The 72,089-nt window shown below is 27.1% G+C and overlaps 3 protein-coding genes and 1 long non-coding RNA gene across 6 annotated transcripts; 2 read left to right on the top strand and 2 right to left on the bottom strand.

Annotated features, from left to right (window-relative positions):
* Window positions 1–2,516: 2,516 nt before the first annotated feature.
* LOC126905853 (vacuolar protein sorting-associated protein 45) lies at window positions 2,517–7,803 on the bottom strand. Its single transcript, XM_050685964.1, has 12 exons — window positions 7,501–7,803; window positions 6,843–7,041; window positions 6,619–6,768; window positions 6,422–6,558; window positions 6,231–6,341; window positions 5,883–6,017; window positions 5,678–5,818; window positions 4,442–4,579; window positions 3,858–4,016; window positions 3,704–3,799; window positions 3,092–3,225; window positions 2,517–2,885 (listed from the first exon to the last, which is right to left on the bottom strand). The coding sequence occupies exons 1-12, from the start codon at window positions 7,591–7,593 to the stop codon at window positions 2,681–2,683; spliced, it is 1,698 nt and encodes a 565-aa protein (XP_050541921.1). The 5' UTR covers window positions 7,594–7,803; the 3' UTR covers window positions 2,517–2,680.
* Window positions 7,804–7,930: 127 nt separating this feature from the next.
* LOC126905851 (E3 ubiquitin-protein ligase UHRF1-like) lies at window positions 7,931–13,392 on the top strand. Of its 2 annotated transcripts, none has more exons than XM_050685962.1 (13): window positions 7,931–8,274; window positions 8,348–8,501; window positions 8,927–9,094; window positions 9,408–9,610; window positions 10,199–10,548; window positions 10,608–10,794; window positions 10,863–11,085; window positions 11,144–11,355; window positions 11,432–11,575; window positions 11,713–11,869; window positions 11,925–12,206; window positions 13,042–13,140; window positions 13,202–13,392. In XM_050685962.1, exons 2-13 carry the CDS (start codon window positions 8,352–8,354, stop codon window positions 13,346–13,348), a joined length of 2,322 nt encoding a protein of 773 aa, XP_050541919.1. In that variant the 5' UTR covers window positions 7,931–8,274; window positions 8,348–8,351; the 3' UTR covers window positions 13,349–13,392. The 2 variants fall into 2 exon arrangements, with proteins under 2 accessions (XP_050541919.1, XP_050541918.1); XM_050685961.1 differs by having other exon boundaries at window positions 7,932–8,253.
* A 1,675-nt stretch (window positions 13,393–15,067) lies between these two features.
* LOC126905860 (lachesin-like) lies at window positions 15,068–66,874 on the bottom strand. Of its 2 annotated transcripts, XM_050685975.1 has the most exons (9): window positions 66,743–66,874; window positions 46,161–46,324; window positions 29,734–29,855; window positions 26,817–27,002; window positions 23,705–23,903; window positions 21,134–21,265; window positions 20,710–20,829; window positions 16,711–16,881; window positions 15,070–16,637 (listed from the first exon to the last, which is right to left on the bottom strand). In XM_050685975.1, the coding sequence occupies exons 2-9, from the start codon at window positions 46,222–46,224 to the stop codon at window positions 16,300–16,302; spliced, it is 1,332 nt and encodes a 443-aa protein (XP_050541932.1). In that variant the 5' UTR covers window positions 46,225–46,324; window positions 66,743–66,874; the 3' UTR covers window positions 15,070–16,299. The 2 variants fall into 2 exon arrangements, with proteins under 2 accessions (XP_050541933.1, XP_050541932.1); XM_050685976.1 differs by lacking the exons at window positions 46,161–46,324; window positions 66,743–66,874 and adding an exon at window positions 31,439–31,640 and having other exon boundaries at window positions 15,068–16,637.
* Window positions 31,607–42,323, top strand: LOC126905879 (uncharacterized). The gene is made up of 3 exons (XR_007704126.1): window positions 31,607–31,670; window positions 31,743–32,232; window positions 42,207–42,323. It is a non-coding gene; the product is annotated as an uncharacterized LOC126905879 (long non-coding RNA).
* Window positions 66,875–72,089: the final 5,215 nt, after the last annotated feature.

Raw genomic sequence — 72,089 nt, 5'->3', positions numbered from 1 at the left:
TTATGTACCAAATTGGTAGTAGGGTTTACGGCAATGATACAAATACATAATTGTTTTCAGCAATCATCAAATGTAATATAAGAAAGCCGCGTTTATTATTACATAATAACATCATAATTACTCTTCTAAATTGTAAATTGTTCTGTAATGAGATCAATTGTTATCTGTAGAAATACAGTCATGTAAAAACCCTTTGAAATCATTACACATGGTTACAGTATAGTCAGCATATTAGGTTATTATCGCATAACCTTAGTCAACAGAATATTCTATAAGAGTAAAACAAATACAAATAAATGTAAAATCAAAAGTGTAAAGCATTGCTGTCATAACATTAGGAACATTGTCTATTTGAAAGAGAAAGAGTGACAAATATGCTTTGGGTATTTCCAAACGCAGAGAAAGCGAACTAAGAAGAAATTAATTACTTGCTCCTAGAAATTCTTTTTTAAGGCGAATGACATTAAATATAATAACAGCTTTGGTTTTCCTGCTTTGATGTAAAATAATATGTGATAAGACATATGCGGCTATATATCGAAAATATTAATATGCTTGATCTCAATAAGTAACTATAGTGACATTGGTTCAAATTAGTAGTCAACACATTACATGGCATGCTATTGCAATTATATAGATGACACTTAACATTTAAGTTGTCCTTTAGATAATGTCCTCTACAAAGTATCTATTAAGTATGAATTTTTATTTAAGTGATTATCGCTCAAAAGACTACGAGTAGAAAAAGTGCAATTTATTTTTTAATTTTATCTTACATTTTTTAGTATAGAAAATAGAACAAATATTTATAGTAATCTATTGGATAGCTGAAAATAATAACTAAAATGTAAAGCATATAGGCTATATTTAGAAGGGCTGGTGGTTTAACAACCAGAAATTCTAAAATTATTTTTATTAATTTAATCATGTTTAACGTCCTTTCCAAAAGCTATTGCTTGGTCAGAGAATCTCTTATTTAGCCCAGCGCAACGGGAATCGAAAACCGGTACGTACACACTGATGCACGACGCGTTAATAACTGAGCTAAGAAAGCTAAGCTTTTAAGAAAACATTGTTGAACTATAACATACTTAGAAAAATAAATAGGAACTTCTATTTTTCCATGTACGATTCTTTTACATTTAATTATGTATGTAATTAATCATAGTAAATATTTTTCTTCATTATGAAATTGGAATTCTGTTAGTTAAAAAAAACTATTTTTGTCAAAATTATAGTAATTTGATTTTTTGGTATTTACGTTGAATATTAATCTGATCTAGGAAAAGCCCATATGATTGTTTCAAAGAATCGCTCATTTATACTAAATTTTTGTGATGATTTTATAAGTTCTAAGAACTGAATCACTGTGGCTGTAATTGGCGCTTTATGATACATAAAATATGTATAATATTTAGGTGGGACGCTTGATGTTTACATTTTATTCGGCAAAAATTATAGCATCACGACGTGATATACAGGAAACGATCATCGTTTCCTGTATGTTATTTTGTGGTCTCTAGTGTGTTTAGCCACCAGCAGATACTTTTGAATTTCGCTCATGGACAGTGACGTGAACACTATGTAATTCTTAAATAAAATTGAATGGAGTCTAAGATGAATCATGTATGTCGCACATTCCGAGCCATATACCTTCTCCTTCTCTTAGTTTATATTGTATCATAGTAAAAAACACATGGTTGCACTATAAACAGAAGAGTAACCTTGACATTTCATAAATGTTAACCATTATAGTATGTTCAGAAAGTTTTTAATAACAATTTCATAAGTGTATTTTAAAACTTAAAAACTTTTCAAGCTTGCTGAAATTTAGAAGATTACATTAATCTTTTGAGATTGAAAAATATTTTTATCTTGCTCCTTAATTTTTGGTTATATTTACTAAATACATAATATTTTAATTATAATAATAAAAAAAAAAATTGAGGTGGAAATCATAATTGAAACTAGATTAGATTGAGATCTGACAATAAATAATATTACTATTATAAAACGTTTCAGCCTGAATGCATGTAGGTAATTGGACTCTTCGTACTTTGACTAGTGTTTAGCAATTTAAACAGAAATATAAATTATTTTTTTAAAAAAGGTCATAGTTCTAAGTCCAGGTTAAAACTTGTTAATTATGCACCTGAACTATACACATTATTTAAACATGGCCGTATCTACAATATTTTTTTGGTAAAAGTCCAAAATATGTTGGGTTAGGTTTCTATATATTTAAAAAAAATTTAGGGTGGTGGCGGTCTATACCATAACTCCCCCCTGGATATGACGATGTATTTAAGGTCTATTCCTTTCTTTATCTGCACAAGTATAGGTCATAATAGTAACAAATTATTTTAAGGAGGAATCTAAATTTTTCTTAGGTATTTATTAACTGATATTTACAATATATTAGTTATAATATCAATCGCTATATAACTTTTAAAAATTAAATTATAATATTTATCAAAAAAAGAATTATAAAGGTAATTAAATTAATGTTATGGTAATCAATCATTTTAATTTCAATTTTAATAGTCATTAAGTATATAGTTTTTGTAGAATAAGAAAATATAAAATAATAAATAAACATAAAAATACATGTAACAATATAACACAAATGGCAATGTATAAAATATCACTATAAAAAATTTAATATTCATAAATAGTTTTATTATAACTGCCGAGATCCAGGTTTAGTTTTAATCACTCCAAAAGTAGACATTTTAATATCATTCAAGAAAGATTGTGAATTGTGTATTTTACTGCCACCCAAAATAACTCTAACATGTGGATTTGCCATATTTAATTGATGAATTGCCATGGATTCTTCATAAGTAACACCTCCAATTACAAATACAATAAGATCTTGCACTTTGCTAAAATAAAATTTTTTTTTAGTATAAATATTTATATAAATATTACAAACAATTTTCTAACTTTAAAGAAACACGTTTTATTATAAAAATTAATTTAATAGATATATATTAAACTATAAAAATTAATAATTTATTATTTTCTTTTTTGGATAAAATTATTGGTTAATTTATCTTATTTTAAATAAAAAATTGAAAATACTACATACTATTTTGTCATCTGATTAATATCACTTATAAATGGATAATGTTCTTCTTTTAACTTAGATTTAATCCAATCTTCTACAATGTCTTTTAACAATGGAACATATTGTGTAAAAATATTATCCACTCCTTTTAAATCCTGAAAAATTGAAATAACTTGAGAAATTATTTTGAAAACAAGAAATAATATTAAGTTAAGAAAATTTTTTAAATAAAAATTTGTCCTCATCAAGTTGTTTATCATCATTATTAGAAATTCTCTACTGTGTTTAATGGTATCATTTTCATTCCCATTAGTAAATTACTATAGTACTATTATTTAACTTTGATAAGTAACATTTATTATTAAGTAAAAATTTTCCAAATTATTGGTTAGCTAAAAAGTTACCACTTTTAACTTAACTACCTTCTCATAACAATTATTCATTAGAATATTTATATTATAATTGTTATTTATTTATTAGTTTTATAGTTTAATTTATATTTAGTGTGGGATATTTTTTTTGTTTTATTACATAAAAAATATACAAGTAAATAAACCAAAAATCTAAATTACACGCTATTTTTTAATTTTATTGAACCAACAAGACAGTTATATATGAGTACAAGTACAATACCTTATAAAATCGTTTTGTTATTTGTTTAGCACTTTCTAGAGTATTTTCTTTATCAATTAAGGTCTTGCTTTGGTATTTTAAAATATCAGTAACTAACTGAAAAATATTGATATTAAGTTAAATATTTTATTATTTTTATTTGTATTATTATTACTTCTAGCCAATGATCAGGAACTTTTTTAGACTTAAGTAGCTGTATGAGATTGGATAATTCTCTTTTGCTGTCTTTACTATTTGATTTTAAAGCATACAACATAATTAGTTTACTTGCTTCATCTTCTGGGATTCCCTTTTCAATAAGTTCTCTGATTTTCTAAAATTAAAGAATAAAAACATTTAATATTGAATAAAAATTAAAAACTGTATTAATTTAATCTAAGAATAAGTATATGCATTTTACAATTTATATATAATATTCTATTAATAATGTAACCAAATGCTTGAGTTAAAGAGAATAGGATAATCTATTCAGTTAGATGAAACAGAATCAAACATCAACATATGGACAATGATTCCAACTTAAGCCAACCAAGCCTTATAAGGTTTTTTTTTAAATCAAAGCTTTGGTATTTAGACTATAAGCATAATTATTTCAGTTTGAGCAATTGATGATTGTTTATCATAGTCATATGAATTTTCAATACAATTCTATTAACATTACCAATATAAACATATTTTACTAATTTTTTTAAATGTTGTATTTTATACTCAAAGGAGATTAATAACTAAAATTAGTACTTGTGCTTGCTGAGAAGTTTGAATGTTACAAGCAATTTGTTGTTGAAGTTCTGATACTTCAAGAAGATTTTTTTTTGACACATAATTTGAAAGTTGTTCCATTATAATAACATGTTTGGAGACAGTACCAGACATTTTCTAAAATAAAATAAAGTAGAATTCTTAGTTTTTTAGAATAATTTGCAATTTCAATTAGTTCTACAACTATGAGACGTATTTAAAAAGTAAGTTTCCCTGTGTTGGGAAAAATATAAAAAACTAGTTTTGGACTATACAAATAAATTTATTTTATTTTTCGACTCTTAAACTATTTTTCTACAGTCGCCTAGGTCTTTATTAGATTTTTGGTATCTGTTTGCAAGCTTAAATAAAGCTTCCTTAATAAAAGTTGTGCCTGATTTTTGGAGCTATAATTTGACGACCTTCTCAATTTGTTTGTTTGAAGTTAAGTGCTGACCACCTAAGCTTTCTTTCAACTTTTGGAAAATATTAGAGTCACTTGGTACGGGGTTAGAGGAGAGTAGTATGGGTGGAATTTCTGTATTAATGTTTGTATTTTTTTTGCAGAATGAGGCCAAACGTTGTCATGAAAAGTCGCAACTTTTTTTGACAATTTTTCAGGTTGTTTTCATTTGATAGTATTTCATGCACTTCTGTGTATCCCTTGAGAAAATCTGTGTGCTATCTTTGGATAATTTACACACTCATGCAGTAATTATCATAAATAGTCACTAATTCACTGTGAATCTGATTACCATTTAACCCTTTTGTAGAAAAAAAAAATGGATAAACACACATAATTCACAACCAAACACACTTTGCACTATTAATTTCATGATTGCCAAGTTCGTACTGCTGAGAAATGTATTTTTGGGCACTAAAACTAGTTCCAATTTTATCGGCAAACCTTAAACTAAAACTATGTTTGATGCGAGCCCACTAGGTGATGTCATAGAGAAATGCCAGACTAGAGAAACTTACTTTTTGAATACTCTTTGTATTTATTAACATTCAGAAGTTTTACATTTCATTAATTATACATATACATTTCATTAATTATCTAAATATAATATTAGTTTGTACTAATTAGAAAAACTAAATAAAACTATGATTTTCAGTGGTGTATGTGGGGACTTTAATTGTGTCACTTATTTCTAAGAATAAAAATCAGATAAATTGGGCATATAAATTATTGGTGATTTGTTTGCAAATATAAAACTAGTATGGTTAAATTACTTTAAACTGAGGATAATTTTCTACAAAAGCTTTCATGTCTGAAATTGTGTCAAGTTTTTGATGACTTTTTGCTTTTAATTTAAATTCATCAATTAAAGACTTCATTATTTCACCAATTTCTCCAAAATTTTTGTACAAGTTCTAGATAAGAGAAACTTATAAAAATTACATAATAAAATACTTTAATAAATAATGTAAAATATACTTGTTTATACAAATCATCTTGTTCAGCACATAACAATAGTTTTTGTAAATCAGGTTTGATATCTTCCACATGACTTAAATCAACTTGGTTGTTGTTAATGGTTAATAGTTCATGAACCATTGCTTGATATGTCCACTAAAAATCACATCTTAATTTACTTTAAAAGTTAAGTAATAAAAATGTATACATAATCTGAGATAAACCTAATGATAACGAAAAATGCAAAAATACATTTATTAAGAAATATACTTCATGATATATTAAATACACATATAAAATACAAGACTTTAAGTACTGTTTGAAAAAACATTATAAATTATTTAAGTATAAATATATAATGTAAATTACAGGCATTAGTAATGGTGTGACAGGATCTTCTCTACGATCAAGAATTAACATTTGTGGTTGAATATCTGTTTGCTTGAAATTAAATAAATTTTCTTCTTTGTAAAATACTTCCTACAAATAATAAAAAATATTACATCAGCCAATTTTTTATTTCTGTGATAGACTAATGATTAGTTTTTTAAGCTTTATACCTTGATTTTTTCAGATAATTGTTTGCACATTTTGGAAGATGCTTGAAATCTAATCAATGGACATTTTTTTAAAGACAGTAAAACTGAAATTATTCCTTGGGCACAACGTGTTAATTGAAGTGGGTCCCAAGAGAGACCTTATGGTAAAAATATATTTATAAAATAATAATTTAAATGAAATTGAATTCTGTAATTACATTGTCCACAAGAAGAAATATTGAAAGTATAAAGATGAGGAGAGACTGCTAAAAAATCAGCATAAAATTCTTGCACTTCACGGACAACTTCTTGAATATCACTTTCAGCAATTGTTTTTATGTCTGATTTTGATATTATATTACTGAAATCTTAAAATTATAAATTTTTAATCATACTATATAATCAAATAATGTAAAATAAAAAATAAAAAATTTTTACTTACGTATATAGTAATAACCATATCTTGGATTTCGTAACTCTTTACATAATAGTGAAACATTTTCCTTGGTTGGTCGTAAAAATGTTATGCACTTCATATGGTACATATTATCTGCACTATTGTTCAAGTCTAATTGTTCAAAAAGATACACTTCACGTTGCAATATTTCTGACTGGCTATATACTGCACTTACAATACTAGTCTAAAAATTAAAAAATTAATTTTATGATTGTTTTAAAAAAGAAAATTATGCAGTAATAATTACATTGACATCAAAACAGCAGATTACTATATTTTAGGGTACTTTAAAAAAAAAATATGAGACAATTGAAATTTTTTCTGATTAAAGAACATATTTGAAACATGGACTGTTATATGATTACTTTTAAAATCAAAAGGGGATTGTATAAATTAAATTATGAAAAAAGTTTATAATTGATAATTAATTAACCTAACATATTTTTAAGTTTATTTACATAAAAGTTGAAATAAAATAAAAAAATTCTGAATTCTATAGATTCTTTCAATTGAAAAAAAGTGGTAAAATTTGGTAGTCAAATAATACTTAATTTTGTATGATATATTAGTCAAAATTTTGGATAAGTGCTAGGCTTTCTACAGAATACTTTTTTTTCTAATACTAAGTGTAATAAGTTCTCACCGTTGTTTTATCCATTAGAAGAACTTTCATACCAGGACCACAATCTTCAGTCATTTTATTAATATACATTTTTATAGCTTGAATTAAATCCATGATTTTCAGTGAATGTTTAATAAGTTGAGTTGAATTACCGTAGATAAAAAGTTAATAGATAAGTGATTATATATTTAAATTGGCAATAATAAATAAATTTTAATTTTAAAAATTATTAGGAACTTCCTGTTTATAGTTTAAATAGTAATAACCAGATATATATTTTAAATTTGTAAATAATAAATCTCTTATATTTAATGGTTTGGCATCTAATGATTTTTTTTATCACAACACGTTATCAATCCTTATAATCACACTAAGTATTAAACACGTTATCACAGAAATTATTACAAGATGGGTTTCCTTACCGTAAACTCATACCACTGAGCGCTACTGCTTACGTGATTTAATTTTTCATCTGTGTCCCGCCAAAAATTATTTGTTTTTTTTGTTCTGCTTGTGACGTTAAATGATTCCTATCATTCTAATTTTTTTAATGTCTTGGCTCAAATCGCCTTAGAGTCAAAATAAAAAAGCTTACTTATCTATTATTTATTGATATTTATTGATTACGTTAAGTGTTAACAAAGTAGTTGACGTAGTATGTATTCTTTGACAGAATAATGAGTAGTTTCAAATTTTTGCAATTGTGACCTAAAAAGTTTTCATTATTGACGTTGATCGTTGATTTACATTAAAAACTTGACTTCAATAAAACGGGTAATAATTTCACTTTATTGAGTAAAATTACTTATTGTTTATTATCATTATAAAAAATATTTCTATTAATATTAATATATAATTTTAACTTTAGTAAAATGTACGTACAAGTAAGAATGATGGACACTGGCGTGTCAGTCACTATTCCCACCTCGAGAACAATGGTTGTTAAAGAATTTAAGAAACTTGTCGAAGAAAAATTAAAAGTTAAACCAGATTTGCAAAGATTATTTTTTGCGGGTAAACAGGTGAGAACATTTTTTACCAAATTGACAATTAAAAACAGGTTATTCATGATCTAGACTGTCAATAAATTTATGTATGGTATTTAATATTTTTGTATAACATTCACTTAATAAACTAATCCATCTCATTGGTGTTATTTTCTTTACAGTCATTTATTAATAAAAGCATGAGTTCTACTATATATTTCATAAACCATTTTATACATTTTAATATGTTTAAAAACTTTGTTTTTAAAAATATTTTGAAATATAGGTTATATATAGTACAATTGAAGAATTTTTTAGTAATACATAAAGTAATCTTAATGAATTACAAGTTATATTTAAGTATACATATTTTTTTATTTTTAAATATTTATTTATAAAAATATTTTTCTTGTACTTGTAAATAAAGTGATATAAATAATTATAGTTTGTTATAATTGTAGTTGGATGACCAATATAGATTGTTTGATTACAATATTAATATAAATGATGTTATTCAATTGATGAAGAAAGTAATTATTTCTGATAGTAGCTTAGTAAAAAAGTCTACAACTAAAATTAATAAGACAAAAAAAGAAAAAGCTACTACCAGTTCAACTTCTGATGTTAAGGTATATTAGTATATTTCAAGTCATTTGAGTTTTAAATATTTTGTTTAATATATTGTTTGATAAGTAGTTTAGTTTTAGTTATTAAAAAGGTGGACATAGACTGAAAAAATTTATGAGCACACCTTATACTGAGTTTTATGATAATTATTTATTCACCAAAGTATGTGTTTATTTAATAAGGTATTCAAGTTAGTTATTTAACTTTTATACCCAACAGTTAAAAATGCAACTACCTTAAGCTAGTTGATGATTCACTATAAAATGTTGTGGTATTAAATTAGTTAGTAAAATGTTAGTATTTAATTTTTTAAAGGATGAAATTAATGAAGATGCCTCTCATTTATCAAAATATTTTAAAATTGGTGATTATGTTGATATTAAAGATTATCATTATGGTTCATGGTTTTTAGCAAAGATAACTAAAATTAAAAAAGATAGATCACCAAATGATAAGCATAGTGATCCTAAAAGTCCAGTTCAAAATGATGGTTTGATTTATGTGGCAGAAATAGATGGGTTTGTATCAAGAAATAATATGAATAATTTAGTATAATTCTATAAATATAATATAAAAGAGTTATATTTAATAATACATTTTGTTTTCAAATTTTTTAAAGAACTATATGAACTACATAAAAGTTATTTCCTCTATAAAAAGTTGTTGAACATATGGAAAATTGGTTTTAAATTTTGTTGAGATTAACGTTATAGATTTAAGTTACAGAATTTTTTTTTATATATATGTTTATAAGAAATTCATCCTATGTAGCACAAAATTATTTAATAACCTGATAAATATAATAGTAACAAAGTTGATACTTAATCTTGGAAAGCATTGTTTCATATGAGAATAGCGAGTTTATTTTTCATTTAACAATTCTCATTTTTATTAATATCTTATAGTTAGTAATGAATTTTGATATTGTACAAGAAATTATATTATATATATTATTATAAATGTGACTCATTAAGTAATTGCATTAGTATTAATTATATTTGATATTTGTACATATTATATAACCTGAAATGGTAAAGATTTGTTACATAAATTTTTAGACCTTAAATAATGCTTACAGATTAAAATATTTTCAAAATTTGTTTCAGCTGTCCTGAGGAGCTACCAACAGAAGTTCAATTACAAGAAGTTCGACCATATGCTTATAAATATTTGCCATTTAGCGAGTTAAAACCTGGCGATCGAGTTCTTATGAATTACAATGTAGAATATCCTAAAGAACGAGGATATTGGTATGATGTATTAATTAAAGAAGTTAAAACTAATAGAAGAGGTCGAGAAGTCATTGGAGATGTTTCTGTGGGACTAGATAATGCTATTTTAAATAACTGTCATTTAATGTTTCTTGATGATATTTTTCAATTAGAAAAATATAAATTACTTTCTGAAAGAACTGTTGAAGATAATAAAATAATGCAAACTAAACCTACAACAGAAAGTAAATACTTTTTGGAATTTTTGTGTTATTTCACTGAACTCTTTATAATTTAATTTTAGGAGCAGGCGCATTATACTGTATAAAGTGCAAGGACAATGCTGATAAAATTTGTATGGACTGTGGATGCCGTGTTTGTGGTGGAAAAGAAAATGAAGATAAACAACTTATGTGTGATGAATGTAATCATCCATATCATATGACTTGTCTTGATCCACCATTAAAAGAATTGCCTCAAGATGATGATTGGTGAAATTTGTTTAAAATAACTATTGTTTTATTAAAAAATGATAAATGAATAATTAAATGATTTTTAGGTATTGTCCTTCGTGTAAAAATGATGAAAATGAAATTGTCAAAGCTGGTGACAAATTAAAAAGTTCTAAAAAGAAAAATACTCCTGCATCTACATCTACACGAGATTGGGGTAAAGGAATGGCTTGTGTTGGTAGAACAAAAAAGTGTAATATTGTGCCATCAAACCATTTTGGTCCCATTCCTGGAGTAGAAGTTGGTACTTCATGGTTATTTCGAGTACAAGTAAGTAATAATCAAAGATACCTTCTAAATTTATAAATAATGAATCTTCTGTATTAAGGTATCAGAAGCAGGAATACATCGACCTCCTGTTGGTGGAATCCATGGTCGTGATAATCAAGGTGCATTTAGTATTGTTTTAAGTGGTGGATATGAAGATGATGTTGATAATGGGGATGAATTTTTGTATACTGGTTCAGGGGGACGAGACTTATCTGGTAATAAACGAACAGCTTTACAAAGCTGTGATCAACAGTTGACTAGATACAATAGGTAAATTGAAAAGTGTTGAGAATCTTAGGGTAATTTAATTTATCATTATTTAAACAAGTTAATTTTTTTTTTCCAGAGCTTTAGCACTTAATTGTAATGCTAAAATTGACAACGAAAAAGGAGCTACAGCTGTTGATTGGAAAAAAGGAAAGCCTGTTCGAGTTGTAAGGAATTATAAGCTTAGTAAACATTCCAAATATGCTCCTGAAACTGGAAATAGGTAGATATAATATTTTTCATCTACTTCTAATGTGTATAGAAAATTTCTTGAAATCTCTTTAAAAATGTATACTAGTTAAAATAATTTTGGAATTTAATTTTTTTATATGTTGACACTAGTTTTTAATATGTTTTTAGATATGATGGTTTGTATAAAGTAGTAAAGTATTATCCTGAAGCTGGAATATCAGGTTTTACAGTTTGGCGATATGTGTTGAGACGAGATGATCCTGCTCCTGCTCCATGGACTGAAGCTGGAAAAAAACGCATAGCTCAACTTGGTCTTAAAACAATTGTATGATCAAATTAAAATTATTTTTATGACAGTGCAGTAATTTTTTTATTTGTAGCTTCCAGAAAATTATATACCAGTTGTTATTAATGAAGCAAAAAATAAGTTACCTGGGTCAAAGAGAAAAAGATCTTTAAAAGATAGTGAAGCAGAAGAGAATGAACAATTTGACAGTGTTTCTTTAAGTACACAAGATAGTGAAGATGATAAAGAATGCCCAGAAAAGAAAGTTAAAATACATTACGAACTTGAAAAAGAAGCTAGTAAACTAATTGATGCTGATAAATTGAATAAGAAATATTGGGATGATTGCAAAGAAATGATGATAAAAGGCAAAAAAGTATGTTATTATAATTATATTTTTTTTTGTCATAATATTTTAATATAATGTACAATATTGAAAAAAAAATATAAGAATAACTGAAAAATTGTTGTGCATTCTTTAGGGTTTTATTCTAATGACTAATTAAAAACTTAGCATGTTTAAGCCAATGGCATGTGTAATATTTTTTAAAGGGGGTGTCATATATATATATGTTTTGAAAATTTTCTCACAAACTAATAATATCCCTCCAGTTAAATAAAATCTAATTGATAAATAATAATAGTATTATTATTCTTACTAATAAGTCTGTTAACTAAGGTTAACTATCATAAGTAGAGGTATAAGTGAGAGGGAAAAGTTCCAATCCCCTTCTCTGTTAAAAAAATAATAGGATAGGGGTTATGTATTCAACATAAATAACCTATGCTTAGGCCTTTAATCAAAGTCAAATTGTTTTTAATAACATGGTAAGGCTATTTTGAAATGGCTTTTTAATGAACATTTTATTTAATGTATCTTTGATGTACAGACATATTTTTCAAATGTACATAGTTGATTTTTTATGTAGTTGATGTATTAATAATAATGTTTAAATTTACCATAATCAGAAAAATTAAGTTATAAAATTAAATAAAGTACCTGTTAAAGACAGGTTTTCATAACTCTTTAAATATGCCACTGCTTTAAGTATATATAATATTTAAATATCCAATAAAATATAACACATAATAATATCATTATAATATATATTCAATAAAATTATTCCAAAATATTTCAGTTATCATTATAAAAGATTTTATTACATGAAAGATAATTTTAAATGGTAAACACTAATAATTTTATTGGTTAGGCTTTCCTGGATAGAGTTGAAGAAACATTTCTATGTATTTGCTGTCAAGATATTGTTTTTGAACCTATTACAACTGATTGCTCCCACAATATTTGTAAAGTGAGTTATATATTGATTTTTTCTATTTCATTACATTGTCTACATTTAATTTTTTTTATAGGAATGTTTGAAGAGATCATTTAATGCTGAAGTATACCAATGCCCTTCATGTAGGTCTGAACTGGGAAAGAGCTATTCAATGACCATCAATAGTAATTTGGCTGAAATATTATTATATTTATTTCCAGGGTATAGTACGGGTCGTTAATATATTAATTTTAGATAAAAATAAACACGAATTACATCTCTTAATAGTCTTTTTTTTATCTGTACATAATAAAACAATAATTAATTATGCTGTTGAGAACTAGGTGTCAGCAGTAATGATATATGAAATTTTGATATTATTTTTTTATTGATACATTTTATAAAATGACTGTTAGATAATAGAAATTATCATAATTTTTCTTGTAGTAATTTTTGTACAATTGTAATTAGTTTTAAGTTAATTAATTTAGGAGTACTATTTTTTGTGTTATAAAACCAAAATATTCCTTTTTTTAAACAATTTTATTACTTATAAAATTTATCATTCGCATTGATTTAATTTTCTATTATTTTATGTAATTTATATACATTTATAAACTATCAAACAATTTTTGACATGGTGTACTATTTATTTCCATCTAAAGACTGATGAATTCGAAATTCGAAATTAAATGAATTTATAAATTATACATTTTTAAATAAAATATTGTAACTATTCAATTAAATAAATGCATTTCAATATGAATATTTAATTTAACATGAATTAATTTTTTATAGCAATCATTGTTAGATTTAAGTTAGTTGATATTTATATATTGAATGATTGATTTATTGAACTTATAAATTTCTTGTAAAATAACAATTTTGGAAAAAATTGTTTGATTTTTTTTAAGTAATTTATATATAGATTTTTGAGTGGTTAAATATTTTTTAGGTCTATCCTTTATCCCTTGTAGGGATACCAACTTAATATTTATATGGCAAAATAGATATTTAACTAGTTCATATAGTTGAAAATGACTAGCTGATAACAGTAGTGTATTCAATTTTTTTTTTGTGATGAACAAGAGCGTAATATTTCAACAGTTTTTTCCTTTTTTTTTTGCTCATTAAACATTTTTCTGCATTGTTAATCGTCTTACTGAGAATGTTGAAAAAAAATATATTTATTAAATCAAATTTTTTATTGATAACTAAAAAGATTTAAAAACTTTGCTTATTATTTCCAGGGGTGGTTAACATCCTAACTTTTTTAGATTCATAACACTTAATCTACTGATAAAAGTTATAGATTAGTTATTTTCTTAATTGGATCATTTTCTGTTATATGAACTTGTATGTATGTTGCTATTAAAAATATAGTCTGTACCGTATAAGGAATAGATAAAAAAAATACTTAACCACTCAAAAATCAAAAAAGTAATGCTACTTAAATAATTAATATATATATTCTAAATTGTTATTTTGAATTTTTTATATTATTATTATATAAATAATTATACAGTTCTTCAAGATTAAATTCATTTTAAAAAACTTGTTGCAAAAAAAAAATGTTTACAGAAATTTGCTTTATTAATTAATTTTTGTATAACACAATTTAATACTATTAAATCGAAATCAATATTTTGTTTACACATCAGATTTGTAATGTCATTGACATTTAAAATGTTATTTTAAAAAAAATCTTGTTAAGGTTTTTTCTTCAAAAACTGTACATTATTAACTTAAAAAAATGATAACATTAATTCATATTTTAAATGTTTTCTTATGATGTTTCATATAAATAATTCCTTTATAAATTCAATTTTTTGTTAAGTCTTGAGTTTAAATGGCAAAACTGAAAAATTTCTTGCAACAATTGTAATTGGCCTGATTAGTATGAGGTTTTTTAACATTAAAATCGTATAAAATAATATCTTAAAAAAACTTTCCTTTATAATTTCCAAAAAAAATAACCCTGGTATTAAATGTTGTAAAATATCACTGTCATATTAAAATGAAAAAAATCAATATTACAAAAAGATAATCGTAAGTATAATTCAAATTATATAAATTAGTTATGTGGTATTTTTAGTTAAATTGAAAATTTGTATTGCCCACTTTCTACTGTATAAGTAGTTTTTTAGGGAAAAATTATCTAAAGACTTCATGTAACAATTAGAATGAAATTTCTTAAAACGAAATAAGTTGATAATGTGAATATTTGTTAATATATTAAAAAAGTTTTTATTTGTATGTAGTTAAATAAATTTCACTTGAATTTTTGTATTCTAAAAAGTAGATAATAAATTAAAAATTAATTGATAGCATTTAATCTTCTGTTATGCGCTTTCTAAAGACCAATTACTAACATGGCTTAACTACGATTATAATTTTCAATTTTTAACTTATTAAAATAACTTATTGAACTTGATTAAAAAAGTTAAGCGAGTTTTATACGTATAATTTATTGGCACTTAAAATAAATTATATAATCTAAAAATTTTTTTTTGGAAGACTTGTAATTTATTAAGTGTAATGTACACAAAATTATGATACATATAATTATACCTAAGATGTAGGTAAGTTTAGGATGCATAAATTTACAGTGTATGATACTATGATGACACATTGATTTTATATAAATCACAAAAATACATTTTTTTGAGATAACTTTATTTTTTTCACAATAAGAAAAACAATTTTTATATCTTGAAATAGTTGCAATCATAATTTTTTGTTAGGGTTGCTAAAGAATGTAGCTATGACATTGGAAGCAGTATTGTTTATTAGCGGATCTAGCGAGGGGTATCAGACTGTAGTGGCGTTCCTTGAGACTTGTATAGAAAAATCGGTAAGAAAACCAAAAAAAAGTTCAATAAATTAAAAAAATTATATTGATTTGCCACTGAAAACAATGTTTTATATTAACACCCACCATAGAAAAATCTTAATCTGCCTTTGGTAATAATTACCTGAAAAATAATTGTCATAAAGATTTATCGTTATAAATGAATAGAATATTAAAATAAAGAAAACAAGCATAATGATTGTTTTTTATACACTTATTTTATAACTTTAAAGTTTTAACATCTACGCATTAACAAAACCTGCATTATTTAAAATAAAATTATTGATTATTGTCTATTTTTTTTACAGGAATAACAATCAGTCATATACCAAACACTACGTTCATCTGGTTGTATTGATTCGAAGTATAATCACCACTATGACCATGTAGAACAGGTCGTAATTTATGGGTACTTGCGAGGCTTTATTCTTGCCACCTGTTAAGTGACGATTGCCCTTGTCGTAATGCCATGTACCATGTGACGTAGGTTTTTTAGTAGTCATTAGTGTGGTAACTTCGTAATCAGGTTGAGAATCCAATGGCTGACGACTAGACGACACAGTTGTAAAATCTTCTAACGGTACCCAATTATTGATATTATCTTCTTCCTCTATTTCCTCTTTTTCTTCGGATTCCATTGGAGTTTCTAAACTGGTTGGTATACTTGGTAAATGGAGTTCTAAAAATGTTGTATCACATTTTTTATGCAAAATATTTAATTTGAAATGTATCTAACTTTGCCGATTAATTACCTTGTAAACGTATGGACCCTTCGGCTATACCTAGAGCATTTTTAGCTATACAAAGATAACCACCAAAATCTTTTGGTTCAAGACTGGTAATTATTAGGTTCATCTGCAATGAATACTCGTTAATTGGCGTCTCAGTTATTTTGTACTTTGAACTTGGTATAAGATCAGCACCTTAAAATTATCGAACTATTGTTACTATATAATAATAATTTATTACATTATATATTAAAAGTAAAGTACAGTAAGTAATAAATATTATTAAATATACTTAAATAACCTATTTTTAATATATGTATTTAAGTAAATAGTCAGAGGTCAGTAGTGGAATTTTTATAAACGCATTCGTACAAATCGGGGAAATTAGAGGGGCTTAGTTTCTCTAAAATTCTCGAACAACTTTATGTAACTCTATATGAAACTTATTTTTAAGGAATATTTAATATTATCATAGGAATATAAGAATAACATAAAGTTAATTTTTTCATCTTCATTGAGAAGGTAAAAAAATTATTCAAAAATGTTATGAAAAATTGTTTTTAATTTTTAATATATCAGAAACGACATAAAATATTAACTGATATAATTTTCATAGTTAAAATGTATTTTAATTTAATTTAAGAATTGATAACATTATAAGTGCCTGTGATATAGTTTAATTAACTTAGAAGCCTCTGAATAATTTTTTTAAATAACTCCAAAATATGTGATATTGTAAAACATAATAATAATAAGGGCAAATAGACGTTTTTTAACAAGTAAAATAAGCTTGTTTATTAAGTTTGTCAAGGCAAGTTTTCTAAAAAAAAACCTGAGAATTTTATCATTGGTTCAGAATATAAAATAGAAATAACATGTTAATGTGAATCTAATCTTATCATAGTATCAAATCCAAAAAACCATCTAATTTTTTGTACAGCAATGTAATGTAATAGCTTTTATAAAAGTTTACTTACTCGTGTAATGTCTTATATATATTCAAGAGTGAAATATAAATATGATATGTAAATGGAAGGTCACGAGGCGCCCGAAATTGAGATTTAGGTGTTCAAGTCATGAGTTAGTTGATTAATTTTTATTTGTACACATTTGCTAAAATTAAGTTTTATTTTTATACATTATAGAATATAATAAATTTTTTTTTGAGACTATTTGATTAATTTGTACATTTATTTTATACATACGAGCGAGATGAATCAAGTGTAAATTGTAGTTTTATTTTTAATATTGTATTTTTGCTTTTAGAATTCTAATAAATGAAGCGATATTTCAAAATTGTAAAATTATTTTAATATAAAAAATAAAAATAATTTATCTGTTTAGATGAAAAATATCATAAATTATTTTTGGTAAGTTTAGTTAAACTAACTTTATTTAAGTTAATTATGTGCTAATTATCACTAAAGGTATCAATAATTTATAACATATGTTGTTAACTAGGATTCAATTATTAGTGTTTTTTTAAACAAAACTTATAGCTAATTATAGCTTAAAATACAGCTAATATGGCGTTAAAAAAAGGACCATTAATGAGTTTTTGCTCTAAATAAACAATATTGAACACCAGTGATTTCAGGTCGAGTTTCTAAATTTAAATGACATTGATCGTAGCTGGTTCTTAAAATAAATTACCAAAATATTTGCGCACAGAATTGTCAACAAATCAAAGAGATGCATATTACATAGCCTATCACTTGATCCTGAGTTTCTTAATATAAATCTCTTAAAACACAAAACTTTTTAAGAGTTTGTAAAAAAGAATATTGAAGACAACGTGAAAAATGTATTGTGCGTTTTTCAAATATTATTTGATTTTTCTTAATATTTGAAGTAAGTGGAAAAAAAGACTTTAGAATCATCTCGATTTGAAAAATTCCCGACAAAGTAATTTGTATGCAAAAATTAATATCATCGAGTAGTTGTCAATGTGTGAATTTAATGTATTATGAAAATATTTTCAGAGATTTCTGCGAACCTGTGTTAATTTCAAAGATGTTAAACAATATTAAACGAAAGTTCTATAACTGAAAAAGAAAAAATAAATTATTCTACTAAAACTTCAACACTTTGAGCTGTCTCAAACGGGTCTCTCACTACACAATTAACATTTAACTGTCATTATCAGAAATATGGTTTTTAAAGTTTTCGTTTGAAATTTTTCTGTGTTCATTCATTTTATTTTACCCGGAAACTATTAGATTAACGGCATAAGGATAGCTTACTAATTAAATTAATAAATAGTATACTAATAAGCAAATAAGTAACTAATAAAGAAATATAAAACGCGAGATATAAAAATAATTTGTATTTAACGTTTTTGATCACTCTTATTTATATTTTTGATTAAAAAAATACTTTAAATTTGATATTTCCTCATTTTTTCTTAAAAACATTAAATATTGAAGATTGTGTTTATGCGTTTATGCTTTTAAATTTTGTAAAATAAAATAAATAATTAATAATTTTTATAATTATTATCTTAAAGATTATTATTGTTATGCATAATGTAACTTTTAACGCTCATTATACAAATTATTCAATGAAAAAAAGTCATCATTAAAATGATGCACGCAGTCATTTGGTTATGAGTACATTATCAGTGCAATAAGTTGTGGTTAAACGAATAAAATGAATGAAATTCTTTTAGCTTCTTAAGTTCTCAAGCTACATAGACATTTAAAGTGTTTTGTATCTATTATATTGTTTACCAAAATCCTTTAGTTTGGGTTGAATCGTTTGAAGTAGTCAATTTCTGAGTTTACATTAAATGTGCTCAGAGTCAGTAAAAAAGCATTAGACTTTTGAATACTGAAAAAACAGTCTGTAGCACATAGGGAAATTCTACCAGGTATTTTACATCATAGTCAATACTATTTACGGTGAATAACGGTACGGTTAGGATACGTCGAAATGTAAAGGAATAAATACATGAGAGAGCTGCGCGTAAAAATTTGCTATATCGTTATCGTCCGCTTTTTTTAGTGTGGCGGCATAGTATTGTGGAAAGAGGAGGAAACGGTGGAGACAACTGTCGTGTGCATAATGGAAACGCGGATTTTATGAGTCCAACGACGGCTAAAACGACAAATAGAACATGTGTCGCCAAAGCTCACACCTTTCACCCTCTATCGTTTCTCTATCTCCGCCACAGTAGTTTTTACCGCTCTCTTACAATCAGAATAAAACATTAAACCGATTTCTTTCCGCCCGGTCTGCTTCTTTTTCTTGTCTCGTATAAATGTCCATATTACCAGACACGTAAATCCCGCACTTAAGGTGGAAATATATATATAAACACACTCTTACACATAAACCATAATCGAACAGTAAAATATTGAGAGAAAAATAGTAAACAAAAAAAAAAAAACTGGAAAAGCAAAAAGAAGTATAGGCCAGTTTTATCGACGTCTGTAGAGCGTTCTAGGGATTTAGATGCCGATGGTTCGGGCGTTTAATGTTATTTATTTCTCATTGTGTAGATTAAGCCAAGGTTTAGTGGAGACTTCTGTCGACAAGAAAACAATTTTATATTTTCATGCTTATGTTTGTATCGCAAGTCGAATGCTGGCGGCGATATGAAGACGAGCGTGTATCACAATGGCATTTGTTGAATATTTATTTTACTGTTATCAGCATCAGATCGAAACCGTAGAGATTTATAACGAAGGGTACGGAGGCGTAGAAAATGAAATATTATTTCGTAATAATTGCTCAATTAAAGGCGATTAGACCATGAAATAGCATAGACATGACACCAGGAATATCAATTGCACGGATCTTCCTGACACAATTGATTACTACTCGAAACGGAGTCGATCCGAAATGCACTGGCCGACAAATCAAATTCAACGCGAGTAAATATATCACATACTCGCACAACGATTGTCCCTTTCCTTTATTATGGTTTATTAACGATTAGCACGGGGTGAATTCGTGTGGGGAGGCGATACAGCGTATTAAGTACAGCGATATCGTTCCAAGTTTATATGCGTATCGTCTTACCATTAATTTTGGCCCAGCTGTGCATAGCTTTCGGTGAAGTTTCTACGTAGCACTGAATGTGCACGTTACTGCCAATAGGCGCGGCTACCAGCTGGTTGGTCACCTTGATCATAGGATGAACTGCAAAAGTGAAATTATTATCACCAATTAATAGTGTTGGTAAGAAAGAGTTAGATTATTGTTCACACAAATATTAGCGTAAACACTACATCGGGCAATAAACTTGTCGGTTTATACGATTTAAATGAATTCCATCCCCTAATGGATGCAATACAAAAACCTTATTAATACCCTTAATGGATTTACGCGCAGCCAACTGTTGCCTTTTTTGTCCCAAATCGCGGGTCGGCCATACCCGTAAAAGGAACAGAGAATTTTATGCACGAGGTTAATCCGCCGTTCGTTAATGTAAAGGTCCACTCACAGTGTACTTGCACGTTGAATTCCTTGCTGACCGTGGGGGGCACGTTATTTTTAGCTATGCACAAATATTTGCCCATATCTGTTCGGTGCACGTTATTTAGCTCCAAAGTATCGCCTTTCACAGTCGCCGATTCTGAGAAAATAAAATTTTTTATCAATATAAAACATTCGTAGGTATGTATTGCATTTTAGCAAATATAATGAAAGTTAAATAGAAATTATTTAAATCTCGCGAACAATTCTAGAGTAAGTTTTACAAATCAATATAGGTTACTTAGTTGTCCTAAACATGACCTTGATACGCTAAAATATTTTCATATTCTTACGCATGTTTAGTTATTCCTCAGATTATTAATTATTTATAATCAATTATTATGTGTGCAACCAGAGTTTGGAAATATTGGATCCTGTTAATTGCAAAGATTATGCCAAAATATTAAAGGAGAAACATCACCTTTAAGCGATCAATTAAAAACATCAACAATCACATCTAGATAATAAATTTTATTTATACTTTTCATTTACAGAAAAAATCTAACTGAATTCCAATGTTATATTGNTCTTACGCATGTTTAGTTATTCCTCAGATTATTAATTATTTTTAATCAATTATTATTAACCAGATTTTTGGAAATATTGATCCTGTTAATTGCTAAGATTATGCCAAAATATTAAAGGAGAAACATCACCTTTAAGCGATCAATTAAAAATATCAACAATCACATCTAGATAATAAATTTTATTTATACTTTTCATTTACAGAAAAAATCTAACTGAATTCCAATGTTATATTGACGATAATTTAACAAATAAAAATCATTTAGTTCATGGGACGAACATTGTTATAATTTTAGCTAAATTATAATTAGCTTACGATTTTTGGTACAATATAATTTTGAGATTACTGTCAAATAAATCTGACAATACGAATGTCGAGGTAATATTATTGATTACTAATAAATATATCCTGTAAAATTATCGTTTTTTTCTTATTTATTACCTTATGGTTTGTAAAAATATTTTCTTCTAAACATAGAGCTGCGTTTTTTTTTATAATAAAGTTGAACTGTTGGTGCTTTGGAAGTACTTAAGCTTTATAAGTTATGCTTAATTTACTTCATCACGAAGTAGATAAATCACTGTTAAGCAAATAAGAGCTGATAAAGATTTCTATGCGACTTATTTTAGTTGTACTATTTTGTTTTAATGAAAATTAAAACACATACCCTGAGCTTAGCGTTAAACAATCGACAAAAATGTTATTTTATTAGAAAGTACGTCGAAATCGTTAAAAAATCAAAATGTCATACTTCTATGAGGTATTTTTTATATACCCGACCGGAGTTCATATTCCTCACGGTCACAGTACTTTGTGCGATTTACCATTTTAAAGTTTTATAAATACACCTCTGTTCATAGTTATTTTAGAACTTAATATGCAGTCTTTGATCCGCAACCATTGCTACCGAGTATTCGACCCAGTGGAGATGGCGGTGTTGGTAGCTTCCGTTTCAAACTTTTGACAAATAACGGCGGATTTTTATTTGCCGCTTGATATCCTACGGTGGCTACAGCAATGCATGGAGGAGAGGACTAGCGGATGTCGGGTTGCAAGTGGCGGCCTTTTATAACATTTGTCTTTGTTCGTTACAAACGACTGATTTCTTATTGCTCGCCGCAAACCACGTGCCCCCAATAGCTGTAATAGAGGTGTACAAAAGGGAGATTTTACTGGGCGAATTCACCCTCTGTATGCATTGCCGAGGGTAGAAAAAAGTCTTATAAGAGAAATATGTCGGCTTCAGGCCAGTCATCATTTTTTGTGTTTCGACAAAAAATAATTTTATTATCGGATTATAATAATTGTACTTTTGTTTTGTGTTCAATAAAATCACTACGCCCTTTAAAATATCAACAATTCATTTAGCGATTATTCACCATCGCCTTGTACACTTGGGTTACTCTCTATCCATGACTGTTCCAGAGGAATCATTGGCACGGTAATTAGGATTAATATTGGAAATTTTGCCATTCAATTTTCTATTAAATTTAAGTGTAATACTGCACGTGTGAATTTAATATCGGTCGATTAAATTATAGTTTTCGTATATTTTTTATTTCATTTATTTTAATCTTTCGAAATTATTCCTCTTGAATAAATTAAGAAACAAATACTTATTAAACTAAGGACAAATGTTTATTTTATTAATCGGGGGCAGATCCAAAATTTTTTGAATGGGCGCAACATTTTTTAAACGTCAAAACTAATTTTTACTTATTTCATCGTTCAAAATAATTTTTTTAACTAGTCGATTATAGTACAAGAAGAGTTTATGTGCTACAAATTTTACTCGTTTCACATCATTGTCATTAATTAAAATGATCAATAATATTACTAATCCCAAATTTAAGCATAATTTAGTCTGCGCAATTTGTCTATGATCCTAATTAGGGTTTTTGTTTCGGTGGTGAATTATTACCCTCTCTAAAATATGTATATATTTTATCCTGCCACTCTTTTTAATTACGCCCCTATGTATGGATAATTTTTTGTGAAAATTCAATTATTTACCTTGTTTTTTTTTTGTTTCGTCTGATCGAATTATGATGTGACGGTTGTCTTTTCTTTTCCAATAAACTTTAGGTTCGGGTTTGCCTGTCGATCGACAACGTAACCTGACAGTACCGCCTTCCATGGCCGAACTACCGGGCCCAGATAAGTCGTCTTCATCGATGATGTCTGGGGGTATCCGGACGTCTAAGTATCCGGTCTTAAAATAATAACAGTCTTTAAATTTAAAGCATTTTAATGGTAAATATATTAGCCAATTAATTGTTGTATTAAAGTGTATACAACACGGTTAACTTCGAGATTAAAGAAAATAAAGTAATAAGTTCATGATATAATGTTAGGCTTATAAAATATAGTGCCTTGGCTTTTTATCTTATTTATTGGGTATGCATAGTAAACAGTAACTTTAAGTATTTTGATGCTTGAAAAAGCAACACTAAGATGGCAAGAGTCATTAGGATTTTAGTTGGATGCGTGCTGGTAGAATATTTAACGGCTTGTCGATTTCGAATAAATGTATTATATTTAAAAAATGAGTACATTTTTACACTTGTAAATTATATCATAAAGTAAACCAAAATAAGTACTATTATTAGGAAATATAAATATATGATATTAAAATTAATATTACTATCAACTTTCGTTTTTATTTCGAACATTTTGGAACGGTTCAATCTTTATTAGAAAAACTTTCTCAACATGAATAACTGTTATCAAATAACTGTCTAGGCATAAAAAAATAACAATTTTTATTTTTTAACATTTAATTAAGGTTAATTTAATATTTTCATCTTAATATCAAATAGAAGTTTAAAAATAGTGATTCTATTGGTTGAAACTGTAGAGTAAAAAAATATCTCTGTTATTATTTTAAATATAAGAGAAACGTTTATTGATGAAATATTCCAAGTATGGCTTATGAAAATTGCATAGTTTATTTAGTAAGCAAGTGAATATTTTATAGTATAGATTATATTTACTCTTAATAAGTAATTCTTCGAATTAGATATCAGTAAAAACAGAAGAAACATAATCTAATAAGAGGTAAATGTTACATAGTAATTTTTAATATGAGATCAGTTAATCATTAACAATGTAACATGCGCTTTGAAAATGAAAATTCTGTATAATATTTTATTTCACGTTTTTATTTTTATTTGAATACGCTCTTTTTAAAAATTAGAGCAATGTAATTAACTCCTGTTGAATTTCTTTTCAAAAAAAAAAAAACCGTAGTCCGTTTAAAAAGTAGTTTTATGGAGTAAACATTATTATATATTTTATTTCCACGTATTAGTAAAAGTAATTTGTTGGGGATTATGTTGAAGCTTTAAGTCTACTTAAATAATTTCTGAATAACTAAATTCACAAATGTTTGAATGTAATGTGTACTACCAGTTTGGGCTTATTGTTAACTTCTTAAATATAAATCGTTGAGCTTATTATTAAGTTTTATATGGAAATCGGTTAATCAGAATAAATAGACGAGAGGTATCAGGACGGCATCTTGTATATCGAACGAAAGTACGGCAATACGTGACTTGAAATCAGTTGAAAGCAAATGACGCGAGAAATAAGAACACGGTGAGTGGGCTAGTTTTTGGAAATCTCGAGCAATTTTCTCTCTGTACTACTAGAGCACAAGATATTTCATACTAATTTATCGAAATGCTCATCACTACAAATTTTAATAGATATCTACACTAATGAAGAAGAATAAGCATTACGTCAAGTTGGGTTACACGAGTGTCACCGTTGACCGGGTAAACAGTCTAGCTTACTAAGATCGACACGGTATTTTTTTCAATATTTTCCATTTGTAAAAAAAAAAAAAGGTGTTTAAGATATTTTAGTGCTAAAATATGAACAGTTACTTACGTTGATAGCTGAAAAAGTTTAACAATCTCGATAAATGTCTATAACTCTTCGTGTCTATCACTTAAAAACAAATGGTTTGATAAGTTTTTTCCTACCCTACCAATAAATAATGGTCGAGCAGTTGAAATGAGAACTATTTCTGTCTAAGCAATTAAACTTCTTTGAGTTACTTTTGAAGAATAAAGTAAAACTAAACGTTATAGGACATTTACTGCAGACCTAGATGAGAAAAACGTCTTAAGCCTTTTATTTATTTTAACAAATTTTCAGGGTTTCTTTATCGCACAGTATTAATAAATAAATTATCTGGACAGAAAAATATTTTAAATTGATATTTAAGAATTCAAACATTTTTTTATTTATATATAAATAACATGTATAAAAAAAATCTTAAGTCTATTAACATTACATGTATATTTTCCATATATTCTTAAACTAAAAATTATTTATGGGGAGAAAAATAACCTGTATGTTGCGATCTTGGAGGTATCTGTGCAAAGTTTTTTTTTACTACATTTTTGATAGTCTATCAGATATCTGATATCTCCACTATGCTTTACAAACTGTTTAGGATTTTTTTTATTTTACATTATGTATCAGTTTGAAAAGTATATACAGTGAGAATATTAAAGAGCTATTATAAACTGTTATAAGATTCTTAATCAAAGGTTAATTTACGCCCTGTAAATTAATAAATTTGTAATCATTATCATAATAATGATTTCTATGTCTGTTGTTTTCTTACTCTGTTTAAAAACCAAAAATTGTAATACAATTGATGCCATTGAAATATCACATTTGGTTGTGCATCATATTTCATACAAGTATCTGTATTTTCAAGAACAACATAAGTATTATAATTTTAAAATATATCAGAAATAAGGGTTGGAATCAATTTTTTACTAGTGGTAGAAAACCTTAATACATTCCCAAACTTTGTGGTCAAAATTTCTTCTATCATAAATTCGGAAGTGTATCTATAGCTGTGTCATCAAGTAGAATATTGAGAAACCAATATTATTGGTAGCTTATAAAGACCATGTCGCGAATAATTAGATATTATTTATAATCCCAAATATACATTTATTAATTATTGAAAATAGTCGTTAAAACATGAGTTAAACTTAGTGATATTAAATTGTTTTTTGCGAATAAAATTTATTATGAATGTCAGTCTGAAATGACTAAATTAATTTAAACATTCACCTATTTTTATAATTGCATATCAATGTACCTGAACAATCATTGGTTCTGTATTTATCTGACACATGTAACTTCCGGTATCATTCTTTTGGACGTTGTACACGTGTAATTTCCAAGTGTTATGTCCATTATGAGTAACAGCGAGTCTATGATTGTGAGCGATTAAATTGGTGTGGATTGCCAAAATAGCTTTGGAATCTGATTTGATCCATGCTACCTAAATACAAATAAAAAAATTAACACTGGTAGTTTAACTATTTAATTATGTAATAAAAATGTTACTTGTGAGAAATAAGATTTTCTAATAACATGATACTACAAAAAACTGTGGAAGTCTCAGAAAATTTATTATACTCAAAAACTACTAAATGTGTTTAAGTCGGTGTTATTAGATTTTCAAATAACTGACGTTAAAATATGTATGCAACGAACATTATTGATGACACTTTTTATACGATGTTTCTGCAAAGTGACAGATGACTGTTATTGATGTTAAGAGTGCTTAATAAAGTGATTAAATGTTTTTTACGAAAAAAAATTAATTTTAACATAACTTATCTAGAACATTTATATTCTACTGGAAGAATAAATAAACATAATGTAGAAATTGGTGTCAGCAAATGGAATGATTGTCACGGAAATATCACGAAAACACAAACGCATCAAAAAAAAAAAGGTTATAATCTAAGGCGGACGACTACATTGTAATATTTTATAACGTGCGTTTTTATCAAAAGAAAACTAAAAGCTTGTGTGACCTACGAAAAATTACTCGAATCAGTGTTTTTATACAAAGGCTTAATAGAGTTAACAACAAAATGCACATACAAAACGTACAGTACAAATTGTACACATTATTAGATTTCGATAGAGTCAAGAGTTCGATGTGCCGTAGTTGGCCATATTTTATGGATTATAACGTTATTACTTATCAGATGTGATAAGTTTTTGGAAATTGATTAAGAAGAAGTAATCCTGCGAAAGTGTTTATTTGTGTGTGCGAGCACATATTTTGAGGAATTTAAGGTGCGACAACTTGAGGACGAACACAAACGGATATAACTTTGACTTTTGTGGAATATTCCAGTTGGATTGTCAACCCCAGTGAAGTGCGGCGTGCCCCAGAGGAGAACTTCTCTGGCGGTAATCTTACCAAAACTAATAATAAAAACTTGATGCCGGATCACGGTCGGTGAAATATTGGCTTGATTGAGTTCTTTGTCTGGTGTCTACGTTTTATTAGGAGCGATGCTCTATCCGTGTGTCATCGAAGGGATGGGATACGGTTCAGACAAATCTATAAACTAACTCACTTCCTTATATAAATACATTTTTCTTTCAACAGTCACGTTTCATTTAAATTTAATAAGAGTCGTTCGGTTTTCTTTAAAAACATTCATTTATGATTATTTATTTTGTAAAACATTTCGGAGGTACTCGGATGTTACCTGATTTTTGATTACATAAAGAAACTCGTGCAAGTGAAATAGTAGCTTTAAAATTAATAAAAATGTACTAAAATTTTACTATATTGTTATAATAATTAACGTTTTATTACATAAATTAAAAAAAAGAGGAGAAATGATAAATCTTTGACTGCGTACGAGAGTAAATGTATTGTCATTAGATAAATGTACAGTTTTCTACAAAAATAAAGAAGTACCGATAGTTTTAAATAAAAATTTATTGGTGTTGTTCTTTGTTTATTTTAAAAATATGATAGAAATTATACTTTTTTGCTATTGTTAATATAATTAAAAAATTGGTTATGGTATTGTTTAAAATTTGATTGGTCTAAAATAAAAAAAGATGCGTAACTCGGTTGTCTGAAAACTGTCTATTTCATTATAACCGCATACTGATACGGGTATTGAAAACGAACAAAGTTAGTTAGTTAACTAAAAAGAGCCTTAGCCTTTTAAATGTCTACCAATTGTGTTTATGATGTATAAATATAATATTTACAAATAGATACAATAGGCTGTTATAATAAACACCCTACTAAAATGTGGTTTTATCATTTATCTAAGGATTAGGTAACAAAGTTATTTTATGAATATTACAATAAATTAACACACAATTCTCAATAAGTAATAAAACTAGAGAAAATATGTGTTATAACATTAATTAAAATTGATGTTTATAATTTTATGTGGTCCTTTCAATGGTGAAGGGTAAATCAGAGTATTTTCAATAATATCAAACAATGGTTCTAGTTGAGGGTAAAATGATATTGTGTTTCCAAGAATCATAAAACATAAGTGTCGATCCAGAGATAAGTTTATTTTTCTAAAATTCTATTGGATTTCAAACAATTTATAAAAATATGCAAAACACGGTATTAAAACTAAAAAAAATAGCGTTACAAAGTTTTTTTAGTCTCACTCGAATTAAAAATAAACTGTTGCGAAGATTGAAAGTCAATTTAAATATATTATATATATATATATATGTAAATAAATAATTAATTAAGATTTTTTTTATTATTTGATAGGATATTTAATAAATATCATAATTTTTATTACTTTTATATGTTTAAAGTATTTCAAGTATTATTTTCCAATTAATGTTATGAAAAATAGGTTTTCTCCGTCATTTTTTTATTTTAAGTTTTACTGGCTTGAGTCATTACTCAATATCAAAATTTATATAAATCTGTCAATTAAAATATTCGTTCTACATCACTGGCCAAGATATTTTTTCTTGGCAAATGAAACGGAAAATTGGTGGCAACCAAAATACCTGACTAGTTACGTGTCTGAAGGGGTTTCACTACCCTCTACTCTGTTACGAATGTAAGACTTTATTAATTTTGACTTGGTAAAAGTTATTCTAACAATATATTATTAATGTTTTCTTACATTCATTAATATTGTCAACGTAAAGTTATTATTTTTTACTGTTATATACAATTAGTGAAAAAAAGTAAAATAATTATTTGTATTTACTTTGTAACTGCCCAAGTTGTTAACTGTGCACGTGAAAGAGACATCTCTTCCTTGAGTAACTGTCCAGTTTTCTAGCGGAGCATAAAATTCCGGCAATACTTCAACTGTGTCATGAATTTGGCCTGTAAAATGTATTTTAGCGAAATTTTTAATCTTTGATTTTCAAATTACAATCAACAGTGGATTAATTTTTTTTTTAAATATGAATATGTATTTATGTATATTAATATGAAACTCACACTTCAGTGTGTTTACGTTAAAAAGTTTTTAAATAAAAATTGTTAAATTTTCATAAATAAGTTTTTTAGTACTTGGTGGAAAAGTATATTTTATATAGATATTTTTAACTATAAAGTAACTAAAATTGTGTAGTTGGCAAATTTTAAGTTATAATTCCTAGAATATTTTTATTCACTATTTGAAGCAACTGTATTTGAGAATAATAAAACGAAATTATTGTTTAATAAAAACTAAGTTATACAACATGCCAAAAAAAAATTATTGAAACAAAAATACATTATACAAATGTGCTTAATCTCGGACCAAAAAAAAGTTTTTAAGTAACAAAAAAATGAAGTTATGCTTGAAACGTATTCTTCAGTGTCTTTGGTGAAATAAATGTTTGTTCTGTGCTAAAATATAATTTCACCCATAGCTATAACATTATTTTAAAAAGTTTGACCTTGTTTGTTTCTGTCGCACTCGCATACATTTTTTTTTTTAAGAACTTAATTTCACTTAGTGGTGTAACATTAGTTTTAAGTGGGTATAAGAAAAACCTTCCTATTGAACATCTACTAAAAAATATGTTCCTTTGGCGGTATTATGACGTCACGAATTCGAAGGTGGACCGTTTATTATTTTTATTATTGTCTTTTTTATCACGCAAGATAATACGCGTGTCAACAGTTTTCGACAAAGCGATGCCAGTTATTCGTTATTTCTGTTATTTACCGCTAAATAAGGTGACCAGGTTGGGTTTGGAGGACTATTTGTCCTCTTGCAGCATATATAGGAATATTGAAAGAGCACTTTTGATTTGTTCGTCGGCGGTATGTAAGGTGTTAACGTCAAAGCCAGACACTGATATATTTATGTGTATAGGAGGCGATGTCAAAATCATAACTATGAAATCCATTTATTTGTCAAATTTTATCTATTCCATATTATATTTATGGAGATTGTATTAATAGACGGCAGACCGACAAATAACTTATGTTAAATATTCTACACTTCACGTTGTTGTTGATTTTATTTATGTAATTTAATTTTTTTTCGTTTATAAGACAATATTTATAAATTATTTTTAAATAAAACGTATTTTATTATAATTATCAGCAATTATAATTATGTTCTTAAATCATGATTGTGTTCTGAGATTTAAATAATTTAAACAGTTGTGACTAAGGATATTAAACCAAAGTTTCCCTTTTTTTTATTAGTTATATTTACTATTGGTGAACATTTTATTTTTTCAATTATTTATTCATTGTACTATTTTCATTAAAAATAGTATTGAACAATCCAGTTTTAGTCCCAGTTATTTTTTAAAACTTAGTTTGATCATAAGATGGTGTTACTATTATATTTAGTTGATTGAAAAATAAAAAGTAAAACAACTCTGTTATAATTAAGTTTGATGGAATTAACATTATTGTTATGGTATGCATTAAAATTCAACTTAAAAATACAATGTCAACCCTACACTTGAAAAATAGACGGGCAAACATATCAAATTGAATTCAGTACGTGATGGTATTTTCGATTATAGTTGTCTAAAACGAATATTCAATAGCTTAACAACTGGCACATGTCCATTTTCTTCTTTGCATAGAAAAGTTGATAAATCCACTATTCAGTTTTCACTTGATCGCCTATTTTGTTTATTTGATTGCATTCAATGAAATACAAATAGTTTTCTGTAAAAAGATTTCAGTGTAGGCTTCGTTTTTAAGCTTCGATTACAATTGTTGTTATAACATATATAAATTACGTTCATGTATTTTCAGGGTATTTGAACGGAGAATGTATTCAAGGAACTTCAAATATGGTTAAAAAACAGATTGAAGATACTTCGCTTCACTAACAATTATAATATTGTTTGTTGTTCGGGAGAACTTAAAAATTATAAATGTTAATTTTATTTTTTACTGCAGGTTTAAGAATTTAATGGTGTTTTATATATTTTTGGAATTAACGGTTAATACGTACGCATTTTAACTTATTGTTTCTAAAGAAACATGGCTACTTATGTGACAAAAATTTAACGTGTTATGTAAACTATTTTGTAGGCAATAAATGCGTAAAGATACATTTGTTTATTTATCGTTAATCTTCTGTTATGTGAAAAATCATTCAGTCACGTCGAATGTCACGAACTCGAAAATGGGATTCAAGGATGTGCCTTAAAAAATGAAAAAGAATGGAATTAATGGGTTAAGCTTTGAAAGACAAAATAGCCGCCATCATTTCGTAATCCCATCAACGCATTGGAGTTGAGTAAGTACTTAATCGGCTTTTTGTTTTGTACAACCCTTTAAAATCATCTAACGACTTTTATTGGAATTAGTCTACACAATAAAAAAGAAGTAAAATTACTATACGCAGTTGATTTTCTTCTGTTTAACGTCAAGATGGAAGTGTTTGATTTTATCAAACCAACTGCTTTGTGTTTGAAAAGCTTTTGTCGGCTAAGTCGATAAAAAACTTCATAGGTATGGATTCCGTTAAAATTATAAATTCCAACAGCTCTGTTGTACAAAGATGTTGACAAAACGAGCTCCAACAATGCAATCATATGTGTTTTATTATGGGGATTTTTTTATCTTTGGCGTATTGAATAAAACACTCGGTATTTACTAAATTCCACGTCTATACGTCGTGTAAAATACGACGAGTACAAAAAAGTTTAATGGATTAAATATGTGAGTTTTACTTTTACATAACACCGGTCGTATTATTCAATGAACGAGGTGTATTTTCTCTCAGAGTTTCGACGTGAGATTTTAGTCACTGAAGTCACTTCGGTAAGCCGGAGATACTCTAATACTTTTGTTAACATTTGTCGTGCATAGGACTGCTACCGGTGTTGACTCGTCTCTGCGAAAGGCGGCAAGGGGAGGAGTCATCCTTATAGAAATTATTATCAATATACAGCCGTGGCACTGTCTCGTGAATCACAAAAGTAGGATTAACTTTGAGCCGTAAAGAGTTATGGGATCAATCGCCCAAAAATTAGAGAAATCCACCTTCAATGCCTTCCGAGGGCTTTGCGAGTAATTAATTTACAGTCAGCAACTCATTTGCAGACATATATATTTTCAAATTAAACTAAATATGTAGTGACTGCAACGAAACGGGATGTCATTTTGTTCATTGGACCATTAAAAACGCACAACATGTTTTTATTGTATGACCTTAAGCTGGTGTCCCTATAAACGAATCCAATTAATTTTAAGTAATACGTACAGCGTAATGAAATAACAGTTCAAAACTTCCTGAAGTTTATTTAATTGCTTAAAAATGCAGCTGTAGTCTTTGTTATTGGCGACAATCTCATAATATCACGACAAAGTTTCCCTGTGGCGCTACTTTTTATGTGTCGATCGCGCAGTTTTTGTTTAGNCGGTACTACTTTTTATGTGTCGATCGCGCAGTTTTTGTTTAGACATAAACATTTCGAAATTATTATTATATTTTTTACGTCTGGACTCGTTCGATCAATAATCGTTATTGAGTTCCTCTGTACAATTTGATTACGACAGTTGACGTTGGGGATGTTATTGTTACGAGGAAAACTAGTACAACGCCGTTACATTTAAATGGCATTGGAAACGCGGCGCTCACGTAATGCGATTTGATCCAAAACGTGTAGAAAACACGGAGTGTCGAAGGTGCGGGCTGTCCATTGACGGCCTCAGCGGTTCCCCGTAGTTTGTATGCTTTGGCCGCGGCGCACGAATGAGTTTGCACGTTATTATTTGTCGGCGTGTGCGTAGAAGCGAAGTTTCACAAAGCTTGGCGAGATGCAGAAAAGGCGACGCACTGAAACGTGTACAGCAATACGCTCGTACAGTTTTTTTCCAAAAGCAAACGGACTAATTTATGCACATTTGATTTTTTCCATTTGAGCGTACGTGACGAACGACGAGGCGAAGTTTCACACAATGACAACGACCGTGTGTCAATGATTTCAAGTAGTCGGGCGATTAAAAGAGCTAAACGCACTGACGAGGCTAAGAAAACGTGAGCGATATCGTAAAAACGGTTTATCGTAGAACAGCCGGTGTTTAACTTTTACACACACACACACAATTGGAATACATACGACGGGTCTGTTTTAAACGGTCTCGTTTAATAAGTTCTCCGAACTGCTATCGCCGAGCGTACGCCTCCGCGTACCCAATCGAGTAGCGCCCTGCCACTTATATGTGCAGTATAATAATGAACTCGGCCGTGGACCGTCTGAGTTATATAGAGCCGACTATTATAATTAAAAGTCGTAAATCGGGCACGGGTTATAGTCGGCGTGGGTGTGTGTACTCTCCGATCCGAACGATTAGCTTTTGCCGACTACCAGCACGTTGAATGCGTCCCTCCGACAGACCGTTCACTTTGGAGCCTATTGTTCCCGCGGTGAATTTAGCACTTGACACCACATTGTGTTATCGCCTTTTGCGCCGTGTTATCCCGTCGCCACAACGGCCGCGATGTTTGCTTAACCCTAAGCGGTTCATTCAGCCTGGTAGTAGTCTTGCAGATACGTGGCAATTCCTCCCACAATATATTAATTACGATATTAATTACGGGCAATTGAATAATTGGTGTGTGCGCTGTATAATGCAGCGTGTTGTTCACAGACGACAATCGTGAATTTCGGTCTGCCTCTACGAGCGCACGTTGTCCTGTTGTTTAGACAGCTCTAAAAACCGGTTGACACATTCTATTTTGCATGTGTTTGAATTTGTATCGGTCCGAGGGAAGAACTAGGGATGGAATTTGTTCTTAATGTATTTAAATGTTCTTCGACGTTTTTTAGTCAAGACAAAAGTTGGCTACGTCATTGTTTAGAGTTAGGCATCACTAAAATGAGGTTCGCGTCCTATTAAAAGCGATTGTGACAGCATTGTGAAGTTTATGGAACTTTTGATTTTTCGGGAGAGCGTATTATCAAATCGACTAACAGTTAATATAAATAAATTTGCATTATTAGTTTGTCTATCGGACGTTTAATAACACATTGATTCGTTTTATTAAACTTCGACATGCGATTAAGAGTGGCTAGCTTTTTAATATAAAATAACAGAATCAATCCCTTTTAAATTTGGTTTACACAAAATAATTTTACATTGCTACGAAAGCGTTTAAATAAAATTCATTTTGAAATTTATATTAGTTGGTTCGCGGTAACGCAGTTTTGGGAAATATTGCACAAATACCATTGAAAATCGCGCCTAGTAATACGGACCAATTTTTTAACGTTTAATAACTTTCAATATAAAATTAGCCTTAAAATTTTACCGTATAATTAGAATTATAAGTGAACACGCGCAACGTAAAATAATTATAAAATCACCGAAATTCTATTGAATAGTTGAAAAAATTCTCAGTACGCTACTGAAGTTTACTCTGAACCAGTTTGGTATTGAATTTACACTAAAACAAGTTTAAAACATGTGCAAGTTAGTCATGCGACGTAATAACGTCTTGAGTTGTGTTATGACACGGAGGTACGGAGTTTTAGATGCAATTTAAAAGTTCAGTACCAGGAACAGTTGAAAATCATTGACAATTACACATCATTATTCGAGTTGTCCATTTGAAAACAGGGACATGTACGTTTGGTGACGGCACGCGGGACACTTCGAGACACCTGGACGCAATAATATCATAATGTGTCCTCGTACAAAAGACCTTATGAATTCCTAGTACTTGATTTTGACATTCGTTTCAAAATACCGTCACAGTACTAAAATATTTTGCAAGTTCTTTGAGCGATACCTTATGAGTTCAAAAGTTTTAATATTGCGAATTATTTAAAAAGTACGAAAGCGTAATTTGCTTTTTTATCAGATGACCTGATGGTCAAAATATTCGATAAATATTCAACAGAAGGAAAATTAAATAAATCTTTGGCGTAAAAAACCTTCAAAAATTTTAGACACTTTTTATATTGACTCGCAAATTTCTAATTTAATTGTCAAATCATTTATACGAGGGTCTAAATTTTGGCACATTAATCCATCAAAAAACTTTCCATAATAAATTACGTTGTAAAAATTAATTTGAATACACAGTCTTGGGTTCAGTTATTAAATTAGGATGATAACATTAGGGAGAAATGCGTTGCGGTAGGCATTGTGTACTATGTAGAAAACGCGTTGCAACGAGGAATGGTCAAAGATAAGGAGCTGTAGTTTTCGATTAAGCTCACTGAAATATAATTTTTTAACCTAAATTCAATATAAAAAAGCTGTGCAAAAAAATCTTATTTATTTAAAAAATGTTTTTGAGTTAATTGTGTCGGGTGAATTATTTTAATAGAATTAAAATAACTAGTAAATATTTTCAAGTTGAAAGTATGAATTTGTGATGAATTATTTATTGTAATGTTTGTTATAATTCTAAATATCTAACATTAGTCAAGTTTACTAGGGGAGTGTTTAATAGAAAAGTTTCAAAAGTCAATTGTTTGGTGAAAGAACTAAATTAACACGATGTTGTTATTATTTATATAAAATATAATATTTACGTTTATTCACGTAATTTAATTTTTTTTCGTTTACTATAAAAACACCATANTAGAGTTAAATAACTATATTAACACATTGTTGTTATTATTTATATAAAATATAATATTTACGTTTATTCACGTAATTTAATTTTTTTTCGTTTACTATAAAAACACCATAACAAAGAGAAATCTGCTTGCATAAAATTGCATTATATTTAAATTATGCTACTTATATCGTTTTCTATTAGCCCGAGCAATTTCAATGCTGATGTGGATCATCATGTGCTTCTCGACTCACATGAATCTATATCCATAACATAAAAATCTGAGTTATTTTGTCTAAATTATTTACATATTGTATTACGGTTAAATTTTTACATCAACTCAAAACACTTAAATGTATTTAGTAGCATACATATAAATGCAAATTTAGGCAAATGGGCCGCTTGAAAGATCTTTTTAAACGATAACGCTAAAGTAGTTTTAGTAAAGAAGGGATGAATTACAATGTAAGTGTGTGTTTGTCAGAGACTGTTCATGTATTGCTGTTTATTCTGCAAGATTTGGCGAATACTTTTTGAAACAGCGCGAAGTAGAACTTTTGGGAGGGTTGTTTAGTAGTTTATGATGAATAAATATCTATGTACATCCATTACTATCGTGTTATAGATTTTGTTCTGTGGTACATAATATGTAGTGCACATAATTATTTATACGAAAATGTTTATAGTAATTACAGAGACAAGTAGAATAATCAAATTTGTCATTTAAAATCAAAGTCAAAATAACCCCTTACCTCACAATAGTTAAAACCTATTAGAAATTGGCCATTCCAAACACCCTATATGTATAAATGTATGCTATGTGTTTTTTATATTGTGCGTGAAACAAAAAAGAATTGTACATTTTCAATAACACGCGTGTTTCTCTAAAAGTAATAATAATGAGTTTTGTATTTTAAAATGTTTTTTTTTTTTAACTACACTTTATTGTGAAGTTTGTAATGTTTTCCTTTCACCGTGCAAAGGCAAGTATACAAATCATTGTGTACCAATTACCGCATTCTTTGGCCGATGGGTACAAAATAACTCAAAAGTATGTTTTATGTATACTTTAAGCCAAAATATGTGTGCTTAAATATCTTTAGCCACGGGCATTGAATTTACAACGATTCAAGTCATCCAAAACATTAGCTGTATCTTCACTCGGCGATTCTTTTGGTTTTACATTTAAGAAGTTGCCCAGTACTTAAACACGCATGAAGGCGCACAAAATTTAAAGCCTTTGTAACAAATTAAATCTGTTTTTGGTTATTAACCAAATTAGGGCGATCTCATTTGACGATGGCAGAAACTGCGGTTTGTATGAACGGTAATGATGGTGAAATTGCGTTTTTATTGCTGAACGACCAAATTAATCCTTTTTTCGGTTAGATTCAAATAATGGTTGTATTTAATACAAATAGTGGGAGGAAACACAATAAAAATAATGTTTGGTTTTTAATAAAATCCAATTGGTAGAAAAAATGCGCCTAGCGCTGTTCGCAGCGAAACCTCATAACTTACGACGAGATTGAATATCGTTTAGTGATTTTTAAATTAAAATTAGTATAAAAATCTTTGATAAAATGTTGAGTGACAATTGTAAAACGGAACATTTTAAGTACAAACAAGCAAAGAGGGTCGGACCATTACAGAAAAATATTCACTGTAAATGATTAATTAAATGGTGGTCTGATAATATAAATGATAGAAAATACTTACACTTGAGCAATAAATTAGACACAACTTAAATATTTCTTTTGAATTGTGCTTTATTTAAATTAATATTCTCAAATCATTCAAAAAAAATTATTTTTTCATTTAAAAATCAAGATATTTTACCTGAGCACTATAGAATAAAAAAAATATGTTAGTTAAATTGTTACATTATTGACGTTTTATATTAAAAAAAAGCGTAACTAAAATTGTAAAAGAATCGAAGAGGTTTTACTATTTATAGCTTTTTAAAAATTATTAAATTTGATGTGCTTTTCTTTATTATCTGTGAACTGTATAGTGTGGGCATACTTACGGGGTGATATAATGTATTTTGGTAGGGAATTCGAAATTTCCTGTACATATCTCCTTCCAAGACGAAACTTTAAGAACACTAGTACAATAGAGTTTAAAAATAACCTCTTAGTTACGTTAATGTTTGTCTTCTATTTTGAATATTTTACTATCTTAAATCTGTAGACGAGTAATTTTCAAACTTAACCGATCTATTTTTAAACTCATACTTTCAAATATATCTTTACTTAAGAATAACAATGGTAAAATGCAGATGAGTCTGTAATGTGTTGTACTTCTAAAAAATATGATTCAACTTTTAGAAAAACTCGGTAAAACGACGTTTTGTATTCTAAAGTAGTTTTTTCCATTCTGACACGATTCAAATATTTTTTTTTAAGTTAAACTAAAAAAAAAATCGCAATTGAAATAAAACTGAACAGGTACCTTTGTGGCCATTTTTAATAAAAAATTCCACCCTTACCGACATTTCCATTATAACAGAGTAGTTTTAGTTATTCTAACCGAGTATTTGCTTATGACAATTTCATACACAGGTAAGTTTATAATATTAATTTAATTTTTGCTCCTCGAAAGTTCTTGAGCTGCAAATAGACCCCTTGGGAAATTGTTTGTATTATTGTTACTTTTCTCTTACACTGGACTTATGTTTGGCCAGTAAATAGCATTTCTGCGAACATATACTTGAAGTTTTTTTAATAATGATTGATCAATAATTGATTAATGATGGTTAATAAATTAACCTGTGGGAAAGTATATATAATATAAAATACTTATCATACATGGCTTTAATAAAGATCCTAAAATTAGTTTTTTTCATGAGATAAACATTTTTTTATCAAGAAATTAAATAAAATAATAAATTAAGGTTTATACTATTTACTATCAATTATTTCTTTAATATCTTGAAAAAATTGCGAGATTAGCAAAAAACTAAAGGTTTTTAACTATAACTAGAGGCAATAAACAACCCTTTCACCCTAATAAGTACTCTTGTATAGACAATTTATCTTTACTAGGAAATCGTATAGAGCATAATGAAATACTCAATCTATTAGAAGTTGTATAATATAAGTTTATACGATTTATAAGAATGTATTTTTTACTGGACGGTTGCCTACCAAATTTTGAATAACAATTGGATGTTTATACTATGCGATTATACGAGACGCTTTAGGCCTTAGTAGTCCAGTATTATAAACTTTTTAAACACCGACCGTAAGTTGTCTGTTATCCGAAAGCGTTATCTGTTATTGCTATTGTTCGCGCAATGCTTTTGGCTGATTGGTTTTCTAGGTAGCTAAAGATCTTGCACGTTTTCGACAGCTAAATTCAACTTACACATAACGGTTTTTATCTCGAATATTACAGACGATGAAGTGCATCAATCATTTTTTGTTTCCTTTGTCGAATTTCCGAATAGTATACTTATCGAAGAACGAAGGGAAAAATAATTATCCAAAATTATATCCAAGTAAACGTTACCGAATTTTAGCTCTATAACAAATATACTTAGCACAATCATATTATTGAAAAAAATCAAAGGAGTTTAACAACTACTAAACATTTTAATCTATACAATTGATTATTTTTTTAGTAGAATTTAATCATTGAACTATTTAACAAACGTATAAAGGTTAGGTTTAATTTTATTAGCCCTAATAATGTTAATTATAACTTAAATAGTAATGTTAAGTAATTTTTAAGTATTGTTTTAAATACTTTTTTTAATGTATTTGAGTTTTTCTAATGGTTGAACATATTTTTATAATTACATTAATACAAATAAGTAAAGAGTATTCAATTAATTTTTTTTCTCATAATTTTCTGTCTATTATTAAAATAATTTGAATTAAAAACTCAATATTTTCAAGTTAAATTATTAAAAAAAGCTAACAGAATAAAATAATAATGAATTTTTTATAATTTTAAGTTTTTTTAAATTAAATTTTAATGAAAAAAATCAGCGCTATTACTGTTACTTTCTAAAATAAAGTTCTATAACGTTAGGTTCTATCAACTGTAACGATTTTTTTGCAAATTGTCAAATAGTATAAGATAAGGATTGATGGTAATTTTTTACTGTATTTTTCTATGATGTCTAAATAAACTTATTTTAATAAATGCTATATTTCGGTTGGTTATAGTGGGTGGCCATGAATGTTATCACGAACGAGTGTAATGAGGTTACTGGAAATAAAATTTGTTGTGCGACAAATATGAAAATTATTTTGAAATTGAATGAACATTGTTTATATTAGTTTTCCTAATTTTAATAGCTTACAATGTTTTTATATTCATTGGTGGTACGCATTTAAAACTTAATTCAATCATTGTGTCCATGTTTAAAACATTAATAATATATATGGAGTATTTAAATAAGAATTTATTTCATAAATTGTACATATTTTTATAATTCTTAACATTCTTAGTTGATAATTAAATTATAATTATTGTATAACAAGTATACAGATTGATGATTTATTTGACATTGGCCATGAGTTTTTTCCTAAAATAACAATAATGTTGTCTTTGTTGAAAAATGTTATTTTATAAATGATTAAATATTTTTTGATTCATTCTTTATCTCTTATAATAGTACCCACTTTTATAATATTTGGATATATTGCTAAAACGATCTAAATCATAAAACTTTTGTTTTTCACAAAAATATGTATAATATTTTTAGTTTCCAAAATTTTTTATTTACATTTTAGATCCATATTTTATGTGACGTGGTCGGTCAAATAGTCAATTGAAAACTTCAATAACTTAATAAAAACTTCAAACTGAGGAGCAAATATTTAGGATTATTAAATCATTTCCGTAATAATGCCATCTTATTAATTCATATAAATGGCTCTTTTGTAAACTTATTTCAAGTCATAATTAATTAAGAAAAATTTTCATGTTATTTGCTTAATAGATTTTAGTTTCAAAATAGTCTTACAGAGCTATATGATATATGGCTACGTACTTACAATATAAAACTTACAAGAATTGAATCTGACCTAATGGTATACTGAGTTTGAGAATCTATTTTAATGCAAACCCGATTTGCTCTATACAAATGTACACTACGACAAATCCTATTGTGACAGAGGTTTTCTTATTTTTTTATTTAAAGAAAAAAAACTTTGATAGAACACTATAGTGGATTTAAATAATGTACGTCGTATGATATCTTTACAGAAATCTTATGGTTGTAAAAATCTCATTCAATTCAGTATAAGCCCTCTGGTTAAATGAGTTCAATGGCTGCGAAAAAAAATATAAATCCACACAAACAAACGTTTTTAGATGAGTAATAGACTTTAAGATGATAAGCTATCGCCACGCCGTTGTTTTATTTATTTATCATTTTTGACATTTCGTGCAAAATGTACTTATTATACGCATTTCTATGACCATTTAAACAATTGAAATGTTTTAACGATTTTAATACTATAGGGATGAAAAATGGTGATGTCTTGATTTCGTTTAAATTTTGTTGTTAACATTTATATTTGTTTACTAACATAATATATATATAATAAGGGCCAAAATATGCTAAAACTATTTAACTTTGTCATCACAATTAATTAAACAAACGGGTAGAGTGATACAAAAAAATAAAAATTTTGGTTGATAAATATTGATATTGAGTTATGTTATTTGTTTATTTTCAGATGGATAAGCGTATGAAAGTTCCATGGAGACACGCAATAAAATTTGACCTAGATAGAATTAAATTTTCATTTTTTTAGATTGTATAACATATAGAAATATATTACGGAATTTTCGTGGAAAAATTTAGATTCATGTTTTGTGTATTTTCTCTTAATTACCCTTTTCTGTCGAATATTTGCTTCAATTTTAAGAGTAATAATACATTTATAAAAGTAAATTTATAGAATCAATTGTTTTTTCGCAGATAAATATCCAAAAGGTTCTTTTTATTTAAAGAAACGCTTTCTATAAATTTGTTTTACCCAATTAAATCAAATATCATGAATTTGCTGCTTGGTGTGTAATAATTCAATTGTGATGATCACTGCGGATTCATTATTGTCGACTGAGCCGACGTTCAATTTACTCGAAGGATTAAAAAGTAATAGCGACCAGGTCTCTTTTTCTCTTTCTCTATCAGATAACCTCACCAAAGACTTTTATCCTCTTTTATATGATACGGACCTCTCTGACAAAAGCGATATCCAAAGCTTTCTATCCTTACAAAATACTGATGTAAAAAGCGTTTACAGTATAAACAACAGCCGACAAAGCAATTACCCGCGATTCTGAAATATATATGTTGTAGCCTTTATATTTAATGTACCATAACATAATTATTATTACAGACCGTACAACAAAAGGCAAAAAAAAAAAAAAATGGAAGAAATAATAAAAATATTGTTTTTTTTTTTTTGCAATACCTTACGTCCTAATCGAAGTCATAGATATTATGATGTTGTTAAAAAATAAACAATAACGTTGAGAAAGGGTATTTTTTTCTAAAACAGGATACTTCAGCAAGCTGTCACTTTCATGGTCTTGGTTACATTTAGCTTTTAGGTAATACGCAACAGATGTGTTGGACAATAGTCCGCCGAGTTTTCAAAAATAACAAAACATGTATACTTTGGTCGCAAATAAATGTATTTTAAAACATTTCTATGTCTATTTTAGGAAAATTTTCTATGAATGAAATATTTGTCTTGTATTTCCTTCCACTTTGTTTGTAATGTAATAAAATCAAGATAGCCCTGGCCGTGAACATGGCATCGAGGGTTATTTGCACGACCGTTTGTTATGTCTGAGACAACTTTTGTTGGACACAAACTGATAAGAAGTAGTCAAACGACGCGACCAAAACCATGTCAACAGACATAGTGATGAATGCGTTATCGGAGAATTGTTCTTCTCTTAGTTTAACAATAGCATAGTGTTGTCGTGACTGAAATGTTTTACATAATGGAAAATTATTACATGTAACAAAGTAATTGACTTATCATTGACTATTAAATTTATCCTAAAATAATAATAATTTTAAAAACATTTGTTTGGCTTTTTTGAGTATTTATTTCTTGATTTTCGAGATGTTAAATATATTTTAGGTCCATACCTTATATCTACTTTTTATGCTTGTATCAATAAATAAATAGTATTTTTTATTAGTTTTCAATAAATAAATGTTTATGGCTAGGAGTTTAGATAAGAAATATTCCAATTTAAAATCCAAAAATGTGTTAATAGTGGTCATTAAAAATGAAAGATAAGAAAATTAAAACATAGAATATAATTTATTTTAATTCATAATTGGAAAGCGACAGAAAAAAAAACGGGAATAAAATCAGTCGGGGGAAACGTGATGTTGAAGAGAATTCGCTTATAAAACAGATTTTTCCCTCTGAGTGACAATGACGCGAATAGTTAATGAAACATAATTCTTATAAGAATTATCTTTCATTACACTATAGTGTATGCATTATGTAAATCACTTTGTAAAAATTCAAGCCACAGACTACTATTTAACCTAAAGCCTTATTTTTCCTTCTTACAATTAACGTTGTTTAAAACAAGAAAATAATCAGATAAAAAAAGCGATGAAATCATTATGGACAGCTATTTGGCTTTGATCAGCTTAAAATACATAAGTTGTTGTTGTTTTTAGCATTTTTAGCGATTCCTTTCAAAATACTGTTTTAATTATAACAAATTAATTCACGCTTTATCAAAACTTTTTAGTAAAAATCAAGTTTTATCTATTGGTGTATTTTTGTTAGGTTGATTGCAGTTTTATTAAGTACTACTCCTTGAAAGTCGTCAAATATATTTTTAAGTAAAATTTTCCTAAGTGGAATTTAAAATATATGGCTAATGGATTGGAACTTTTTGTAAAAATCATTAGTATTATAAATTTCTAAAGACAAGCTTTTATAGAACAAATCAATACATATCAACATAATATAGTAGATATAAGTATCATATATATTTATTAAATAATTTGCATTTAATAAAAAATAAAATATGTAAAATCGTTTTAATTTCGGATAAGTAAGTAAAAACATATATTTAAAGTTAGGTAAATTCTTTTATTATTTAAAAATTTTAAAGAAATCGTTCAATAAATCAAACCATTTAAGATATATTGTTTTAGTTTAAATTATAAAACTTTGGGTTTTAGCAACTTAAAAATTAATAGTAAAAAATTATTTTGTAATGATAATGGTAACAATACTATTAAAATATATATTTCGATTAATAAATGACTATCTCTATCCATGCAGCGGAATAATCATTAATGGCCACTAAATCCGAATCAAGGTTTGAAGAAAGCAACATAGCGTTTAGGCTGTTTGTCGTTGATAAAACAACTAAATCCGAATCCTATTAATAAAATCACATATTCATGCACCTGGGTTTCTATGAGTGCTTTCAAATCCAAGCTATGCACGTTATATGTACTTATATTGCCATTCAAAAGTAGAAAAATATAATCGATCGTTTAAAACATTTATATTAGAAGGTTTTTTTAAATTAAAACTTTGGTTGCGTTCAAAACTAGCGATAGGATAAAAAAAAAAAATCTGTGGCATAATATATTATTGTTATCTTGTACTACTACGTGTTGTGGTAATAATGTGTTTCCTAACACGCTATACAAGTTAAAGTATATATGAGATTTTGTAATGTCATGAAACTCTCAAATTTCATCATACAATTGGTATAGTTATGATGTTGAGGAATGAGCTAAGCACAATACCAAAAGAATACGCTATTGGATTTGTATACATTACATTTAGAATAAATAAATAAGCAGAGGTAGAAGTCTTCACGAAATGAAATTTACTTCAAAAATAAGTTGTCTGATTGTGCATTGAAAATAGAGACTTTTTACTTTAATAACCATAACAATATCGCTCTATATCTACAGTGCACTTTACTTACGTACTTACAGTGTAATAAGACAATAAAGTTAAGTTCATAAAGTATATAAAATAAACTTGTTGACAATAGGAACATGAATTGAATTAAACAAAATTATTTTATCATTTCTGTAGAAACGTGGGATTTATTAAAACATTAGAGTAAAATAAATTTAGTATTCTACACGCTTAAATTAAATACTGTTGCACAAACAAATGTTATTAAGACAGTCCTAATAATTAATACGAAATTTCATATTAATAAACAAATTGAATAAAATTTACATTATTGTTAAAGTGATCAAAATTAAATTATAATACCTATACGGATTGAACAATTTGTAGCTGAAAATAATTATCCAAGTCTCATGAAATCAGTTCATACTCTTGCTAATCTTACATTAAAAATTCATTTAAATGTTAATCAAAACATTATTAAAATTTTCTTTTAATGATCTTGGTATAATATTTAACTGGAAATTTGAATTTATAAACTTTTTGACACGAAGTTTTTTTATGGATTAATGTAAATTTATTTGCAATCAAATAAAAGCTTATAATAGGTCTTTGCTGACGGGTAAAACTTTTCATAATTTTAATTATTTAATAATTTATTAACAAACAATATTTTACTTAAAAGTTTTTGAACGTTGTCTTAAAAACTATAAATATAATTTTTTTCTAATAAAAAATGTGGTTTAAGAGTTTTTAACTTACATTTTATAATTATGGCGCCGTTAATAACAAGTAAAGTAAAAATAATCCCAATAGCGTTGTTCATATTAAATCCCAACTTCAATTTTGTTGGCAGCTTAACCTTCAAGTCTTGTTATATGACTATGGTTTCTATTCTTTTTAAATTCCATTTCCTTGTAATAAATCTGAAAAATAAACAAAAAATAATGATTTTATTATAATTATTTACACTGCTGACATTTTATTAATTATTTGTAATTAACTTTGTCGATAGAATTATTTTAAGTGTGTAATTTACGATAAAAATTAAAAATTATTTTTTGAAAAAAAGCAATAATTTTAATGTGATTTGCATCAGTTTTTTTTTTAGAAAATAAAAAAAAACGTTTTACTATTATGTAGTAAAACGATTGACTAAGATTAAATGAAAAACACTAATTGAAACTGAGTTAATATACTTATAAGAATTCTTTTTATTTAGATTAAGAATTTAATTCAATTATATATCTGCTTCATAGTTAGTAAAATAGTTAACTAATATTCTCTTACACTTATAAAGTATATAGTAAGTAGGGAGGATACTTAACAATGATAATATATATATAGACTTATGTAAGAACATTTATTACTATGTTAAAGAAGTCGGCTGTAATTATTTTTTAATTTTTTGTACAAAATTCTTTGACATAAACATAAACGTTAAAAAAGCCTATTGGGATAAGGAACCGTCGAAATAAATCAGTTACAGCATTTGTTAAAATAAACGAAGCGCATGACGTTTAACAGGAAAAGGGCTAAAAAACAATTTTAAGCTCAATGTTCCATTTTTCTTCTTTGTTTTATGTTCGATAATTTGTTTGACTTTAGAATGCAGGTGCTTAGTGAATTGAATGACTATTGAAGAAAACGACCACTTAGAAGTACAATAAAACAGTTCACAAGCGTTCATAATTTTTATCGAATCATATTTTAAATTTTACATGTCAAGAGGCATTTACCAATTTCAGCACTAGTACATTAGAAATATACTTCCAGTCAGAAGAACGTTATTCGTTCTTTTTAAAAGATTAACGGAATGTTCGTACTATATATGTTACTGTCACTGTATAAAAAAGCATACGAACTTAGCAATGATAATGCGAAATATATACTATATAGGATGCGGAATATGTAGTTTTTAATGAAAATATCATTTTTAGAGCAACGTTTGTCTATAAAATTAAATCAATTTCATAATTTATCGAGTCTGTGCTTTACAATAACGATAATTGCTATCATTATTATAAAATCATTCTTCATTAATATTCACTTGAATTACCAATATCAATAGCTTGTTTATAAAACCGATTTAAAAAACTATTTGCAATCCAAGTAGTATATTTATTTCGGTAAATCGTCGTTCGTTGCTTGTAAATGATCGTTTCTTAGTAAAGAAAAGAGCATATGAAATCGTACTTGTGATTGTGTACGGATGGAAATAACCATAACAGATTTCGTTCTGTCTCCAGTTTTACCGTGTATGTGATAAAAATCGTAATCTGCTGCTTTCAGACATCATATTTGTCGCGCGACCGAAGAATTGGAGCCCATTTGCTAGTACATTTGTTTTTAAGACGAACTTTTATGGTATGAATGTGTTTGTTTTAAAAAGAATTATTCAAAAATACGCTATATTTTTGTAGTGCTTGATTTGTTGTACCAAACGATATATTATCATAAAATCCTTTGGGATTATTTTTGCGTGTTTAATAGAACTTGACGTCACGTTTCGTATTAAAACGATATAATTAACTTATATGATAAATGTAAACGGTTTCAACGCCGAATTAGAGACTATAATTTATTCATTTAATTATTATAAATGATTATTACCTATTATGATATTGGTGGTCATATGATATGTCATATTTTAACGTTAATCTATTTATTCGTTAAATAACTTTTAAATATTATTCGTATTAAATATATTTATAAATTGAAAAGATGGGTACATAAATGTAATTCTTAAATTGGAAAATATAGAATTCAATTATATATATATATAAAAAGAACTAAATTAGATAACTAAAATGTAATTTAGATCATTGATTTTATTTTATTTTATTAATCGTTCGACTATTAAATTATCGTAAACCACAATAAAAAAACATTAATGTTCTTGTTTTTTTTAATGTTCACATTAATTTGCTGCATTACTTCTTTATTACATTAAACAATATATTCTTTATAAATAAGCATTTTCTTAGAAAAATGTGGTATGTTAGAGAGTTCTAAGAACAGCCGTATATATCAATGTGATTTAACAATACAACCCTTTGAGAGTTATTAGTTGTAATGGACCATTTTTTAAACGTACAAATTTGATTTTTATCAAAGATTACTTCTTATGATAGTGATATTTATTTTTTTACAAACAGACAAAAGCATACAATAGATTTTTTCATTAAGTAAAACAATTTGCAAAACTATATTCGGATGGTATAGTATGATATCTGTCCAGTTACACGGGACGTATTTATAAAAGTAATTTTTTTATAATTCTGCTTTTTTTGACGAACTAGTTATGAACCAGAAAGATAAATCAAAAAAATCATTGAACCAATGTCCTTTTGCAACTGTACGACTTGTTTATGAAATAATATTTGTCATTACGTTGTAGTATAATGTGTGCGCATTGTGTCTCCGTGTAGTAGACACTATTTGAGTAAGTTACACTTTAACCCGCATAAGTGTGTTCAGGAGGGGATTTTATTAAAAAAATGAACACTTCTGACTTTTAATTGAACGAAAATGTATGATCAAATGTACATTAGAAATGCGGCTTCTGTTGTTCCTCATAGCCGACTCTTAGTTTAGTTCAAAGTATAAAATGAAATGAATAAATTTTAAATTCGACTACAGCTATCACATCAAATGTTTGTTAATTGAGTAAAATTTACTCAATACTATTTACCCGTGTTTGTTTTCATACGATTAATAACACTGAGTTCATGTTTAATAAACACGATAAAAATATATTTTATCATTAATAGTGGCAGAAAATGTAGTTTTACCGTATTATGAATAAATGGCGTTTGGCATCGTTTTTGTCGGCCGAGAACGTATGAAATCGTCGCAGTCGAACGCCTTTGGAATGTAGACATCATACGGGTAGCAGAGATCATGGAGGTCAACAGGTCATTTGGGGATGGACAAAGGGGACATTAAGGGAAAAAACCCCGTTTCGTCCATTCTTGTTCTGGAATCCGTTTGGCTACCCGTTGCCGGATATCAGTGTAACACTTACCCTACCCGTCTCGCGCAGCCACCCGATTAATAATATTACTGCTCCGAGTAATAACAATTAATAATAGCAAAGGACGTCTAACGAGGTTTTCCTAAAGTGTATCATAAACAGTTAAGGCATACATGTACATAAAGTTTAAACGGTGTGCGGGTCTCTCGCGACATTGTGGTCGTACGGCCGGTCATCCCTCTGATATATCACGCACAATACGGTTGGACTTACCGTCATGCTCCATTATTATATCAGCGGCTATGTGTGTTTAACTGCTGTATGCACACGCACTCCATGCCAAATATTGTCAACCGCCTGATGATATATTACGTGCATCCCAATGGCATGTCTAGAAATATCATTTCAGCCGGCTATTTAAAGACGAATTGTACTGTAAACGATTTTTCCACTAATTAATTTCATACGCAACTGCTTCCACACGGGCTGACTATCATTTTCGCCAACATTTTTATAAATTGGCGTAAACACTCTATAAAAACAGTTTTTCTGGAGCTTCGAAAATTTAACGATGTTGCGTAATCTACATGACACATAGTTCGTACAATTAGGAATTTGTTGTCATCGAGCAAAACAACTGGATAAAGCTTCTATTTTTTCCCATCGTCCAAAAAAATGTTGTTAATAAAGAATACGAGTTGCCTATTAGTGAATTACATGTTTTAGTTAATTTTTAATAAATTGAAATATTTCTTTATATTGAATTATTATTTTTTTTTTTTATCACAGTTACCGGCTTTAGGAGTCCGTTTAAACTTCTCGAACCGCCTTTCTACCTAATCAGTAGTTTTATTTATAAATTAATAATGTTTTCTAACAGGGAACGACAAGCTTATATTTAGTTATGTTAACCAACTTTGGTAAATAATTGACAAGTAGCAAGGTTGTTCTAAGTTTATAGTTCGTCGTTCTATTAAGTAAAAACATTTTAATTATAGTTTTAAGAAAATCGAAATGTGGTCATTAAAACTTTTAAAATGCTACCTCAGTCATAACACATAATCTATTAAATTCATTTGCTTACACAATTTTGTAAAATAATTTAAAACGATGGAAGTAAAAATATTTTCAAACGTTCACTGATTATTATCAACAAATATACTATGAAAAAACAATTTAAATGAATATTTATTTACATTTTTATCAGCGTCCAATATTTAAAACACTTTTTTCAACGAGTAAACAAAATTGCGTTATGCTTTTGATCATCTGGAATGTGAACTAATTTTTTTAAATAGATTCCTAATTATTAATATTAAAGTGTTCGGAACGTTCCTGTACGTGTAATAAACAGTTCCACTTTAAAATACCTTTACGCATCACAAGTTTTTAATAATTTATAATCAAATAACCTACCGACAGTTTAGTCAATGAAAATATTTATTACGTACTTATTGATCGTTTGCAGATAAAAAATATATTTGTTTGCATAAAATGTGTTGTTTTTCTGTTGAGATTTAACAAAAATTATTAATATTAACTTATTATAAATGAGCTCTGACAATTTTATTTTATTTTTTAACAAGTTTTATTATTTCATTCCTCTACAAAAGTTAGCCTACTAAACATATTTTAGAAATTGTTTTTAATGTTATTTTAGTCACTAATGATATTTTATGGTCGGTATTTCAGCTAAATTTTTACAGTATTTATGTGTATATGTATTTATGTATTCAAAAATTATATTATTGAAATAAAACTGAATTAAAAAATAAAATGTTGCTCATACTTGTAATTTCAATAAAAACTTGTTTCACGAGTCAATTTGATAACAGTGTAGTATGAATATATTATTAATGTAAACAAACGCAGGTTAAATTATGGACTTTTTAATAAAAAAAAAAAAGATGAACAAATTTAAATAACTTTTCAATATTACTGTTGACATACTGTAATTAAAAAGAAAAACAAACAAATATGGTTTTTAATAAAAGAAATTTCGAATATGTATAGACATTATTAAAATATACCTTAGTGAATGTTATCATTTAAATTTAGAATAAACTTTACTAAGATTGAACAATTTCTAGAAATTTTAACGGAGCATAAAAAATAAAATTTGGTAAATTTTTAGATATGATGATTATTTTTAATTCAAAGTCTTCTGGCATAATAATTTATCTGAATATATTTATTTTGTTTATTAAGACAATGAAAATATTTCTTTCCGCCTAAGTAAAAATATTAATTTTTGAAAATTTCATTCTAATTAATTAATGGCCTTTAACCAAGATAAGTTTAATAATGAAAATAAAAATAAACGCAAACCTATGTATAATATTTTATTGTTTTGATGTTATTTAAAAGTGTCAAATTGTCCGTCAAACTTGCACTTAATTTAAAAGAGATTTCCTTGCGTTAATTTCAATTCGTTTCATTGCTGTTGTATAAGTCGTCAAAAAGACAAGAAGCTTTATAACCGGAGATCACATGAAAAGCTGTTTTCTTGTCTTAGCTGTCATTTATTTTCCTTCCCTGTTTTTATAATTATTACTTATTGTAGTGCAATAATGGTTTAGCTGTTAAAAGTGCTTGTTGAAAAAAGAAACTTTACGTAAACGTTTGAAACTAAATATAGAAATTATAAACGATTTTAATAAAATCCCTTGCTGTGAATAAACCCATATTGGATTAACAATATAAAAGTAATATAGCTAGTTGAACAACAAATAAAATTTTATTTAATGATACCTTTAATAGAAAAACGTTTAAGAATTATAATTTACAACATTAATACAAATATTTATTAGAAAGATTTTTTGTGTACCAGTGAAGAATTCAGATTTATCAGAATAATCAAAATGCACTAACTTTGTATAGGTACAGCAAAAAATAAATATTTTTTAACCATGGAGAAATATCATCATTTCATTCTCTTTCCATTCTTCTGGTTTGCTTATTTTTAAGAAATAATATTTGATTTTTTTTTCCTCTAGGAGGACAATAAGTGTCCAACCGTAATATTTTTCATTTCAGTATTATAATAGTACGTAGTTTACTAATTATTTTATGTGTCATTGAAAATATTATTTTATGTTGTGGCAACTTTATTACAATAATTACATAAAAGTTTATTTAAAAAAGTTTCGTTGATATTTTACTATTAGATATATACATTGAATGTAATATATAATATGAGAATAGTCACATAATAGCTTATGGGTATTCATTATTTTATACCTTCAAGGCATTATTAATATATTTTATATGAAAACTTATTTATTTTTTCTCTTACGAATTTCAATACTATTATTTAAAAATAAAGTAATTGATCTAATTATAGTAAAATACAGCAAGTTTTCTGATATTTTTTTATTATTAATTTAAATATTGATATACATACGCATGTATATAAAAATAATGATTCTTTTAACGCTTAATTTCTTAAAACTCAATTTCTCCTTAAGTAATAAGTTTTTATAAACGTTTTGTCTGGATTATGATAATTACATATGTAATTCCATTTATCTGTTAAAAAATAATTTTAGAGCCATCTCTTATACCTTACATCTTATATCTTTTCTCTTAATTTTTTTAAAAGTCAACATAAATATTAAACTAGCTTATATATAAAAAAAAATGACCTAAATAAGAAAATGACTGGTCGCTAACAACTTTGGCCGATTATTTTGGAAGTAATAAACCATTTTAAAATATATAGAGGTGAAGCATGGGATGCCGCTATTTTATCATTAGTCATTTTTCGTCTGCATTCCTCCTCCCGTCATGGTACACAAATGTGAATATCTTCCGAAGTACTGGTCCAAAAATTATTATCAACCATACATTTTCTTAATTAGATTATATTTTATTTTGTAAACTTGTTCAATATATTTGTTGTTATTTCAAAAAAAAAATATTTACACCTCTATAATGTAAAAGAGATAGACCTAAAAATTTAACAGATAAATGGAATTACATATGAAATTATCATAATCCAAACAAATATTTTATAAAAACTGATTATTTTAAGAGAAATTTAGTAGCTAGCGTCAAAAGATTCACTTTGTATATATTAATAATTTTGTTATCAACAAGAAATTGAAATTTACATAGAATTAATGGCTGTTATACCATTACAATGAATAAAATGAATCATTAAACTTATTATGAACAGTCAAAATGATGGTAAAAATTGTTTAGGTTAGTTTATTTAAAAAAATCTTAAGTATTTTAACTTTTATATTAAAAATTTTTTATATATTAAAAGTTTTGGTAATTTTTAAATTAATTATAATTTATTATATAAAAATATTATCATTTTAATAATTTTTTATTATATAAAATAAAAAATATATTTTCAGGTATTTTTTACATTCAGAATAATTGATTCTCACGTAATATTTTATTATTGTCCTTAATTTTTTTGTTGCTTTCAAAAGACTACATAGACTGTTTTTTTTTATCTCACCTCAGGCAGCTCGGCAATAAAATGTTAATTATTATTATTTTATTAAGTATTTAATTTGATTTAATATTAATGAAATATCAAGTGCGTCAAATAAAAGTCATAATTGAAATTTAACTTTTTCTCAAGTATGAAAATACAAATTAGAAAATTAATCATATTACTTAAATATTAAATTTTAATTATTTTGACTTAATTATAAATCTTATTATCGTAATAAATTTTAGTGTACTAAATTTTGAACTTTTTATAGTTTTCAATTATTATATCTATTCGTCAACTAAATTTTACACATTTTGTAGTAATTTCTTTAGGTCTTTTAATCACAGAACAAAACACCTTCTATATTTTTATCTAAACTTTTATTTTAAACTTGTATTGATCTTTTTATATTTTGAAAAATGATACTTGTTAGAAAATGTATAGTGCCAATTGCACTTTATGGTCATTTAATCTGGTGAACGTTTAGTGTATATAACCATAATAATGTTGTTTATGAGAGTTTTTTCAAAACTGTAATGAATGGTAGAGTAAGATTTAACAAGTAAGTATTCCGAATTTTTTACTGCTCATTATTAGTTATCTCACTTGTAATTAACTAGAAAATCAATGTAAGGTATATTCTATGAATGCAGCACTACAATATACAAATACAATGGTAAAATCGGGCAATGGATTTATCTCACGATTTTTAAAAAAATTAAATTAAATATAATCTATAAAATTTCAATTTAAATTAATTAAATATGATTAATTGTATAAAACATTTTTTATAAACTTTTTCTTTAAATACCTATAATTATAATTTAAATAACTATAATTATATTTTAATTAAGAAAAAACATTTCAAGTGAAGTTAGTTACTTTTAAACAGTATTTATAATAAAAGCCGAAACTTCATTCTACATGACTAGATTTATTTATTTAGGGTGCACTAAAGTTTCTAGAAAGAAAAGGATAAGAACTCTACGTTCTGTTAAATTTATTCTGACGGATGCATTATCAATTTTTAAAAGTAAAAAGAATCATTTAACTTACAATTTCGAAAACATTTTGTATAATTAATTGATTGGACACATATCCTATTTGAAAATTATCGAGTTAAGATTTGTCGGCAATTAGTCTATTTATTAAATTAATTTACTTTGAATTTAACTGTTTACCTTTGAATTATAATAATTATTGTTTATTTAATTTATTCTGTTTACTTGATAGAAGCCAATTATATAAAATAAGAACATGAACTTTACTTTTTTAACTGATATCGTTTATAAATATTAATCAAGTTGTATAGTAGACGTATTAATTGAATCTTTTTTTTGGTAATTGAACTGACAATACTTAAATAATATGTGATGTATCCATCACAGCAAGTTACCGTTATTCGTTTATTATTTTTTTGGATATTTAGTTTTTTAAATTGAACCTTCGCACATTTATCACAAAATAAAACCTTTCTGGACGTATTTATTAGCAATGCGTTTGATTCCTTTCGTATGTGTTATCGTGTCTACTATTGAACGGGGCTTGGAAATTTCCACCTTATGTAAAATTGTAAAAAAAATAAAAACGTATGTATTGAGAAAATAAAAAATGAAAAGGCCTAAATATTATACAGCGTTAAACTGCCTATATCATCAATATTACTTATTTATATGTTTTCTGTGTACGTGTGTGTTTAACGAGCACTAAATTTTTGGATAGCTGCTAAATGTATTGACTGCGTAAATTGTTTTTATCGAAAAGTCAAACTATAAACGATACGGAGCGGGTCGAGGGGATCAGTTCTAAACGTGATATATTATTTCAGTTTAAAAAGGAAAATCCGTTAGAATAAAACAAGACGGGAACGGCACTATGTGCTCAAAGACACGACGGCGGTTGATATATTGGTTCGACGATGGCCTAGAAGAATGAAGATGTTGTCGTGTAGTGGGTGGACGGGTTTGACGAAGACACATTGAGGTAAAGAGCCGAATCGGGTTAGCCGAACCAATTAAAAATATAAACTAAACAAAGAGTTGAATGGACGACAGAGGGCTGGTGGGATTCATATGAGGCCGGCTGTGTCCGATGACTAGATACTGTAGAAATCCACGACGATACGGACACGGCAACGGTGACGTGTGAGAAATGGCCTGCGCTCGTGTGTTATGTAAGCAAAAGACAGCACTGGACGTTTCCGATTGTTTAAACACTGTCAGACGCGATGAGGTTGTTGTGCGCACCGAGTAGGCAAAAGAGACGGGTCGCAAATACATAAAAGGTTAAATTTTATACAGGACACGTTATCGTTGGAGCCTTTACGTTAACTTTCATTTATCACCGGTCGAAAAACTATCTATAAGAAGCCAGACGTCCGAAAGAAATCGGAAATTGATGTGGTGACTAGCACCAGCTGTTTTCGCATTAAATAGCTAGTGAAGCGTGGCACATTTTTTTAATTAAAAATTAGTAAATGAAACTAAATTGAGTTTATTTTTGTGAATGATAAATCGTTGGCTTAGAATAAATGTAATTTTAATAGTACACAAATTTTCCGGCTGTAAATGGTATTTGATTTTACTTCTCAGCACACAAAAAGTATCCAACAGGTATATAAGTCAGTGCGCATGTAAATTTGACTATATTGTTCGTTTTATTATGATTTAAAATTCCATTTTAAAATGATTTTCAACTCACAATCGCACTTGATAAGTATTTGTAAGTTTGTAATTGAATTAGCCAGGAAAACTACAGTTTGAGATTCAAAGTTGATGAAAATTAAAAAAAAAAGTCCCAACTTTTATCGGCCGATATTTTTTATTTAAAAAATGCAGGTAAATATGATCAAAAAGATATTTCAAGTATATATAGTACGAATATTGCTTTAAAAGGCAAAATTTCGGTATTCCTCGATCATCATAAACTCATTTTCAACTAAAGAGAACTAAGAAAAAAAATTGCAATATAATAGTTATAACCCAACAAAAATATGTAACACATGTTTGAGCGACCAACCAGTGTTCATATTGTGTCGGTCGAAAAACAATATTATACAAGCCAACCGTTTTTTCCACTTACACTCTGTTGACTAACAACGTCCTCGAGGATGAAATTCAGCATTTTCACAACCATGTGACACATAAAATGACTGATTAATCAACGTTATAATACTCACACACCATTCACTATGCAAATACCACGAGTTCTAAACCATGAGTAATTTCATTTTAATTATACATTGATAGAATATTTAAACACTGCAGAAAAGTCAAGTATAGTTTGGAAGAGATTATTGGCTGAACACAATATGATTGATAGCCATACTTGAGAAATATTATCAACGTTAGTACTGATATTTAAAAAGGTAACGTGTTTCACAAAGTTTAAAAATCGTTAAAAATGTAATTGATATCTAGAATTTTTAGTATTAAGTTTAATTAGTCTACCCCAGTTCAGTTGGGAACGCGTCGTCCATCACTGCATAGGTACTGGTGTTCGATTTTGTTGTGATGAGCTATGTAGATTTTCTTATCCTCACTCTTAAAATATCAATAAAAATAATAATTTTAACTTAATTTAAATAGAGCAATTTGAATTTGATTATGATATTGGAAATTGTCGATTTCATGAAATTCATATAGTTTTTCATCTCATTATTTTTACTAGCAAAAGGAATTACTTAATTACGCTTAAGTTTTATTCAATATCTTTGACAAGATTCTTTAACCAATATCAATTTTGAGGTGGTACTTTTTATGATAAACAGGACGAAGACAACTCATGTAGATAATTGTTCTAGTGTGTTAAATGTAATAATTAATTTCATTTACAACGTTTTAACAGTCAAACTAAATTATCTTTGATTATGATTTATTTTTAAATTGTCAATATTAAATTTGTTATTTTCTCTCGCGCTTACTTATAATTTAAATATAGTCTAAAAATATATCCATTTTTGTAGCAGGACATTATATTAACACAATCTTTTACAATTGTCAACTTTTATAATCATAGGTAGTTTTAACTAAATTTAGCAAAGTTTCATGATTTTTTTTTTTTAACAATAGAATAGAAATAATATAAATGTACATAAATAACTTTCGGGTGGTTTTTGATACGATAATAAAAACCATGTAGTTTTCCGGCACCAATTTGCAAGGGTAGTTATGGCTTAACTTGCGGTATTACTCTTACGTCTTCACTGTCGGCCTCGAACACATACACTCGCATTTCCATTGCAAGGGGCCGACGGTTAAATCTCCAAGCCAAGTTCAGGAAATGGCGTGTGTTGTTCTGGTATTGACATGAGATTTATTTTAGGTTACCGACGACGATAGATTAAAACTATACTGCTTCGGACTGGTTCACTTCGCTCCAAGGAAACGTCGGCAGGTTTTTCTTATTTGTCCGTGTTTTCCCGTCCGATAGTTTCCTCTCAATTTCGTCTTTTCCACCTATTCTATAACTAATCCCACCGATCATTGTTTTATTTATCATAGTGCTATTTGTTCTTTCCCGATTTTTCTCTTTGTACATAAACAAAGTGCACCAAACTCTAAACTTTTTAGCTTATTGAGAAATAAACTTTGTTATATGTATGATTTATTCAACAATGCGATTTGTAATCTGATATAAATATTAAAACATATTTTTTTTAAGTACTGATGTTTTTGTGGGATTACACAATACTTGTTTATAACTTTATATTCTAATATTGTTACATCTGTTATATCGTCGTTACTTACTAATGTATATATTGTTAGAAAAATTATGTAATTTATTTATTTTTGATTACTTTGATTTTTTTTTTAATTGAATACAATTAAATACGTATTAACAGCGAGAAAAATTTATCGATTTCGGGCAAGCCATTGATTTTTATTTTGTTGTTTTTTGTACAAACATTCTAGCGGGTAATAACACTAGAATTACAAAATATGTTTTTGACTGTTCCATTATTCATTTATGTCGTTTAAATACAAACATTGTGATCAGTCAAGAATGAAATTTAATTAATACGACTTCTGTCATTTACTAGAAGTGAAATTCTTTTTGTACTTGATTTTTAAAGCAAATCTGATGAGAATATAATATCTATAATTATTTTCAATATTTACCTAATAGTGATACGGATACTTGGTTTTAATTATTTATTTAAGCCTAGTGCTTAGGAACATAAGTTTTTTTTCAATATTTAAATATTAACATATGTAAATTTTAAGATATGAATATGTCATACCATCTAAATGCGATTCTCGTGAAAAAAGGAATAACACTTGAAATGTTCTTTTATTTTATTACATTTCATGGGTTTAAAACATATAAAATTAAAAAAATTTAAATAGTTATTGTATCAACAGTTTTGTTATAATCGAGATGTTTTTCATTTACCAAGATTTAATAAATTGAAATGCGAATAAATTCGTATTTTATTATATGTAATAACTTCATTTAACCAAATTGTACCAATTTTTGAACACATATCAGCTTCCGAATCATAAAGTAACCACAGAAATGATTCATGAAATAAAAACTAGAAACGATATTACAAATCTGGCTAGGGAGCTATTTTAGATAGCTTTGACGCTACCATAGATTTTCGTCATTTTTACTGTTGTTTTTTACCCTCTAGAATAGTATAAAAGCATTCGTAATCAAAACTATGCAGGATGATTGTTTGACTCACACAATATCTTTTAAAAATATAATATACTTAATTGTATTAGGATGTGTTGGAATAGTACCTTACATAGTATAATTTTCAGGGTACATTTTGTTCTCCCCTATTTCATCCTAACTTTTATCAACTTGAGTTTTTTAAATAGAAACATATAAAGGGTATACGAAAAAACAAATTAAATCAATTTTTTTTTAAATTAAGATTATTGTGGCAAAATATTCAATATGCCAAAATGAATCATTTTTTAAGCCGCGTAACCAGTGAAAAAACAGCATACTAACTCGTGAAGAACAAAATTATATTGTTATATATTTTTAAAATATATTGTCTGAATCATAGTTTTAAGAATAATAATTGTAAATGAAATTGAAATCAAGAGAGTAATAAATTCCTTTACATAGATGTGTGTTCTTTTAAGTCAAAATTGAATACAAAAATTTGTGTTTGGACTATTCAGTCATGAAGTGGTTTTTGAAATGTCGGTTATTTAAACGCGTAAGGCTACGTTGTGTAATCTTAGTTCAGTTAGCTTGTAACTGTAGTAATTACAGTTGTCCTTCAATGACAGGGTGCGTTTTAGATTTCTCTAAAATCGTTCCTAAAGTGTCATAGGAGACACGATAGGCCCGATTGAGTGTAAAGGGTATTAGAGTCACATTCAGTAGTATTCGGCTTGCCTCGTGTTCCGTTATAAATGTGCGACGGGTTAATACGTGTATACGCTCATTAAGTATGGTCAGTACCTAAAACAACTCCCACTCATATATTGTTAGCGATGGAGACGAACAGGCCGATTTGTCCGATTAGGCTAATCAACCATCATCTCTTCCAGATTTATACCTGTCAATTAGATGGGTGGGAGATAAACACTCCCGTCCTTTGTGCCCTTATCGTCTACGATCGGCATATTAAACAACGTATTCAAGCGTATACTTCAAACGCTCTGCATTAATTTACCATGAACAATTTTATAGCAATTACGAATTTCACAAATTGACAGTTTGAGTTAAAAACAATAAATCGAATGAAAAAATGTTGTAAACAAATTATCCAATAGATTAATGCATAGAATATTTAATGATTAAAATCATGCCATGGAAACTGACAAAATAAATAAATATAAACTTAAGTAATTGATTTTCAAATTAATTTTCGTATTGAATTAATAAGCAGTAAAACATTGTATGTTATTAATGTTGTAAATTTTCAATAATTTAATACTGCAGACATTTTTGAAAAGTTAGACATTTTTATTTAAGAGCTTTAAATTTATTTTATTTAATATTGATTTAATTAAATTTACGTAATTTAAGTTTTATTTAATCATTTTTAAATTTAATTTTAGATAATTGTAAAAAACTTTCAAACACATTTCATTAAAAATTGATTGGTCTATTTCCGCTTAAGTATACAAATGTTAATAACTTTAAAATAGTCATATCAGTATCTCACCAACAGTCTATTATTTGAACATATTTTGTAATGGTAATAACTTCCAAGATATATCTTGGATAAGCTAGTTATATTTGTATGTTGCCATTAAAAATATATATATTGATGACACCCTCATAGGATATAAGGATGAACCAAAAGAGTACTTGAAAATAAAAAATATTTCCGATATTATTTTTATCTTGTAAGTAATTGAGTGTATTGGGATAGACGAATCACCAGTAATATAAAAACTGCATATTGACATTATTTTTTATTTTTATTTTCTATTCATAAAAATTAACACGAAGAATAAGAAAACATGACTAATTAATGTTACTATATAGTATTTATATTGCATGTGATTCTTCAATCCCAATCCATTCAATTACTTACAAAATATAAATAATATCTTTATTTAGTACGTAATTTCTATAAAATACCAATAAACTTAAATCTATGACTGTGAAAATTGTATAAAATGTAAATTTTTATTGTTATTGTAAATTTTCTTTACAAATAGAGAAACTAATTTTTAATTAGTAGCCCTCATTTTGTCAGTGAAATATATTTTTAGTAATATTTATGCATATAAGTCCATAAAGAATTATTAGTTAAAATTAAATTATTTTTGTATGTTTTATTAATTTTAACAATATAATTTAATGTATAATTCAAGGCTATTTTATGATAAAATGTATATAATTTGAAACTTTTTTGTTCAAATAAATCCGGACTAATTATAAATATTATTATCAATAAAATATTGTTAAATTACTATAAAAACCATTTTGTACATTTATTTTATTAAATTTTCATCTTTAGTAGATATATTTTATGGTCAAAAAAATTTCCAGCTTACAACTTATTATACTACATGTTATACATTTTTTTCATATTAAATGTTAGTAAATTAAGATTCATTTTTTTATTTCAAACATATTGTGGTTAAAAAATATGTTTATAAATGCATTTTGTCCATAAAAATTTTAGAAGTAAAAAAATATTTACAATTTTTATGAGAAACTTTTATTAAATACGTTTTTATTAAGCTCGAATTTGATTGTGTTATTTTTAAATTATGAAACAAATTTTCTGAAATATTAACTTTTCTTTACTTTCATTTATTGATGATTCATTTGAATTAAGAACGGATAGTTTCGATTTTGTTTTAACAAAAATTTTGCATGATACATTTTTGTAAAACAAGTGTAATATACAAAAATGTGTTATATTTCCCTCATAAAGTTTTTATAGTGAATTGATAAAATATATTTTATGATCCAAAGTCATTCTCTTATTTCAACTAGGTGCATGTTTATAAAAACAGAGTTTGAAAATATTTTTCTTAAAATATTTTTCTAGTAAGCCCGTTTTGACGTGTCCATCATGTGTGATTTTAAACTACAATTAAGTTTGAAATAATAAAGTAACGAATCGTGAAAATAATTGAAACCAATTTACCGGCATCAATTTGATTTCCTACAAAAGTTTTTGACGGCGCGGCGACCAGTGAAACTTTTAGAAGGGACAAAGAGTCGTTCAAGCCATTTCCCTTACTCCGACAGATTGGTTTTAAGTGCCAATATTTTATTGTTCTACTCCTCCTTCACTTTTAGCATTGAATAAGGATGTCGGTAAACGTTCTCCTTTACCCTTGAGATCGTATCAGCGTTGGATGTTTTGATGTTTTCTTGGTAATGCTGGACTTGAGTTTAAAACTTTTTTTTTCTCCTATTCTCACAATTATTTGACACATATATATCTCACATATATTTACAATCTTTACTACCGTACTACAATAAAAGCGCATTGAATTTTCGATCGTGATAAGTTAAGCCAATCAAAATTTTTATAGAAGGTGTAAATCATTCTATCAAAACAAAAATACTTTTACATCAAATTCAGATACCGATAATTTTCCAATTCGTTTAAATTGTTTCAATAACATTTGTCTTCCTGTGTTACACTCATTAAATATACCAGTAGAAAAGTTGCTTTTTGTAAATATTTAAACTGCAAATAATTTGAAAAAAGGAAATATTCAATGATAAAGCGTTCTTAGGGTTTTTTATGAGCGAAATGCATCTGAAATTACTTACTACCTTATCCAAAATACATTTTCAAGATAAACCTATATATTTTTGTCCTGCGATGGTTCGATATCCCCCGACTATGAAAAGGCCCATGTTTTAGTTTGTAATATTAAAATGCTATTGTAAAACTAATAACGTATTCTATAGGGTATGTATTTGTTTGCCGTGGAAATTAAAATTATAATTCGTATTAACATAAAAATGAGGTAAAAATGTTGTGTACCGTGTGTTATTATTGTGTGTGTATGTTGTTCTCCTAAGTTTTGGTCATACTACATACTCTTTTGTTTATTTATTAAAAGCTCAATATGTAACATTTTAGAGTAACGAGCACGAATTCTTCAGATGACAGATATTTTTGGCAGCGGTATGCTGTTTTTAGGTACAGCATAAAGGTAAACACGCAATGTTTAACAAAGACAGTATGTTAAAGCACAGAAACAAGTCTACCTGTTCTTTTGTACATCAGGCGCGTGTCATAGTTTTAAGCATTCCACAAACGGGTGTTTTAAAGTGATTTGCTAGTACTTTGATGTCTATATTCTATGAGACTATAGAAAATTTAAAACAGAAACATTCGGTTTTGGCGCCAAGTGAAGTGATATGTAAAGTTTGTATCATGTCATTTAATTAATAGCACCAGGTATATTGTACATTATGACATTCACTAGTACACAAACTAATGGTAGGCAAGCACAGTACACCTCATTTTGGTTCGTCAGCATTAAAATTAATTTTATGCCCAGTGTAAACATATAATAAACATTTCTAACTAATGCCAACGCAGTGGGGCGCGATCACTTAAAATAATTATACACTTTTGCAAATGAATAGACTTTTGAATAAAAAAATTGACCCACGTGATGAAACAATTAAACACTATTTTTGGGTTAAAAGTATAGGACAATAAGTGCCATATAAATACCTAATCAATGCGGTCAACCTTTTTCACACAACCACATTTTTCAAACTTTTGTTCTTTCGGAAAAGGGGCTGTCCTCGACAGAACGTTAGCGACCTGGGAAGTACTTTGCCGAATTATATATTCTGTGAAATGCACACACCAAGTGCACTTGTTATACGGTACTTCGAGTGGCTCATTCAGGTTAACCGGTAAATTAAACCACCATTAAAGTGACAGTACCGACTAAAAACACTTGACTACCTTTCGATAATATTTCCAGTTTTTTATACGCATATTTTAGAAAATAACCATATTTAAAAGGTGTTTTCATTTGTATAGACTTCAAAAATTGATAAATACAACGTTTATTAAAATTGAATATTTTTTTCTTCTATTAAATCGAAGTTATTTTCAGTTCTCATGAAACACATCAATTTTCTTATTCAGAACAGAAGGAAATAAATCAAAATTCAACTTCCGTTTAAATGCCAAAGAAAAGACTTTTCTTATATTTGTTTAGTTTTAAGTTACTCTCTATTGTTATTGTTTATTAGAGACAGCTATTCATTTTCATCAAGTAACTTAGTATGTTTGTTATTCTTTCCCGCAAAATTAAGTGAAAAATCACAAGACATGGACAACTTCAATTGCAGAGTACAGGGTGATTCTTTCAACGCTAACCACTCGATTGCTATTAAAATAATAATGTTAAGAAAATTTATAAAATTAAAAGGTTAATAACTTCCGAGATAATTAGTTAAAGTTGGTATCGACTAGTAATTTTCTTAATTGCATCATTTATTTTATTTTATAAGCTTAATAAATATGTTTGTTATTATTAAAAAATTAAAGTTGACATTCTTATAAGGTATAAGGGACGAATAAAAAAGACAATAATAACTGATAAATTGAGAAATATAAGATACTAAAAATATTTTTATTATTATAATTATTATTTTAAGAGAAAAAGAGTAGCTGACGTTAAAATAATTATATTGTATATTTTAAATTTATTTTTAAAAATATAATTTTTAATTGACTATCAAAAAACCTATTGGTAACCATGGTAACAAACGGTTAAGACCATCGGACATAATTTATGGACCTTGGGTATGCCGACGGTCTAAAACTACAAAAACGCAAACGTATTAAATTAATGTATTTCCCAAATATAAACGGTTTTTTAAAGGTATTGTACTAAAATTAAATAATTTTTATGTTTAAAATAAAATATATTTTTAATAAAAAATTTATTTTTATTATCAAACTAAGTAACAAATTGATTATGAAATATTAGCCAAAGCATTTTTTTAATAACTTATTGATGACTCATTATGTGTTGAGTTGTAAGTTTATAGTTATTGAAAGGATAGTTTAGAAACTATAATAAAATTATCTATATTGCGGTACTACTTTCTAAAATGTTGATAAATAAGTTATTTAAAAGAAGAAAATCAATTGAAAAAGCACAATTTACTAACAAGTAACTGAACAAAATATCAACTTAAAAGAGCAAAAGCTTACAGGACTTATAACAATCTGTAATTGTCTAGACGATTATATAAAAATAAACTTATTAATAATAAAAATAAATAAAACTGCAATAAAAGCATTGATAAAGAAAAGTAAATATCAATAATTTAATGAAATTCTGAATAATATTAACATTCAATAATGGCTAATTTTGAAGGCTAGTATGTCAATTTAGAAATTTTTGGAAGAAAACAAACACACATTTTTAATGTTTTATGAAAATCTATATTTTTTAACATTTTTTTTATAAAATACAAACATTCTCGATGTAACAGATTTCAATTTTTTCCACGTAACAAGAAAATATCTTCTATAAAAATTATAAAAAAATGTCACTTACCCATTTTTATGAGTTATCAGATTTTGAGTAATAGTTACAGAAATATACATAAAAGCTATACCAGCATTAGACTGAAACGGATTGGACGCCATTCGACTAATGACATTAGGAGTCATAAAGCATTGAATGTGTAGTAACATTAAAATTGTTGTATAGTATTTTTTTTGTATAATGATAGCATACTTAGATCAATATAAATGGATGGAAAACAATTTTTGTTAAATGTGAATTTGATTAGGGTACTTCAAACCGACAATCAGGGTGACTTAGAACAATTTTGACTTTAAAACTACTCTATCAGATTACTATTAATAGTTAAATTCTGTAAAAAATCACACGTTCTCGCATACGTCCAAAATATAAATTGAGCCGAAAAATGTTTTTAAATAAATTAAAGTAAACGTAATTAAAAAGCGCTTGTCCCAGGTTATCAAACTCTTTGAGTGATATAAAATATCAATTTTGTTGAATGAAACATTTTTTAAACTTCATATTTATTGTAAAAAAACAAATCTATATCAGTTAAACACTGTTATCAAAAAATAAAACTAAATTCAATTAAGCGTACTGTTTCAAGGCAACCTGATCGACGGAAAGTAATGTTTATCTCTGGTAATTAAATGCAAACAATTTCTAGCAGATTCTGTTTTATTTGAAAATATTTATATACAAATATCATAATATATAAATTAATACCATTTAAATATGTACATAAATAGTTAGTATTTTGTACTATTTTTTTTTAATAAACTTCCGGTATTTTAAAATTGAACGTTATTTTGAAATTATAGAATCTTTTATTGAATAATAACAATTCAAAGAAAATTTTATTATATTTTGATAAATGCCATACGAAATGATTCACTTAATTATTTTACCATGTATATTTCATCAATAAATTAAAATTATCCTAAAATGTTTGTAGACTTACCAAAGAAATTCGCTGATAGAGTTAAGCACGTGATCTTGTAAGTCCGCGTGGTGCGGGACACAACGGAGTTTGTACGTTTGGCTCGGAGCCGAATCAAAGAATGTGTGCGTACTATCGTCGGCCTGTTGTCGAAGGTCTCTCTGGTTTCGGCCGCCCATTCGGTCTACCTACCACCCCTAACCACCTATTTGGTTTAGTACTTCTTTCGGTTGTTCCTGTTGCTCATTTGCGCACAAATAACGTAGATTTTTATTGTTTATTTAAAACTAACTGCCAATGGGCATAATAATAACACTAACGAAACGAGATATTCTGTATTTATCAAGTAAATTTACAGATAAAGCGTTAATTTTAATTGAACTTCTTTAAGTTTTAGTTTAAGTTCTAGAATTCATTTTTGTTTAAATTAACTTTACTTATTATCGTAGAAAAAATAAGTAAATATTCATATTTAATATTCTGATGTGAATAAAACGTATAAAACAGTTATTATTATTTTTATTAAATAGACATATTACAATATATCCGATAGTCAAGAATTTATGTAGCGAGTTACTAAGGAAGTAATTGTATCAAAACTAGGTGGTATGGGCTGGGGAATTTGGAAATAACAGTATTTTTAACCGACCAAACCAACCCATATCATGTTTATCTATCATGTATTTAAATACAATATTTTACAGTAATATAAATTTATTTTACTATAATAATATTACCACGATTTCAGCATCTGAAGAACATTTCTTCTAATTCACACCTTTTTATTATTAACAATAAAACTTAAGAACGATTTTAAAAAGAGGCATTAACTCCTTACATATTTTAAAAAATCACCAATGAAATTAGTATTGAAGAACGTGTTAACCACTTGTATCCTCAAAATTTAGCTAAGTTATATTTAAAATTAAAATAATTGAATGAATATTAATTTTAAACATATATTTTAATATTAGATTTAAAAATTAAAAATTCCAATTTTATTGATGGATACATTTATTGACTTATATTGTACTATGCTTATGGTCTGTATAGTGTCTAAATTAATATTCTTTTAAAAAAATGTCATGTAGAATAAAAATAGAAATAAAAAATTCGTATTATTTTATTTAAATTAGAATTGTTAAAAGGAAAAGAATACTTATAAAAAAAGCTTTAACTTCAAACTAAAAATTATGTAAATTGAAATATTATTATGTTGACGAGCTACTGTAATTTAATTTTTTTAACATTGGCATATTTTAAAATATTGTTCTTTAATCATATTTTTAAAAATATTCTGTAAAAAATTACTAAATCTATTAATTTACACGTTTTACAAATAACGACGGATTATTCTGTAACATATCAATCCAAAAAACTGTTATAGTTATTCAATATTAAAATAAAAAAATGAAAAAAAAATGATTTATATTTTTACAACATTTTTTACTTTTTTCAGAAAATCAAAATTTAAATTTATCCCTTTATATTGCAGACGATTGAAATTATTTTTATAATCTTAAAGCAATTAAATAGATGATTTATTTACAGATACGACGTGTCGTATCTATTGTCAATTCTTCTATCCCGTCGCAATGGGACCAACCTACTTTGAACTTTCTGTTATGATGTATATCGATGGGCGTTTAACTTCAACAATTATCAAAAAACAAAACGGTATTTATAAAGATAAAAGAAGTTGAAGTCAAACTTTGTAAGTGCTGTTTACATAATAAACACCGAAGGAAGTTTTTATTTTATTGTTTTATTGAGTTTTGGTATCTTTTGTTTTGTATAAGTCTAAAAAGAATCAGAAGTTTTGCATATTTTTAAATAGCTCTAAAAGCTGTTAAGTTTTTTGTTAAAGGTACTACATTTACAATTGAGTTATTTTGAATTTTTTATTCGTTAGTTTGAGTTTTATTTTAACAGAAAATTATTTTATAACATTTTGCAGTGTTTTTTTTTTTTAATTTATTCCAAGATCTCTAAATATTTGAATATTTTTTTAACCATGAAAATGTTTGTTAATTTTTTTATAGGTATACGTATTAAAATAATTTTAAAGCATGTAAAAATATATTATTTGTAAAAATTTAATAAAAAAACTAGCATAGTGGGGTCGCAGTACACTGATGTCGCACATAGGTGGAACAAGTATTCTGACAAAAAATTAATTTGCTGTCATACAAAATGTTTCGATGCAAATATGTAAATAGTAATGATTTTATTTTAATTCTAATATCTTTAGACAGGATCGTTGGATAATACCAAAAACATTATCAAGTTCTATTTTCTTATCCTGATTACAAGTTATTTATGTTACTTATGAATTATAGTTTAATATTAAAAATATATTATTATTATAAATCTATAAATATCCGAGAAGGTATTTATAATAAATACCTTCTTAGCTTTACAGTAAAGCTAAATATTTATGATTACTTTTAACATATCTTAACTTTTACTTTTTTTAGTTTTCTCAAAATATTTCCTAAAATTTTCAGTTGTTCATTAATAATCCAAAATATAACATAACTTTTATCTATCCTATCCAATTAAAATTATTATAATAAAAGGATTTAAAATATTTGTATACCAGAAATATAGTAATAATCCTGTCACAATAAGTATGATAGGCGTTCTGCTAATTGGAAGATTGGCGTGAGTTTTATTGATGGAGTGATATATTAAATCGTTTAGTTTGTTATATGACTTGATCTCGTACATATAACAGCCTCGTTGTATTATTATTACTCTACCCCGACATAAATCATTGTTGAAAAGGAGTAGAGGTGGGTTTATTTTCACAGTAGACAAGCCGACATCTATTGCATTTATCATAATAATGGGAATAAACTCCATTTGTTCTATAGAGTTGGATTACTTTAATTGTAATGACTTAAGTACGCTGACCATTAAATGTTTGATTAAAAATAAAATGTTTTTATCGGTTGATTTATTGACTATAATACATGATTGATACCAGCCTATTATCTTATTATCTGTAATTCAATTACTATTTTTGATAGAGATCTACTTAATTTAAATTAAATATATTCAATAGGAAATTAATACACAAATTATTTTTTAATTTATTAATAAGGTCTCTTCCTAATCTGAAGATCTTCCAAAGAATTCCGTGTATGTTACAACTTTGTAAAAAATCTTTTAAATATATTTTTTTTAACTTGAAACTGTCTTAATTTTTTGAAAAATTATTTTTTCATAAATATCTTAGGTATTTCCATTTCGTAATGTATATTTTTTTTGTAAATCCGACCTTTTACCCGCTCAAAGGGAGGGGATTCCAAATATGGATTTTTGCATAATAAGTTAACTTTTTCAATTTAACTTTTGAAAATGTTCCGGAAATCCTGACACCTTATATGTATCTTATATAAAAATCTATGCAATATACTTTATTTTGTAAAATAAATTTTATCTCTGGACTTGTCTTTGTAATGAAAACGGACATCAAAGTTATAAAACAGTACAAATTTTGTGTAAAAATGTAATAAATTGTTATACAAAAACTTATTTGAAAATGTTTTTAAGAAATGAGTGTAAATTGCGTTGGCATATTAAGATAGGGATGTTAGAGAACTAACCGCTCCAAATTTTTTTTCGCCAATATTTATCTTGACTCAAATTTCTATATAATTTTAAAAAACATTTTTAAAGAGTACTTTTTTTTTTTTAATTTTGGACGTTTTCTATAGTCATGAAAAAGGGAGTTGGGGACAACAACCCCCCTTTTTTTCAACTTAAATACAAATGTTATTACATCCTTAAACAGAAAAAAATGTTGTTTAGGAAATTTTTGTGTAGAATATATTGTGTGGGTAAATAAGAGTACGATAGCAATATCTTAATAATATTCTGTATGTGTATTAATTGACATAGGATACTCACTCAGCTGATTGTTTCTTTAAAATTGAGGTACGCTGACTTTTTCAATATCCGAGCCATAATTAGCAAAAAGTAGACGTAGCAACTTGTCACCAAAGATTTCTTATGAAATAGAATCAAAGAAATTGGTGTAAGTTGAAAACAACAAAAATCGTGTCACAATTGGAACCAATATTACAGTTGGGAGACTGGTGTAAATTGTTATAAGAGATGAAATAAAAATCAGATAGTATTTACAAATATCATACTTAGAACCAGTCAGGTAAACAATATCGGTTTACTATATGGTATATTAAATTAAATTAGCAGACGGACGAGAAGATTGCATATGATTGAACTAGGTGGAATGTGACACAAGGATAACAGTAAGTTTGAGTTTCACTCGCGGGGGCATTATGTACAAACAGAATTACTACATTGGGTGTTCAACTGTGACAAAGATAACGCCCGAGTGCCAGCAAAGATTTCTACAGACTCGCCGATTCGTAAGTGATTCATTTGTAAACTTCTAGTTTACCACTTTCCGTGTGCATAGTTGTTGTAACCATTTCACTAATACAATAGATTTATAATAGGTTTAGAGAGATCATTGAATTAAAAGATACGTAATAAAAACTGTAATTAAAGCACACAAAATAACTATGTAGATTTCAATTATATGATAACTTTCAGTATCTTTGTACACAGAACTAGTAAGGCTTAAAAAAATATATATCACATTCTCAAAGTTTTATCGAGTGAATGCAATTACTTGTTATAATTGAAATTACCTCTACCACAACGGTAATTTGTATGTTTAAATGTTATTTTCTTATTACTTTCATAAAAATATAAGTTTCAACCGATAGTTTTGTACCAATTCACAATCTCAGTATGCGATTGATTTCCTGGAAATATTGGAAATTCGAAAATATAGTTTATGTTGGTTTAGTCATTTGACGCGATGTATAAAACTAGAAAGGCAACCCATGGGGACCATCATTTTCCCACAAACCAAGAGATTGCACAGTGGATGTTTGCGTTTTGTGACGGAGAACCCTTTTTCATTTCTTATCTAGAATGTACATACGCTCGGTATAAATTATAAAACGTGCCGGACAACCGGTACGGGTATGCAACCCTTAGGTTTTGACGTTGCCGCCCCTTTCGGCATATCTTTTATATAAATATACACAGATATGATCTAAGTGTAGTATCTAAATTTAGTAAATAAATATCATTGGTTATGGTAAAAAATAGATATTTTAGTGAGTACCAGGTGAAAGCAGCAAAATAATCTAGTTAATATTTAATGTATGTTGCAAATGTTTTTTGATAATTTATACATGTAACTCAATTTATGATAATTATTCATTTTTCTATAATATAACGGATATTCGAATAAAACATTGATTGTTAATACACGCAATTTTAATTTGCAAATAGAAATTTATTAAAGAATAATTTTTCAATTTTT

Source organism: Daktulosphaira vitifoliae, unplaced genomic scaffold, assembly GCF_025091365.1.
Source record: "Daktulosphaira vitifoliae isolate Bord-2020 unplaced genomic scaffold, ASM2509136v1 Scaffold_4, whole genome shotgun sequence".
Lineage (NCBI taxonomy): Eukaryota > Metazoa > Arthropoda > Insecta > Hemiptera > Phylloxeridae > Daktulosphaira > Daktulosphaira vitifoliae.
This window is presented reverse-complemented; position numbering and strand designations above follow the sequence as displayed.

What these genes read in the sequence shown, in the direction of transcription:
- LOC126905860 (XM_050685975.1), bottom strand. Translation starts at nt 46,224, where the DNA reads ATGAACAACGCTATTGGGATTATTTTTACTTTACTTGTTATTAACGGC. An exon ending in CGAAACAAAAAAAAAACAAG is followed by an intron (nt 21,266 to 23,704) that starts GTAAATAATTGA and finishes TTATTTTCTCAG; the next exon opens with AATCGGCGACTGTGAAAGGC. An exon ending in ATTCAACGTGCAAGTACACT is followed by an intron (nt 20,830 to 21,133) that starts GTGAGTGGACCT and finishes TCACTTTTGCAG; the next exon opens with TTCATCCTATGATCAAGGTG.
- LOC126905853 (XM_050685964.1), bottom strand. Translation starts at nt 7,593, where the DNA reads ATGGATTTAATTCAAGCTATAAAAATGTATATTAATAAAATGACTGAA. An exon ending in ATATGGTTATTACTATATAC is followed by an intron (nt 6,769 to 6,842) that starts GTAAGTAAAAAT and finishes TATAATTTTAAG; the next exon opens with ATTTCAGTAATATAATATCA. An exon ending in AATTATCTGAAAAAATCAAG is followed by an intron (nt 6,342 to 6,421) that starts GTATAAAGCTTA and finishes TATTATTTGTAG; the next exon opens with GAAGTATTTTACAAAGAAGA.
- LOC126905851 (XM_050685962.1), top strand. Translation starts at nt 8,352, where the DNA reads ATGTACGTACAAGTAAGAATGATGGACACTGGCGTGTCAGTCACTATT. An exon ending in TATGTGGCAGAAATAGATGG is followed by an intron (nt 9,611 to 10,198) that starts GTTTGTATCAAG and finishes AATTTGTTTCAG; the next exon opens with CTGTCCTGAGGAGCTACCAA. An exon ending in TTGCCTCAAGATGATGATTG is followed by an intron (nt 10,795 to 10,862) that starts GTGAAATTTGTT and finishes AATGATTTTTAG; the next exon opens with GTATTGTCCTTCGTGTAAAA.